This window comes from Helianthus annuus, chromosome 17 (genome assembly GCF_002127325.2).
Source record: "Helianthus annuus cultivar XRQ/B chromosome 17, HanXRQr2.0-SUNRISE, whole genome shotgun sequence".
NCBI lineage: Eukaryota > Viridiplantae > Streptophyta > Magnoliopsida > Asterales > Asteraceae > Helianthus > Helianthus annuus.
Genome location: NC_035449.2, coordinates 75,527,280 through 75,599,368, shown reverse-complemented (window position 1 = coordinate 75,599,368; position 72,089 = coordinate 75,527,280). Strand labels below are relative to the sequence as shown.

General features: G+C 39.6%; 1 protein-coding gene and 1 non-coding gene across 3 annotated transcripts; one reads left to right on the top strand and one right to left on the bottom strand.

The window, feature by feature from the left end:
- Window positions 1-22,454: 22,454 nt before the first annotated feature.
- On the bottom strand, window positions 22,455-22,561 carry LOC118489359. The gene has a single exon (XR_004887378.1). It is a non-coding gene; the product is annotated as a small nucleolar RNA R71 (small nucleolar RNA).
- Window positions 22,562-47,746: 25,185 nt separating this feature from the next.
- On the top strand, window positions 47,747-51,137 carry LOC110922794. Of its 2 annotated transcripts, none has more exons than XM_022166990.2 (5): window positions 47,747-48,043; window positions 48,186-49,586; window positions 50,011-50,143; window positions 50,222-50,306; window positions 50,421-51,137. In XM_022166990.2, the coding sequence occupies exons 2-5, from the start codon at window positions 48,274-48,276 to the stop codon at window positions 50,642-50,644; spliced, it is 1,755 nt and encodes a 584-aa protein (XP_022022682.1). In that variant the 5' UTR covers window positions 47,747-48,043; window positions 48,186-48,273; the 3' UTR covers window positions 50,645-51,137. The 2 variants fall into 2 exon arrangements, with proteins under 2 accessions (XP_022022682.1, XP_022022683.1); XM_022166991.2 differs by having other exon boundaries at window positions 47,864-48,043; window positions 48,244-49,586.
- Window positions 51,138-72,089: the final 20,952 nt, after the last annotated feature.

Genomic DNA, 72,089 nt, shown 5'->3' with positions numbered 1-72,089 from the left:
CACCCAAGGAAGGTCAGGCTTGGGTGGATATATTTTTCAAAGAATAAAAACCTGACTTGCCGGAGATCCCAAGTTGGTAATCGTGGATCATGAATCGGCATCATTCTTTATCATGTTTGTATAATGTGTTTGAAAAGTTTTTGCAGGACTTACCGGAACTCCCAGGTTTGTAAGAGAGGAGTAGGAATCGGCACCTTGAGAATTCAACCAACAGATGGTAATTGGTTGAAAAACAGGTTTGAAGTTTGGTCTGTGCATATCTGCATATGGTAATTCAAGGACATTAATTTGTACTTGAATTTTTCATACAAGTGTTTGAAAGTCAACGTGATGATCTTGCCCCATAACCTACAATTGGTAAAATCCATCAAATTTATTTTCCGGAAAAACCATTTTGATTAAAACAAACTTGAGTGTTTTGAAATCATTATGGGAAAATAGTTTGTTGTGAGGGGGGGTTTTGATTGTTTAAGCCAAACGGATGGAGAATTGAGGCACTTCGATATCAGTTGTCATGTTCTGTATAGTTTGTTTTCAATTTTCTTTAGATGTATTTGAATATTAGGGGGAGTAAGAAATTTTTAGAAAATCCAAAAACATCAGAAAATCTGAAAAAGCCAAAAACATGATAAAACTGAAAAATGAGTTTTGGTTGCATAAAAGAGGAAATGATAGTACATCAGTGGACTATCACGACACGCTAAAGAAATGTAAAGTCAAAATGTGATAAACAATCTTACTGTGGATGTGTCAGTATGTTTTCGCACATTCAGTAAACTGTAAAGAGATATAAACCTAAAATCAAACTTGCTTGTTTTCTGGGTTAACACAAACTTGGATATATAGGTAACCCCTGAAATCTTGTTTGAAAGGTCCCGTATTCTGAGATACTAGGTCTTTATGCTCAGTGATATCTGGGGTATTATCCCTGGACTTCTGCTGTGTGGAAGTACTGACCTAGTCCCTGGATAATGCTTTCTGCAAAAAGCTTGTATAAGCTCGCCCTCAGCATGCTGATGAAACAATAAAATTGATAGTCGCTGATGTTGTAATTAAAAGATCCTCTAAAGGGGACCCACCAAAAGTCGAAGCCGTCATCTCTCTGCGTATACGGAAGTATCGACCTGAGCTCTCACGGCCCTCGCACATAACCCCTGTACAGATATCATCTGTGGTATACTCACCTGTAAGACTGAATATTGGGATCTGGATACGGGAGTATATTCAAGTAGTGGGACACACGGATAAGTTTAAGTATCTAAGACACTTATTGCGTATCTTGAAACAGTTGAAATCTGTGTGAAAATTTAAGAGGACAAACATACTGACAATCTAGGTAAATTGTTTAGAACTTAAAATGAAATCAAGCTTAACGGTGTTTGATGATATGTCTCATAAACTGATATGATCCTCTTGCACGAACTCACAAAAATACTGTCTGTAAATATTTCATTTCTGTATTTTCTCATGTTTTGTACATATGGTGTCAGTTACTTTCTTTCTGAAAATCCAAAAAGATTTTCGATAACTGGTGTTGAGAAGCTGATTTTTTGAAATTCAAAGTGCTAAACATGAAGAACAGGTTTGGGAGAGAGTATGTGTTGTTAAGTTTGTTTGAAAATAGCCAGTAAAAGATCCTGAATGCAAAATCATTTCTGTAGTTTACCATTATAGTTTCTTAATAGTTAAAAAGATTTAATCTTTAAAGAAACTTATGGTTGGGTAGAGATTGTGCAGGTGAACATTTGCCAGGTAATGATCCTGAGAGAGAATGGAGTCAGGTATCGATCTTGAACCTCATGGAAGCCTGTGTACGATCTGAGAATGAAGATGTGAATTCCAGACTACGATCCCAGCAGTTTGAGAGGGGGAGTCTGAAGATGAAAGTTGAAAAAAGAGTTAGAGTCGGTACTGTTCCTGGAAAGTGCAATCAAGAAAGAGAAGCTTGTTAGTGATGAAGATAGAGTTTGCGGATTCTTGCAATGATATATTCTTCTGAGGAAGATTGAAGACTGATAAAGACTGTAGATTGGCAATTGAGAAGACTCGAAGACTCCGTCAACATCCGAGGGGGAGTCTGTTGGTGCACTTACGTCTGTCGACTACGTCTTCCATTGAGTCTTAGAGTTGGATAGATTAGACATGGCACGAAATCCTAGAAACTAGAGATTGTATAGATTCGCTTGTATGTTATTAGCTAGGTTCGCTTATGTGTCAGTCTAATAGGTCCGCTTGAATGGTCATGTTGGTTTCGCTTGAACGACATTAATGTAGGTCCGCTTTGGTCATGACCATATAAGCGGAACCTCCTCAACTATATATAGTGGCACTTTCAAGCGGACCAGAACACATAGTTACGGTGTATTCTTCCAGTGAGCCACGTAGTGCTGCCGAAGTGCTGTAAGAACGTGTACTTGTGATATTGATCAATACAACAGCAATATTAAAGTGAATGTGACTGAAATAGCACCAAATCATTAGTTTCCGCCTCTTGATTTGGATAGGGATTCTTCTGATAGACTCAAACAGGGCCGAAACACGATCCTACATTACACTTAAGGCTCACATAATGGTAATGTTATAACACCTTATACTAACCGGGCACATGTAATACTATCGTCATTACTTGTACAAACGTTCCGTACTAAAGCATACCTTCACCTTGACCCATTAACCTAAATCCCCATTCTCGGTTGGTGCACTTATGTGCAATTTTACCCATTACATGGTTACATACTGTAGCCATTACTTAGACATTAATCGTCATATCATTTCAACTTTATATTGTCCCATTCGGTCTACTAAGCTAAAATTACCGATTTCATACAACCAAAACCATATGAAACTTCAAACAACATCATGCTTAATTAACTAACTAACGCTACTTTACTTAAATAAAATAAGAAGTGATTACGGAAATCACTTACCTCGTGCATCCATGTTCGTAACCGCTTCCTTGCCTCATTTCGACCCGTTAGCCTTCCATGCTTGGTCCATGCTAGTGTGGTTCCTATCCTTTCATGTCGTCATGCCATAATAATGTTAGTATTCATGCTTATTCATATTAATACACATTTTCCAGCTCTTATCTACATTGACTTTCACTAACACGCATACGACATGAATTGTCAACCACATTGTTCAGTTAGACAACCTAACGTAATTCATAACATCATCCTTTACTAGCATGGTCATATGTTATATATTTAGTACACATTCACTTCTTGCTTGAAATTAATTGATTAATAAAAACACATGGCGAGCATCGCCCGTTTAAGCACAACGTACAAGCTTCTAATGCATAATCTTAACCATCACATACATTCAACCCGAATTCTCTTATGAATTTCCTCTAAGGCACCTTATTCAAGTTAGTTTACTACCGACCTCGTCATTCCCCAATTCATTCATAAATGTCAAGCCCTTTCATAAAATTCTCATATCCTAACATCACTTGGGCATTTCATCAAACACTTGGTGTGCGTACACCGTTTAATGCATAATGTACAACCAAATCATGCTTTCATTCCTATTTCTTATCTTCATTCATCATCACCACTAAAAATTACATAAATTTCATACAATCTTTCAATCTAACCTATAATTATGTATCACACACCAACTAGTTCATCATATTTACACAACTTCACTCTTACAAGATCATCATATATCATCATCATCACTTCTACAAGTGGGTTTTCACCCAAAATCACCAAATTACTAAGAATCTTACATAGTTCATGTTCCATATAGTGATTCTAACACATATACATGATCAATTTCATATGAATTCATAGATTGATCATAACCTACTTCATAGCAAGATTGCCAAATCATAAATTACAACTTACCAAATGATTTTATAGGGCTAAGTGATCAAGAATCCTTGTTTATGCAGTAGAATTGGGCTAAATCCCCTTTCAATTTGATGGTTTCTTGAGGTTTAGGGTTCACACCCCCTTGTTCCCTTCTCCTGTACGATCGCAACACACACCGTGTGTATGTGTGTGTGATTAAATTTTGTTTTAATTAAATTCAGTTTCCATTATGGCAACCTTAGTCCCTCAAGTTTATCACACCATCATAATCGCCACAAATTTTCATTCCTTTACTTTTTATTAGGCATTTAACTAAGTATAATAACTTAGTCATTGTAATTCATTTAATTACACATGGTGACATACTAACGAATTTAATAATTCGAGTTTTGGGGTGTTACAAATCTACCCCCCTTAAAGAAGGTTTCGTCCCCGAAACCTACTTCATCAATATCAGTTTATCCATTAGTAAGGTCATAACTTTAAGAACATCATTTCTAGGAAGTCCCTTCCCCATTCCTTTCAACAAATCAATCTATCTAGATTTGCACGTAACATTCATTAAACATCAAACATATAGTAAATCCGACCTATTCATAACGGGTCAAAGTTTTCACCATTATCATAGCCCATCATGCTTGTCTCAATTAACCCATCTATAATGGGTCAATACTTACCCCTTTTTTTATCATAGTTTTTATCCCTTGTGACCCATCACAACGAGTCACTACTTTTGCAACTTCTTCATTATGCTTTCTTCGTTACATTGACCCGTTCGTAACCGGTCAACTACACATACTTTACAATTCCATTCTTTATTAATTTCTTCTTGAATTTTCAACTCATTACATTACTGTACTTAAACTAGTGTGTGCTGACTAGTAGAGACCTAAAGAGTCTAATACCATAATTTGTATTACAACAATTTGAATTTCATATGAACTTGCTAATACATTTCACTGTTAACATTAGTTTCACTTATTGCTGGAGTTCTATTTCTACCTCCTTACTCATTCACACGGCTTACTACGTAAGCCATAATTGAAACTTAATCTTAATCAACTTCTAAAAGCCAAACCTTCCTTTTCATAACACATTCTATGCTATCAATAATTCATACGGAGGTACTTTTTCAACCATAGCGTTAAATTTTTACATTCATATATTAAATAATTTGCTAACCTTACTACCTTGGTGCAGTACTTGAACATGTAGCAACAAGTCGGTCCTCTTCGTCACCATCCATACCATGTTTCGGATTGACCTCGTTCATCCGTGTGACGAGCTTTCGCTTATGAACATTCTTTCACTGACCTTGCTAGGGTTATCATATCCTGCTTCCTTGTTTATATTTTAATACTTTCTCAATTCCTTCGTAAGGCATTTATGCATCTCACCTGTACAAAACATGTCAATACGTGACCATTTCTTAACATATCATTTCAGTTGTTTGACCCGTTCACGATGGTTCAATACATAACTGTTCTTTCGCAATTCTTTAACTTATTTATCAACTTCTGCAGTTTGACTTTTCAAAGTCAACTTGCCACTTCTTTCTCATTATAAATACACATGACGAAAAAAAACGTTGGTACTTCTTTTCAATTCAAGCATGCATTCAATTTCATCGCTTTATGCTTTAGTGCTCCTCACGTATACTTGTCCTTTCCATTAAAACTTAGGTATTCCACCCGGGTCGTAACCCGTCATTCACCTTCTAACTTTACCTATGAATATAAACTTAACAAATCAACACGTTAACTACCGAGTTCAAATGGCGATAGCCATCTGACCCGTATGACCCATTTATCTTTTCGACCATTCTTGTATGCAACACATTTGCATAATATATTCGTGTATATATATATATGAAAATTTAAACATAATTTGGATCATATCACTTAAGGAATATTTACTTGTTCGGTCCGTAATTACTTACACATTCGAATATTTTCATTCTTATCATTCTTTTGTTCTTTTGTTTTACATTTACTTTACATTTACTTAAATGACTTATTTGACGCAAACATGGTCAAGCTATCGACTTCTTCTTATGTAGACTAGTTTGTTCTTTTATACCTTTAATCTGTTTTGCGGATTCGAACACATTATTCATACCTTTCATACCTTCTATGTTTTGAATCCGTCTTGCGGATTCAAACATTGCATTCACATCTTTCATTCTTTGAATCCGTCTCGCGGATTCAAACATTTCATTCATGCCTTTCGTTCCTTAAATCCGTCTTGCGGATTCAAGCATTGCATTCATATCATTCATTCTTTTAATCCGTCTCGCGGATTCAAACATTTCATTCATGCTTTTCATTCCTTGAATCCGTCTCGCGGATTCAAGCATTGCATTCATATCTTTCATTCTTTGAATCCGTCTCGCGGATTCAAACAATTCATTCATGCCTTTCATTCCTTGAATCCATATCGCGGATTCAAGCATTGCATTCATATCTTTCATTCTTTGAATCCGTCTCACGGATTCAAACATTTCATTCATACATTGTTGATCTGTACTTTCTTACGGATTCAACATTCTTCATTCTTATCACTCATACTTTTCACTCTTACGTGGTACTCTCAATTTCCCGAGAGTCTTATTACCCATTTCACCGCACGCCCACCTGTTACCCAGTTCTACCGGACACACCTGCGATAATTACCACGGTCTCACGAACGTCATATGCTTCTTACGTACTGGCCAGGTGCGTAATCCACATACTAGTTTCGTGCCTTCGTGTAATCATCGCCTTATGTCCGAGAAATGGGTTTCAGTTTCGTGCACATCTCTAAAATTTCCCCAAGACCATATCATTGCCTTTCGTTTAATAATTACCCTCCTAGGGAGATTTCTACCTTTTTCTTTCAACATTGGTACCCATACATATTAATAGTGTGTACCTGAGGTTCATTAGCTTATTTACACCTTTGCCAGCCTTAGTATTCATCCTATCCTGCATCCACGGACCATCCTCTTCAAACACTTATGCTTACCTTGCATATACAAAACCATTAGTTTCTTTATATGAATGTATACATACATGCTTTCATTCCATTTCTACCTTTAGATCTTGATCGAGTCATGGATTGTACGGGTTCCTTGTCACAAGAGCACTTTGGTTTGAGTTCAAGTATTTACCTCCACATACTTGATTTCCCTCAAACCATGGCTCTGATACCAACTTGTAACGCCCATATTTCTTAATCCGAAAAATAATATTACCATACTATTATTTAAAAAAAATTCGGGCATGACCCGTTCGTAATAAGAACAATTCCCTGTAAGATCATCGTGTAAGAACTTAAAGATAACGCAGCGGAAAAAAAGCTTTAAAAATTTCTTTATGATCTTATAACAATACACACATTCATGAAGAAGCTTACAAAATTCACTTCCATTTACAAATTAATGCGTTACAAAATTAAGACTACGTAACCGTTCTTTCCGCACAATCCTTGCACTTGACTCGATCTACGCCCACTTGGTTATATTAGTCACAGAGAGGGAGAGAGACGTACAATTCCTGTGGAAACCAGAAACAACTAAACTGTTAGTCACTGGCAACACCCTAAAACATAACTCTATATAGTTAAAAATCAGTTCATAGTTCACTAAGAACTTGGGTTCGCTCCATCATCTCCTCATAGTTTATAGTTCCAAGTTCGACTTCAATCTTCATGAACTCTACATTCTCATTCCTGCATTGCCTTCAAATCTCAAGCACATTATTAGTATTCATCGATACACATACTAAAAACCTCATTCGCACATACTTGCACACATACATACTTACAATCATACACATCTACATACCTATATACATTCAATCATACCTACAATCATGTATTTATACCTACGTGTTCCGTACGCATTCTTGTATATCATTTACATGTAATACATGTCCAACTTCATTACATACATCTATGATACTCTTATATAAATAACATGAGGCTTAGACTTGGGTTTACAACTTATAATCGTCAAGGGAACACTCGAAATCATGTTTGGCAGGCTCACCGTAGTCCACGGATAATATACCGAAGCCTACGATGCATAAATCGCATAAATAATATTTTTCACAGAACCTTCACCCGGCCGTATCAGCCCACCACCCGACCGTGTCAGCTCTGCACTTTTCCTAGCCATTAATTCTTACCGAAACGGACATAACTCTCTCATTTTTCATCCGTTTTGCGTCACGTTTCTTCCTACATGATTGTAAATTCACATTCTATCATGTGAACTTGAAATCCAACATCCGGGTTAAGGAAATTCTTAACTAATACGTCTGTGACAACTCGAATTTCCACGATTTCTATCTTCACACTTATTACACGTTAATTGTTTAAATGGTTTGTTTGCACGACTTGTTTTTCTCAACTGTACGCATTTGTAATATGCCAAACCGTGTTGGATTGATATGATATATATGGTGTGCTTTAAGTGTGTTATATATTGTTGAACATTATGAGCGTCTAAGTAATAATGTGTTATATTAGTATTGTGTTTGGGGGAGTTAAAAAAAAAATAACAAACATGGAACCTATGACAACACCACTAGCCGAAACCCCCCACCTTATGAAAACACCCTTCTCACGAAAACACACATGTGTTTTCGTACACAGGTAGCTAGCGAAATTAAAATGGGCTTTAGGCCCAGTAGTGGATTAGTTTTTATATTACTCCCAACCTTTGCGTGAAACTTTTAACTGGCAAACCCTAGAGCACCTCTTTGACTTTGACGGCAACTACAAGCCTACGAAATCTTCTTGTGCCATCAATCCGTTAATTTACTATCTCGGTTAGTGTAAATTCTTTTCAGTTAGTGGATTAAAAACACTTGTGATTATTTGTTTGATCTTATGAAGTAACGATAGGTAATTTGGTTATGGATTTAATCTATGCGATCAGATTAAATGATTGGATTGTGAATTGAATGTTGTTTTGGGAATGCCGATTAGATGATTGGATTGTGAATCTATGCGGTTAGATTAGTTGATTTAATCTATGCGATCTGACTATGCATGTGAATCATATTGGGAGTGCAGAGTGCAGTCAAAGTTATGTTTTGCATATGATAGTATAGGAATTGTCAGCTAGTAAATTACATGTGATCAACTCATCCTATTTGGCTAATTATTCTTGTTAGCATAGAAGGTTGTCAGTAACATGTGAGGTGCATGGGTTGCCTACAACTTTAATGGGTAATTATTTTATTGATGTATTTGATGCATGGGTTGTGATTCATAAGGGGTGGTGATGTAATAGTAGCCCTTGGTCCAATGGAATGGTAGTAAATTAGTGTTGGTCAAATAGCAACATGACAACAACCTACACTTGTAGGCCATGGATGATTATTTTAATGATGAGCTACTGGATCTTCTTAATTTACCAACATGTGGTCTAGTGAAAAGTTGTAGGAATATGTAGAAATTATTAATGGATATCATGCCTTTTATCAATACATGTGACAACCTAATAACCGGCCAATCATATGCATTCTAGTGGTCAAATTACACATGTGTTGTTAGGAGGTGTATCAAGTTTCATGTGGAGAATAATCATGCACAGCAATCTTTGTCGGCCATTTCTTTTTAAAGAACACTATATATATACATGTGCAATATGTGTGATGATTAAATGGATGTCATAAATTGATGTGTGAAATGGTTACTGATGATGAGGCACCCAACGAAAACCCCACCTTAGCGAAAACACCTTGGGGATTTCGGCCCAAGTGTTTTCGCCCAAAACGTTTTCGGCCCAAGTGTTTTCGCCCAAAGCGTTTTTCGGCCAAAGTGATTTCGTCACTTAAAGGTTTTCGATGAAATGGGTTTTCGCCCGGATAGGTGATTCTCGTACGTGCTTTCGTGTATATTTTGGCACCTAAAATCTGTTAGTTTATTTACTCTGTGAGTTTAGTAACTTGGTTAAGGTTACTAACGTTGTTAATCTTAACAACTCTGTTAAACAATATAACTCTGTTAGTGTATTGTTTTTGTTAAGGGCGCTGAGTTTGTTTAGTCTGTTAACTTGTCAAGTATGTAAATAAATAGCCATGTTAGTGTGAAGGACAATTATTTGAAACATGCATTTCATGAATCTGATTGATTGCTTACAAGATATGGGATGTTAACTGCCAAACACACCTGTGATATTGATGCCATGTGAAATTTCACAAACTTGAACTGACTTAATATACATGCATAATATAGGTCGTGATTGATTAATTGTGAGCGTGTAACCCTTTTAGCATACCGAGCAAACCAAGGTGAGTTCACACAGCCAAGGCATGGGGTTCCCAGGGTGGGAATGGGATTTGATTATTTACTGGTACCTCTCTATACTGGAACGTAGTGATGTGACTTGATGAACTATGGTACATACTCCGCTGATTTAACTACGACTAGACTAGTAACACTTATCGAACTGATCTTCGCACACCTGCCAAGGGTTGGCCGCGATATTATGACTGACTTCGCACACCTGCCTTTGGAAGGCCGCGAACTGTAATTTACTAATCTTCGCACACCTGCCTGGTAGGCCGCGATACAGATAAACCTAGTCTAGAATACACGGGATGAACATCCCCCTAATATCTTCGCATACCTGCCTGGGAGGCCGCGATGGAAACTGATACGATACATGACAAAACGAACGAACATACTTCTACTCACTCTAAACTATTACTGAACTGTTAACTGTGAACTCGCTCAACTAGTTGTTGATCCTCTGTTACATGCCTTGCAGGTCGTTAGATACATGGAGCTTGCACAGGGAGGAGCAGGTCGTTGTGGAGCATGGATTATGTTTTGAAACTTATTGAACTTATGACTACACATTTGGGTTTTCGTACTTATGCTTCCGCTATACTTTAAAACTATGACTATGTTTGAACACCTATCATATTGAATGACTGGGTTACATTTATTACATTTGGTATTAATTGCATGTTCGATATGATTGGTGGCTTGATCCTGGTCAGTCACGCTCCCAAGCGGTGATACTCCGCAGGTGGATTTTGGGGGTGTGACAGATTGGTATCAGAGCCATTGGTTATAGAGAACTTGGTTTTAATATGGGAAAACGTTTTATTAAAACCAGACTATAACCAGAACAGTGCTCTCAACGATCCACAACGACGCTTCGCTCCACGTGCAAGACTCGACATCCTAGGTAATAAGGGTTATGTCTATTACCTGCTTGCTAGAACTGCATAGAACTTTGCTCGTAGTATGCTTGCATTACTTTGCTCACTACTTGTTATTGCTTGAGAACACCTACGTGCTTACACTTTTCTGTCATCGCCCTACTCGCGAACCACTCTCACTTACATTACTTTTACTATGAAGATCATGTCTAGAAGAATTAGCATGACACAAGCCCAGCTAGAGGCTTTCGTTCAAGCTCAAGTTGCTGCGGCAGTTGCAGCAGCTCAAGCAGGTCAACACGCGCAACAGTCTGTCTGCACTTTCAAGAACTTCATGGACTGTCGTCCAAATTCTTTCAGTGGCACCGAGGGGGCAGTGGGACTCCTCCATTGGTTTGAAAAGCTAGAGTCAGTATTCGAAATGTGCGAGTGACCTGAGGCTCGCAAGGTCAAGTATGCAACTGGCACCTTGGAAGGGATAGCACTGACTTGGTGGAACGCCCAAGTCCAGATCTTAGGGTTGGCAGCTGCTAACGCCACACCCTGGAATGATTTTAAGGAACTTATCAAAAGGGAGTACTGCACACGTGAAGATATTCACAAGTTGGAAGACGAACTGTATAATTTGAAAATGGTTGGGTCAGAGATCGAAGCGTATACTAAACGGTCGAACGAGCTAGCCGTGCTGTGTCCAACTATGGTAGACCCTCCGTACAAGCGCATTGAGATGTATCTCAAGGGATTGGCTCCAGAGATCCAGAGCCATGTGACATCGGCCAATCTTGACAACATTCAGGCTATTCAGCGCCTCGCTCACCGTATTACAGATCAGGCGGTGGATCAGAACAGACTGCCAAAGCGTGTCAAGGCTACTGCTACTGCTGTCACCACTTCTGCTACTCCCAGTGACAACAAGAGGAAATGGGAGGGGGATTCCAGCAAGGGATCGGTTTCTGTTCAGTCTCAGCAGCGCAAGACAAATGACTATCAGAACTCGAGTCAGCAATCATCTGGCAGTCAGGGGCAGGGTGGATATCGGGGAATTCACCCATTGTGTAATAAGTGCAACAGACACCACAGCGGAAGATGTCGCAGGGAACAATGTCAAAGATGCCTCAAGATGGGTCATGAGGCTAAGGATTGTAGAAGCTCTCGACCAGCAAATCAGAACCAGCAACTCCCACCGCCAGCTCCACAGAACCAGCAGCAGCAACCACAGCGTGGGAACCGGGGATGTTTCCAGTGTGGGGCAGAAGGTCATTACAAACGCGATTGCCCTCAGTTGAACCAGAATCAGAACCACAACAATAATCAGGGCAACGGGAACAACAACAACAACAGGGGAAACAACAACAACAACGGCAACGAGGCAAGAGGTCAAGCTTTCGTGTTAGGACGAGGAGACGCAATGAACGATATTTGAATTTATAACTTATTTTGGGTTTTCATTATTATGTTTCCGCTACACAAACAAAGTTTGGTTTGAACATCAAATGTATTGGGTTTTATGGATTATTTTTTTAACTACTATACTTTATGTTTGATATGATGGATGGTTTGATATTATTGAACGCACCTGCCGTATTTATGGACCTTACGAACAGGGTGTGCAAACCCTACCTGGACAAATTCGTCATTGTCTTCATCGACGACATTCTGATATACTCCAAGAGTCAGGAGGAGCACGAGCAGCACTTACGTCTTATCTTGGAACTTCTTCGAAAGGAGCAATTGTACGCAGAGTTTTCTAAATGCGACTTCTGGCTACGTGAAGTCCACTTCTTAGGCCTTGTGGTGAACAAGGATGGGATTCATGTCGATCCATCCAAGGTAGACTCGATCAGAAACTGGCCTGCACCGCGTACACCGACAGAAATACGCCAATTCTTGGGTTTGGCGGGTTACTACAGACGATTCATTAAAGACTTCTCCAAGATCGCTCAGCCGCTCACTATGCTGACACAGAAGGGTGTCACCTACCGTTGGGGAGATTCCCAGGAAACGGCTTTTCAGTACTTAAAGGATAGGCTTTGCAGTGCACCTATTCTCTCATTGCCAGAGGGCACAGATGACTTCGTGGTTTATTGTGACGCATCGATACAGGGTCTTGGGTGTGTATTGATGCAACGTGATAAAGTTATTGCCTACGCTTCGCGACAACTCAAGATTCATGAACGGAACTACACAACGCACGACTTAGAGCTGGGAGCTGTTGTTTTTGCGCTTAAGATATGGCGACACTACCTGTACGGTACCAGGTGCACGATTTACACCGATCACAGGAGTCTCGAGCATATTCTTAAGCAAAAGGATTTGAACATGCGTCAACGGAGATGGGTTGAACTACTGAACGACTACGAATGCGCCATCAAGTATCATCCAGGCAAGGCCAATGTTGTGGCTGACGCCCTTAGTCGGAAAGACACTCTACCTAAGCGCGTGCGAGCGCTACAGCTTACTATTCAGTCCAGTCTTCCTGCACAGATACGAGCTGCTCAGATAGAAGCATTGAAACCCGAAAACGTCATGGCTGAAGCCTTACGCGGTTCAAGGCAACAAATGGAACAAAAGGAAGACGGCGCCTACTATGTAACGGGGCGTATTTGGGTCCCACTTTTTGGCGGTTTACGCGAGCTGGTAATGGACGAAGCTCACAAGTCACGCTACTCGGTACATCCAGGGTCGGATAAAATGTACCACGACATCAAGACAACATACTGGTGGCCTAGCATGAAGGCCCACATCGCTACTTACGTCGGCAAATGTTTGACTTGTGCGAGAGTCAAGGTCGAGTACCAGAAACCGGCGGGTCTACTTCAACAACCTAGAATACCACAGTGGAAATGGGAAGAAATTTCCATGGATTTTGTTACGGGCTTACCTAGATCCCAGCGTGGGAATGACACCATATGGGTGATCGTGGATCGACTCACCAAGTCTGCACACTTCCTAGCGATAAAGGAAACGGATAAGTTCTCCACTCTCGCAGACATCTATCTTAAAAAAGTTGTTTCGAGGCACGGGGTGCCAATTTCCATCATTTCGGATCGCGATGCACGATTCACGTCAGAGCTATGGCAGGCGATGCACAAATCTTTTGGCTCACGGTTAGACATGAGCACAGCGTATCATCCTCAGACGGATGGGCAGTCTGAGCGAACGATCCAGACTCTTGAAGACATGCTTCGGGCATGTGTTATTGATTTCGGCAACGGCTGGGAAAAGCACCTCCCTTTAGTGGAGTTTTCATACAATGACAGTTATCACACCAGCATACAAGCCGCTCCATTCGAGGCATTGTACGGACGTAAATGCCGGTCACCTCTCGGTTGGGCAGAGGTGGGGGATAGTTAGATTACAGGCCCAGAAATGGTAGTTGACGCTACTGAACGAATTGCACAGATACGACAACGCATGGCGGCAGCACGCGACCGTCAGAAAGCCTACGCGGATAAGCGTAAGAAGCCACTGGAATTTTAGGTCGGGGACCGGGTAATACTTAAAGTCTCACCCTAGAAGGGTGTGGTTCGATTTGGTAAACGAGGCAAATTCAATCCACGGTATGTTAGACCGTTCGAAATCACTGAAAGAATAGGCCCAGTAGCCTACAGACTGAACCTACCAGCTGAACTCGGGGCAGTTCACGATGTATTTCACGTGTCGAATCTGAAGAAGTGACTGTCAGATGAGACCCTCACAGTTCCTTTTAAGGAACTCACTATCGACGAGCGGTTGCAGTTCGTCGAGGAGCCAGTTGAAATCATGGACCGGGATGTTAAGGTCCTCAAACACAAGAGAATCCCTCTTGTCCGAGTTCGTTGGAACTCCCGACGTGACCCAGAGTACACCTGGGAACGCGAAGATGAGATGACAGAAAAGTACCCCCAGTTATTCGAAACCAATGCAACCACTACTGAGGCTGAAGCTACTACTACTGAATTTCGGGACGAAATTCCAAATCAACGGGGGGATGGTGTGACACCCCAGGAAAACCAGTGAACGATATAACTTACCTAGCTTCCTCAGTGAGTGCGTACCAAATTTCGGGACGAAATTTCTTCTAAGTTGGGAATAATGTGACAACTCGAATTTCCACGATTTCTATCTTCACACTTATTACACGTTAATTGTTTAAATGGTTTGTTTGCACGACTTGTTTTTCTCAACTGTACGCATTTGTAATATGCCAAACCGTGTTGGATTGATATGATATATATGGTGTGCTTTAAGTGTGTTATATATTGTTGAACATTATGAGCGTCTAAGTAATAATGTGTTATATTAGTATTGTGTTTGGGGGAGTTAAAAAAAAAAATAACAAACATGGAACCTATGACAACACCACTAGCCGAAACCCCCCACCTTATGAAAACACCCTTCTCACGAAAACACACATGTGTTTTCGTACACAGGTAGCTAGCGAAATTAAAATGGGCTTTAGGCCCAGTAGTGGATTAGTTTTTATATTACTCCCAACCTTTGCGTGAAACTTTTAACTGGCAAACCCTAGAGCACCTCTTTGACTTTGACGGCAACTACAAGCCTACGAAATCTTCTTGTGCCATCAATCCGTTAATTTACTATCTCGGTTAGTGTAAATTCTTTTCAGTTAGTGGATTAAAAACACTTGTGATTATTTGTTTGATCTTATGAAGTAACGATAGGTAATTTGGTTATGGATTTAATCTATGCGATCAGATTAAATGATTGGATTGTGAATTGAATGTTGTTTTGGGAATGCCGATTAGATGATTGGATTGTGAATCTATGCGGTTAGATTAGTTGATTTAATCTATGCGATCTGACTATGCATGTGAATCATATTGGGAGTGCAGAGTGCAGTCAAAGTTATGTTTTGCATATGATAGTATAGGAATTGTCAGCTAGTAAATTACATGTGATCAACTCATCCTATTTGGCTAATTATTCTTGTTAGCATAGAAGGTTGTCAGTAACATGTGAGGTGCATGGGTTGCCTACAACTTTAATGGGTAATTATTTTATTGATGTATTTGATGCATGGGTTGTGATTCATAAGGGGTGGTGATGTAATAGTAGCCCTTGGTCCAATGGAATGGTAGTAAATTAGTGTTGGTCAAATAGCAACATGACAACAACCTACACTTGTAGGCCATGGATGATTATTTTAATGATGAGCTACTGGATCTTCTTAATTTACCAACATGTGGTCTAGTGAAAAGTTGTAGGAATATGTAGAAATTATTAATGGATATCATGCCTTTTATCAATACATGTGACAACCTAATAACCGGCCAATCATATGCATTCTAGTGGTCAAATTACACATGTGTTGTTAGGAGGTGTATCAAGTTTCATGTGGAGAATAATCATGCACAGCAATCTTTGTCGGCCATTTCTTTTTAAAGAACACTATATATATACATGTGCAATATGTGTGATGATTAAATGGATGTCATAAATTGATGTGTGAAATGGTTACTGATGATGAGGCACCCAACGAAAACCCCACCTTAGCGAAAACACCTTGGGGATTTCGGCCCAAGTGTTTTCGCCCAAAACGTTTTCGGCCCAAGTGTTTTCGCCCAAAGCGTTTTTCGGCCAAAGTGATTTCGTCACTTAAAGGTTTTCGATCAAATGGGTTTTCGCCCGGATAGGTGATTCTCGTACGTGCTTTCGTGTATATTTTGGCACCTAAAATCTGTTAGTTTATTTACTCTGTGAGTTTAGTAACTTGGTTAAGGTTACTAACGTTGTTAATCTTAACAACTCTGTTAAACAATATAACTCTGTTAGTGTATTGTTTTTGTTAAGGGCGCTGAGTTTGTTTAGTCTGTTAACTTGTCAAGTATGTAAATAAATAGCCATGTTAGTGTGAAGGACAATTATTTGAAACATGCATTTCATGAATCTGATTGATTGCTTACAAGATATGGGATGTTAACTGCCAAACACACCTGTGATATTGATGCCATGTGAAATTTCACAAACTTGAACTGACTTAATATACATGCATAATATAGGTCGTGATTGATTAATTGTGAGCGTGTAACCCTTTTAGCATACCGAGCAAACCAAGGTGAGTTCACACAGCCAAGGCATGGGGTTCCCAGGGTGGGAATGGGATTTGATTATTTACTGGTACCTCTCTATACTGGAACGTAGTGATGTGACTTGATGAACTATGGTACATACTCCGCTGATTTAACTACGACTAGACTAGTAACACTTATCGAACTGATCTTCGCACACCTGCCAAGGGTTGGCCGCGATATTATGACTGACTTCGCACACCTGCCTTTGGAAGGCCGCGAACTGTAATTTACTAATCTTCGCACACCTGCCTGGTAGGCCGCGATACAGATAAACCTAGTCTAGAATACACGGGATGAACATCCCCCTAATATCTTCGCATACCTGCCTGGGAGGCCGCGATGGAAACTGATACGATACATGACAAAACGAACGAACATACTTCTACTCACTCTAAACTATTACTGAACTGTTAACTGTGAACTCGCTCAACTAGTTGTTGATCCTCTGTTACATGCCTTGCAGGTCGTTAGATACATGGAGCTTGCACAGGGAGGAGCAGGTCGTTGTGGAGCATGGATTATGTTTTGAAACTTATTGAACTTATGACTACACATTTGGGTTTTCGTACTTATGCTTCCGCTATACTTTAAAACTATGACTATGTTTGAACACCTATCATATTGAATGACTGGGTTACATTTATTACATTTGGTATTAATTGCATGTTCGATATGATTGGTGGCTTGATCCTGGTCAGTCACGCTCCCAAGCGGTGATACTCCGCAGGTGGATTTTGGGGGTGTGACAACGTCTTCGGCTTATTATTCATCTACGAATTATTCGACCCATTCAAGACTTTATCAAGCAACTCATATGTTTACACTTAAGGCTCACATAATGGTAATGTTATAACACCTTATACTAATCGAGCACATGTAATACTATCGTCATTACTTGTACAAATGTTCCGTACTAAAGCATACCTTCACCTTGACCCATTAACCTAAGTCCCCATTCTCGGTTGGTGCACTTATGTGCAATTTTACCCATTACCCGGTTACATACCGTAGCCATTACTTAGACATTAATCGTCATATCATTTCAACTTTATATTGTCCCATTCGGTCTACTAAGCTAAAATTACCGATTTCATACAACCAAAACCATATGAAACTTCAAACAACATCATGCTTAATTAACTAAAGCTACTTTACTTAAATAAAATAAGAAGTGATTACGGAAATCACTTACCTTGTGCATCCATGTTCGTAACCGCTTCCTTGCCCCATTTCGACCCGTTAGCCTACCATGCTTGGTCCATGCTAGTGTGGTTCCTATCCTTTCATGTCGTCATGCCATAATAATGTTAGTATTCATGCTTATTCATATTAATACACATTTTCCAGCTCTTATCTACATTGACTTTCGCTAACACGCATATGACATGAATTGTCAACCACATTGTTCAGCTAGACAACCTAACGTAATTCATAACATCATCCTTTACTAGCATGGTCATATGTTATATATTTAGTACACATTCACTTCTTGCTTGAAATTAATTGATTAATAAAAACACATGGCGAGCATCGCCCGTTTAAGCACAACGTACAAGCTTCTAATGCATAATCTTAACCATCACATACATTCAACCCGAATTCTCTTATGAATTTCCTCTAAGGCACCTTATTCAAGTTAGTTTACTACCGACCTCGTCATTCCCCAATTCATTCATAAATGTCAAGCCCTTTCATAAAATTCTCATATCCTAACATCACTTGGGCATTTCATCAAACACTTGGTGTGCGTACACCGTTTAATGCATAATGTACAACCAAATCATGCTTTCATTCCTATTTCTTATCTTCATTCATCATCACCACTAAAAATTACATAAATTTCATACAATCTTTCAATCTAACCTATAATTATGTATCACACACCAACTAGTTCATCATATTTACACAACTTCACTCTTACGAGATCATCATATATCATCATCATCACTTCTACAAGTGGGTTTTCACCCAAAATCACCAAATTACTATGAATCTTACATAGTTCATGTTCCATATAGCGATTCTAACACATATACATGATCAATTTCATACGAATTCATAGATTGATCATAACCTACTTCATAGCAAGATTGTCAAATCATAAATTACAACTTACCAAATGATTTTATAGGGCTAAGTGATCAAGAATCCTTGTTCATGCAGTAGAATTGGGCTAAATCCCCTTTCAATTTGATGGTTTCTTGAGGTTTAGGGTTCACACCCCCTTGTTCCCTTCTCCTGTACGATCGCAACACACACCGTGTGTGTGTGTGTGATTAAATTTTGTTTTAATTAAATTAAGTTTCCATTATGGCAACCTTAGTCCCTCAAGTTTATCACACCATCATAATCGCCACAAATTTTCATTCCTTTACTTTTTATTAGGCATTTAACTAAGTATAATAACTTAGTCATTGTAATTCATTTAATTACACATTGTGACATACAAACGAATTTAATAATTCAAGTTTTGGGGTGTTACAATTAACACTTCAAGTACTCGTATCATCATTCAAAACATACTTAAACACCCAACAAATCCAACCATAGAATGATTGCACCCAAACCCGATTCATGACATTAGTTTCAGAACACATGGTCCAATCATAACACAAACATACCCGCATACAATTCATAACAAGTAATTTATCATCCGAATCATCATATCAGTTTGTCAATCCAAATTTCAAGTTCAACCACATGTTCTAACTTTACATTCTAATTAACAAACCCTAATCACTAACATAGCATACGACATCAAACACATAACACACTATAACGAGATGACACTAACCGATACGCAAGATAGCACAAGGGATCTTAAGGATCGGGGAGAAATGCTCAAATGCTTGAGAGCTTCACAGAGAATCAAAGTTGCCATCACAGGGAAAGAGATGCTCTAGGTTTCTATGTGTTCTTACGTAACTGATCACAATGGCTTATAATATAAAAGAAGTTGGGCTGGCGAAACAACTTTGGGCCGAAGCCCGTTCTCGATGAAACACCCTACTGGACGAAAGTCCAGTGTTTCGTCGATTGGAGGGTGTGACGAAAGTTACTTGTTTCGTCGAAGAGGGAAGATGGAGAAAGTCTAATGTTCATAACTTTTATTAGTTATTCAATTATCCAAACAGTCATACAAAACACCAAACATATATCAACATGAACAAGTTACAATGCAAACGAATTATGAAAACACTTACGAAACGAGTAACGTGTCTAGTAAGGACCTTGAAAACTAGGGTTGTCACATCATCCCCAACTTGAAAGAAATTTCGTCCCGAAATTTGACAAGTAATGCAGAAAAACTGCATTTAATGAAGAAAGAGAAGACGGGTGGACACGCGGCCGTGCCCAATGAACACGAGGTCGTGTCCGGGCTTCTGTACAGGATATAAATAGGGGTGCTTGGCTCATTTGCAAACCATCCCTTGGCAAACCACCTCTCTCACACTTCACCCACCCACCACCACCATCACAACCCACATCCACCACCATCATCCATCATAGAGTGTGTGAGTAGTCTCGGGATCCAAGATTGATCGTAAGAGTTCTTGACAATCAAAGGGCATGTTTGCCTAAGTCTCTTACATCACTTGGTGAAGACAAGTGTCTAGTGTAATACTTTTTATTTTTAATCTTTTCGCACTTTTTATTTGGTTATGTATTAATGACTTTAATAACTAGTTTCGTATGTTGAAGGTGAATCTTCCTTATCATTTGTCCATGGTGTCTTGGCATTATTTTAATGTCTATATAAAATAAAAGATTTTCACCATTCATATCTCCACGGTCTATATGGAGATATGTTGGCTACCTGGTCGGGGGTTAAGGGAATGGTTTGGTAAGAGTCTTGCCTTGTTAAGTGTATAGATCCTGCAAGGACCTGGGTCAACTTTAGTAGGACCTCCTTCAATACCCACTGGTATTGGATGGCGGGGGTCCGAACTCCTTGATCCCCTCATATGTAAACTACTATTAAAACATTAACCCGGCTATTTAGGACTGTATCCCTGCTGACTTAGACTACTTAGCCGAGGGTAACGTCACCTTCAAAAGAGGGGCCTACCACATTACGCATTAATAACTTAATTAATTATCTTTCAATAATCCAACCCTTTTGGATTGTATGCTTGCTGACTCAAACTACTGGGTTGAGGGTAACGTCACCTTCAAAAGAGGGGCCTACTACTATAACTAAAATAATCTCTTAAAAGGTGCAAAAGTGTGAAAATAATCAAAGGTCACACTAAACATGAGTCGGATCCAAGTGATTCATTTTGTCTATCTGTTTTTACTTTTATTTTTATTTTTCAGCATTTTTAGTTTTTATTTTCTAGTTTAAAACATTTTTCTAAACTTTTGATTTGATTAGACGTTGAGGATAAACCGGTACTAAAAGCTCTTGTGTCCTTGGACGACCTCGGTATCTTACCAACACTATACTACGCTCACGATGGGTGCACTTGCCCATATGTGTGTTTGGTGTTAGTAAAATATCGTGTTTTATAATTTAAAACTTGACTAACGTGTAAAAAGGGCTAAAAATATATATAAAAACCTATAACACCACACGCGCATCAAGTTTTTGGCGCCGCTGACGGGGACACAAGGATTTTAAGAAAGTTAGGAATCAACGGCCTAATCGTTTTTCTTATTTTTCTATTTTTCTTAGGATTTTTTTCTTAATTTTTCAGCTTTTGCAGAGCTCACCACCGGTCGTGCCTGGTCGGACACGGGTCGTGCCCAGCATTGTTACTAGCAGTTTTTATTTTCCGAGTTACAGAGAGTTGAGCACGGGGCCGTGTCGAACTCCCCAGTAACAGGGATCCAGAAAACAATCACTGTATCTCCGATCACGGGCCGTGTTCATCTGAGCACGGGGCCGTGGTGAAGCTTCTGACCAACGTTCTTTTTGTTTTTATTGCAGGACTTGGAACCCAGGCGCCACATCTGAACTTTCCACGTAGTGTAAGAGCTCCAGTTCTAGTAGAGACATAAAAGAACCCCTAGACGAACCCGAACACTTTCTAAGAAGAAGACTTAAAGCTAAAAACCAAGAGAAAGTTTCGGGGGACCCACTTCCAATGGCAGACCAACGTACCCTCATGGATTACCTACGACCCACCGTAGGTAATCTCGGCGCCGCTATCAATGCACCGAATGTCGAAGCCAACAACTTCGAACTTCGGCCGCATTTGATACAAATGCTTCAAAACTCCGCAACCTTCCATGGGCTTGCAGATGAGTATCCCCATCTACATATTACTATTTTTTTAGAAATATGTGATACCTTTCGGATCAATGGAGCATCAAACGACGCCATCCGCCTTCGAATGTTTCCATTTTCACTAAAAGACCCAAAAGTTTCTATATAAGTATTTCCCTCCTGCTAAACGGCTAAATTAATGACTGAAATTAATACATATTCACAAGAGGATGGGGAATCCTTATATGAAACTTGGGAAAGGTTCAAGGAGCTACTAAGAAAGTGTCCTCATCACAGTCTTGCGGTATGGCAATAAGTATCCACTTTCTATAATGGTTGTTGCCACACACAAGACAAACACTTGACTCTAGCTCCGGGGGACTTTTAGGTAATCGTCGCCCAAATGAAATATATAATCAAATTGAAGAAATTGCTCAAAACAATTTTCAATGGCACACTCCCCGAGGCAATAAATCTATTGCCCCGGGCGCCCATAAGGTTGATGAAAGCACTTCTTTACAAGCTCAAATCGAGGCCCTTTCTTCAAAAATCAAAAAGCTAGAGATGACAAAAACGGCCTCGGTTATGGCTTGTGAGGGGTGTGGTGGGCCACATGAAAATTAGAGCTGTATGAAAGAAGTAGATAATCAAACAGAATCGGTAAACTACATTGATAATAGACGTAGGCCGTCGGGTCCTCCAACGGGTACCTACAACCAAGGATGGCGTAACCACCCTAACCTTGGTTGGAGAGAACCCGGCAATAGTAGTAACCAACAAAATCTAAAACAACGAACAAACTTTCAACAACCAAGAAACGAGTCACAAAATTTCTCTCAACAACAAGGGGGACGAGAAAGGCTTGAAGATACCGTATCTCACCTCATCTCCGACACCGAAAAGAAAAACTCAGATCGATTTCAACAATTGGAATCGAAATTTAGAAATCAACAAGCTAGTATTCAAAACATTGAAAAACAATTAAATCAACTAGCTCAAAATTTCTCCGAGAGACCACAAGGCGTGTTACCAAGTAATACCGAAACCAACCCAAAGGCGTAAGTACATCTAATCACATTGAGAAACCGTACCGTGGGTCCCGAGGAGGCTCTATTACCTCCAACTGAAAGAAGCCGATCTAGCCAAACCACAACTCCACCCACGCCCCAACAAGAGAAGGCTTCTCCACCAAATCAAGAACCCACCAAGAATCCTCCGGTTCCATACCCCGGTCGGTTAATTCACCAAAAGACCGATGAGCAATTCGCAAAGTTCGAAAATTTGCTAAAACAATTGCATGTTAATGTTCCATTTATCGAAGTCCTAACTCAAATACCTAGATATTCAAAATTTATGAGGGACTTCCTCACTCATAAAAGGAAAATTGAATCATTGCAATTAGTTAATTTAAGCGAAGAATGCTCCATCTTGCTACTCAACAAACCCCCGCAAAAGAAGATTGACCCTAGAAGCTTCACAATTCCTTGTTCGATTGGGAATCCCCCATTCGCAATGCACTAGCCGACCTCGGGGCTAGCATCAACCTCATGCTCGCATCAATGTTTAACCGACTCGGCCTAGGGAAAACAAGCCCTACAAAAATGAGCATACAACTCGCCGATAGGTCCGTCAAATATCCACAAGGTGTCGCTGAAAATCTATTGGTCAAAGTCGGTGAATTTGTCTTCCCGGCCGACTTTGTCATACTAGAGATGGAGGAAGATACCGAAGAACCACTTATCTTAGGAAGGCCATTCCTAGCTACGGCCCACGCAGTGGTAGACATGAATGGTGGAACACTAACATTGAGGATCGGGGACAAGGAAATGAAGTTTGGAGTTGGAAAGAGAGTAGAAGACGACGACTCGGTCAATTACATGAAGGTCATAGACTCGAGTTTGGATGATGCTCTCCGACGGTGCAGCATGGGATGCAAAATATCCCACTTGGGTAACATATGACCAGGCTTTGGGTCTAGCCAATGACCCTTATAAACGTGGCGCACCACGGAGGCATTCCGCGGAACTATCCTTAGTTTAGTTTAGATTAATTTTTATGTTTTCTAGTTTAGTTTTAATTTTCAGGAATAAAACACACTCGGGATGGTCAAGGATACCAAGGGAAACTTGAACCAACAACCCATGCACAAAAACAAGGCCACCCGATAATTTTTCTTCATTACAGCAAGTTCAGCACGGGGCCATGCTCATCCAACACGCCCCGTGCTCAACCATCTGCAGAAAAATGCCCAGTTCAGGTACCTGGACACGGGGCGTGCTCACTGAACACGCCCCCCGTGTCCAGCCTTCTGTTACTTTGTTTTATTTTCTGTTACTAGCGATCTGAACACGAGGCCGTGCCCGAACACCACGGGGTCGTGTCCAGATGCCAGTAACATAAATTTTTTCTTTTTCACATCTTTTTACACATTCAATCAACCTAAAAACTTATTTTTGGGACACATTGAGGACAATGTGTAATTTAAGTGTGGGGGATGATAAAACCTTGAATGTTGCAGGTCCTAATTACAAGCCTTACACAAAACTCTATTGGAACCGCTGAACACCCCAAATTTTTTCAAAAAAAAATTCATTTTTTTTACTTGTCTAGGCTTAATTTGGGAATTTCAAGTTCTAAAAAGGTTATATTTTTACAAATTTACAACTGAAGGGGTAAGGTCCCAAAAACCTCATAATAAGTGCTCGGGACCATACCACAACCTTAATTTTCAGCTTGGCACCTTGCGCGGCCGCGCACTGGTCTCACAAAAGAAAAGTTTAAAAGGCCCACAACAGTCAACACTTGCGCCCAAAGGGAATCATAAAACCTTGCGCCTCTCCTACACCAAATAAGGGATAAGAATCCAGAGTTAGATACTTCCGCTTAATATCCAGACTTGGATATTATTTGCCCAGACTTAGGATTTATTCACCTGCTTCCACACGATAAGGTGTCACACCAGATTACAGCAGTAGTCTTCTAGAAATAATACAATCGTGCACCACCAAGACGGTTACAACCGTCTGGACACGTGTCACTACATCAGTCGTCCTTAAAATCACAACGAATGCATGCAAATGAAAGGTAATCTCCACTCAGCCACTTTACACGTGGGCAATCCCTAGCCTTTGATCAGGACCACGATCCGTGTGCTGTCACGTCGGATCAAGGAGTATTAACGGAAGGAAACATAACTGCTTACGGGGTTAGCATTTTCCGTTTTCTTTTCACTAACGGGTTTTCCCGCCCAAAGATTCCCGGTTATAAATAAGAGAACTATTCAGGCATGAAATTCAAGTTACACACACTTCTCAAATACATCTTCTTCTTCATTACCAATACTTATTCTCACACCGGAGTCGGGTCAAGGAGAGAACCCTCTTCTCCCCTTGGCGAGGCTAACGGTGTTCTTTTTTGCAGAATCACCGGAGAAGAAAGTCTGTTAGACTCAAATCGAACGAGTGGAAACCAACCTTTTATGCGGATTCAAACCCCCTAGATATCTCAGTTCCGACCATTTATCTAGTGTTTCTTCATTGGCGCCCACTGATTCCTCTGTTTTTTATAGTTTTCATCTCGTTTCGATTTAGTTCTTTTCATCCTCTGTTTTGCACATGGCAAAGGATTCATTATCCCACCCATCAGATCCCCGATCTGAATGGGAAAGTTCTACAACCCAAAACACTCAAAACAACGGTCATTCAGATAGGGAGAATTTCTCAGATCTAATCATGAAAAAATCTCCATCACATTGGTTCAGCAGATGTCAAGCTACTTTAAACATAATCGTTACACAAATCGCCAGATCTGAGGTCCCAAACATCAGATCTGGTGAAGAAAGCAATATTACAGTATTGGACCCACCAACACCCTATAGGGGGGACATCCAATCTAGTCGTAACATTGAAATGCAATTCAGAAATAGCAGACATCAGAAAGTTGAACCAAAACAAATAAACATGATTCAAGGAGGACCATCACGAAGGGCAAACAAACAAAGTTATGACCAACATTGGAGGGAACAGCAAGTCATATTTCCCGTCGTCCCATGAGGCCCTTAGGAAGAGCGACCAGTGATTATTACCGGCATCTTCGGTCATTACCGGACAGACTACATGTTTATAGATCCAGGCAGCTCGATGGACATCATATACGAGCAGTGTTTTAAACAACTCGACCCAGATGATAAAGCACGTCTAGAACCGGTCGATTTTCCCCTCACCGGATTCTGCAACGAAGCTGTATTCCCATTAGGGCAAATAGCTTTCCCTGTGACTTTGTCGGACGGCGAACATTCACGAACAGTTACAGTCAATTTCATGGTCATGCCGGCAACATCACGTCATGATGTTCTGCTCAGAAGAAGATCACAAAGAGAGTTCAGTATGATCACATCTATCCCACACGCGGCATGTGGGTTCCCAATGGAAACTAGAGTCGCAATTCTATACTCAAGCAAAGAAGTAATGTATGTGGACGACGAGCCACCAGCAAAGGTAGTCAAACCTTCAGCATCAAACGAACCAGAGAAATGGGTCCTGAATGAAGAATACCCAGAGTAGACCATCTCACTAGGACATGCCATTTCACCAACAACACGAGTACAACTGAAAGCACTATTGTCCAACAACAAAGATATATTCGCTTGGTGCCCAGCAGACATGACTGGGGTTCCACGCGACATAGCGCAGCTTTAGCGCAGAAAAAGCGAAAGCCATGGATGAACAAGTGGTAGAGCTACTCAATGCGGGAATCTTGCGCGAAGTAAAATACCATACATGGGTTGCCAATCCAGTAATGGTACAGAAACATAATGGCGGATGGAGAATGTGCGTCGACTTCAAAGACCTGAATAAAGCATGCCCAAAAGATTGTTACACACTTCCGAAGATAGACAAAAAAGTCGACTCTCTAGCGTCATTCAGATGGAAGTGTTTTCTCGACTGTTACAAAGGTTATCATCAGGTCCAGATGAAGGAAGAAGACGAAGACAAAACCGCGTTCCGCACAGAAAAAGGCATCTTCTGCTACACCAAAATGCCCTTTGGCCTGCGCAATGCTGGCGCAACTTATCAACGGTTAATGGACAAAGTTTTCAACAGCGACATCGGCAAGACAGTCGAAGTATACATGGATGACCTCGTCATCATGAGCCATGAGGAAGACTCAATGCTCAACAATATTCAGCGTACATTCGATTCTCTGCGCAGCGTAAACTTAAAACTCAATCCAACTAAATGCTCCTTCGGCATGCAAGAAGGAAAATTTCTGGGCTTCATAGTCACAAGAGATGGCTTTAAAGTGAACCCAGAAAAGGTACAGGCTATACAGCAAATGCCTTCACCCGCAACAGTGAAAGAAATGTAAAGACTCGTCGGACGCTTAGCAGCCTTGAACAGATTCTTAGCTAATCATGCGGCTAAATCCTATCCATTTATCAGTACGCTGCGAAACTGCGGGAAGAAAACCCCCTTTCAATGGACACCTGAAGCAGAAGCAGCATTCAAACAAATGAAAGAATGTTTAATTCAGTTACCAACGCTGACCGCGCCAAAAGAAAAAGAGCCATTAGTCTTATACCTATCAGCCGCGGAAGTAGGGGTAGGTGCAATATTAATGGTGGAACGAGAAAACGTCCAGACACCAATTTACTATATCAGCAAAATGCTCACTGGCCCAGAAACTCGTTACTCAATGATAGAAAAATTGGTTTTAGCGCTAGTGCACGCATCCCGACGCTTGCGCAGGTATTTCTCGGGCCACATCATCACGGTTCTCACAAATTATCATTTAGGCCAAATCTTGTCAAAACCCGATGTGGTGGGAAGATTGGCTAAATGGGCCATTCAGCTGGGAGGATACAATATCTTCTACAAGACAAGACCAGCAATCAAAGGGCAAGTTCTAGCAGACTTCGTCACTGAAGTACCCATCGATAAAGTACAAGAATGCGAGGCAATCCAGAACCCCACACCCGTTTTTGATGACAGAGTTTGGACCTTACACACAGATGGCGCTTCCAATGATGACGGAGCAGGAGCAGGTCTCCGATTGGTCAGTCCGGACAATCACGAGCTCACGTATGCCATACGCTTAGATTTCCAAAGTACCAACAATGAGGCGGAATACGAAGCATTTTTGGCAGGCCTTCGTTTAGCGCTCAAAATAGGAGCAAAAAACCTTGAAGCCAACGTTGATTCAAAACTAGTAGCCGAACAAGTTAACGATCACTATGATGCAAAAGGAGAAGCTATGGCATTATACCTTGAACAGGCACGGATGTTAATCAGCCAATTCCAGACATTCAGGGTTAACCATATAAACAGAAGCGAAAATAAGCACGCAGACGCGCTTAGCAAATTAGCTGCTACCAGCTTCAAGCACCTAGCAAAAGAAGTACGCATAGAGGTATTGTCTAACCCATCGATCCATCTCAAGAAAGTAAACGTTATAGAGATCGGCAGTCCATCCTGGATGTCTCCAATCATCTTATACTTACAGCACGGGAAACTCCCGGAAGAAAAAGCGGAAGCCCGAAAGCTCCAACACAAAGCGATAAATTACGAAATGGCGGATGGCGTCCTTTACCGAAAGTCGTTCATGGGACCATTATTACGCTGTGTCGATAAAACAGATTCTCAATACCTGGTCAGAGAAATCCATGAAGGTTTATGTGGAATACACGCAGGACCACGCATGGTCGTAGCGAAAATAATGAACGCCGGATACTACTTACCAGGAATGCATATGGACGCAGTTGATTTACTAAGGAGATGCGCAGCCTGTCAGTGCCATGCACCAAAGACACTCCGACCAAAAAATCCGCTAGTACCTGTCATATCCGCCTGGCCATTCCAACAATGGGGCATCGATCTTGTTGGCCCATTTCCTGATGCGCCAGGCGCAGTAAAATTCATCATTGTAGCAGTCGGTTATTTCACCAAATGGGTGGAAGCTAAAGCCTTGGCCTCAACCACGGCAATGGTAATTCGCAAATTTATATGGGAACATATCATTTGCAGGTTCGGATTACCATTGCGCATTATCTCCGACAACGGCACAAACTTCGCCTCAGAAGATCTTCAAAAGTGGTTCAAAGAAATGAAGATCGAGCATAATTTTGCCTCCGTCGCGCATCCACAAGCGAACGGTCAAGTAGAAAGTGTAAACAAACAGATCGTTGACGGCATAAAAGCACGACTAGGGACAGCACACAGAGGGTGGGTCGACGAACTCCCCAGCATCCTCTGGGCGCATCGAACAATGCCAAAAACTAGCACAGGCGAAACTCCGTTCAGTCTAGTCTATGGGTCCGAAGCCGTCATCCCAGTTGAAATTGGCCTACCATCACCATGCATGATAGCCTTGGAAAAACAGAATAATGAACAAGAAAGACGATTGGATCTAGACCTCCTCGAAGAACGGCGCGAGAATGCCGCCATCTCAGAGGCTAGGTACAAATCTAAACTCGAAAAATACTACAATGCGCGCGTCCGCATCTGTACATTCATCCCGGGTGATTTCGTCTTGCACGATAATGAAGCATCAAACGCTGAAAAGCCGGGCAAATTAGCGCCAAGATGGGAAGGGACGTATGTCATTAATGAAGTCCTAGGCAAAGGAGCGTATACTTTAAAAAGAATTGACGGGACTCTAGTCCCATGCACCTGGAACGCGCAACAGCTGCGCAGGTGTTACATGTAGGTCAAATCATTCACAAGCAATGTATTTCCTATTTACACTTGTATTACAAGCCTTGCGCTTTATCAATACAAAAATCACTTTCATACTTTTTTCTGTTTGTTACAAATTGCATGAAATTCTTCGGGTTTACGCGAAAACAAAATGGTAAACATTGTACACCTCATGAACAGTCCAAACCAGGCAAGCTATCACGCCTTTTAGACAAACATTCACATATGAGCACAATACCATTTCTCATTCACCTCACCTATCCAAAAGGAATTAAACACATGCAACATATTGTAATCCAAACATGACGAAAAATCTTACAGACTAGTAGTATATCACCATATACATATCATCAAAAAGTTCAACACAAAACACTTAGCAAGATCATGAAAATGATCTTCAAAAAATTGTTCAGATCTACAAAACGTTCAACAAAAACTAAGCACCTAACCAGCACCGGAATCTTCATCAACGGCGGACACCTGCTCACACTGGCGAAATTTCCGGCGTTGATACACCAAACGGCATTCTTTCTTCCGAAGCATCGGAAACCGAGCCGTCAAACCATCAGTATCCAGCACAACCCTAACATCATCAGCAGCACCCATATGTTGAGGAACCTTGCAGTCAGAATCAACGGTTACCGATGAATCAGGTGTGACCAGACCTTTTGCCGGAACAGCAACACAGGGTGGCAACCTAGAAAGCAACACGAGGCCTTCAGCAGCTTCATAAACCCTAAGAACATCCAGCAGAAGGCGTGTATGATAAGAGCGTTTCATCTTCTTCGTCGAAAATTAACAAGACAAAAAAAATGTTTCGAATGTACCTATATATAGAAGAACCCAACTTCGGGAAAAGAGAAGTTCAAACCATCATGATTAAATGTCAGGAAGCGTCACATCCTAACGGCGCTGCTGGAACAGGGGTCTTATCCCCATTAATAAGTCCTGACAAGCGCCACTGCGAATTCCAAGGTAAAAAGGAAAATATACCAATTTTCACTGCAAACTGATGTCATCATACGTCAGGACACGATTATAAAAGGGCAGGAGTTATAATTTCTCCTAAAAAACCTTTTTTTAAAAAAAGAGAGAGAGAGAGAGAAAGAAAAGAAAACAAAAATTAAATCTTCTCATAGAAGATTCTTTATTTTTCGCGCCCAAAAGCATTTTTCTCTTACAAGTCCAGTGCTCCACTTATTTGCATAAGTACAACACTAGACTGGGGGGACTTGAAGGGGTAAGGTCCCAAAAACCTCATAATAAGTGCTCGGGACCATACCACAACCTTAATTTTCAGCTTGGCACCTTGCGCGGCCGCGCACTGGTCTCACAAAAGAAAAGTTTAAAAGGCCCACAACAGTCAACACTTGCGCCCAAAGGGAATCATAAAACCTTGCGCCTCTCCTACACCAAACAAGGGATAAGAATCCAGAGTTAGATATTTTCGCTTAATATCCAGACTTGGATATTATTTGCCCAGACTTGGGATTTATTCACCTGCTTCCACACGATAAGGTGTCACACCAGATTACAGCAGTAGTCTTCTACAAATAATACAATCGTGCACCACCAAGACGGTTACAACCGTCTGGACACGTGTCACTACATCAGTCGTCCTTAAAATCACAACGAATGCATGCAAATGAAAGGTAATCTCCACTCAGCCACTTTACACGTGGCCAATCCCTAGCCTTTGATCAGGACCACGATCCGTGTGCTATCACGTCGGATCAAGGAGTATTAACGGAAGGAAACATAACCTCTTACGGGGTTAGCATTTTCCAGTTTCTTTTCACTAACGGGTTTTCCCGCCCAAAGATTCCCGGTTATAAATAAGAGAACTATTCAGGTATGAAATTCAAGTTACACACACTTCTCAAATACATCTTCTTCTTCATTACCAATACTTATTCTCACACCGGAGTCGGGTCAAGGAGAGAATCCTCTTCTCCCCTTGGCGAGGCTAACGGTGTTCTTTTTTGCAGAATCACCGGAGAAGAAAGTCTGTTAGACTCAAATCGGACGAGTGGAAACCAACCTTTTATGCGGATTCAAACCCCCTAGATATCTCGGTTCCGACCATTTATCTAGTGTTTCTTCAACAACCGATAGCGTCGTGACAAAAAGAACCAACATAAGAAAATTATGAAACGGCATGACAAATCTAGTTAAAATTTGATTATATATACTTGATCACATAAAAAACTCATTCCCACAAAAAGTGAGTTTTGAGCCTTTATTGAGCATACAAATATACATCTTTAAACTAAATGCTCATTTTTCGTTTCTTGTGTGAATAGCCGCTTGGTTCTTACGACTCTAGAACTTGCCATGACGATACATTCCCGGTCCTTACCAACTTAAACCCAAGTAAGTAAATGATGGAGGCATTAGGACTAACCCTTTTTATTTCAACACCACTATTTTTTTTCCACCTACCCAAAATCCCCCTAGTTAACCCTTTTGAGCCTAAACCTTTTCATTTCTTAACCCAAAACAAAACTCTTTTACCTACCAAAACCCTTTTTCATTTTAAACCCCTTATTTTAGTAACAAAGCTCGGCTTTTCTTAGGACTTCCTTAAAAAAAATGATGATGATAATGAAGCCAAAAGAAATAAACAAACAAGTTTATCAAAAAGAACTTTGTTTGAAGAAATGCTTCACTAAATAAAAAGTCATAAAAATAAAAAGTCTTACGAAAACCGACGCTTTTTACCCGTTTCGCCCTTTTCTACTAACCACTAACCCAACCACCTACCTTTAACCCAAGCCTAACCCTTCCCCCAAAAGTCCTCTTGATATTTACAAAGGTATATAGTTAAAAAAGAGGAGGATTGATTGCTTGGCAAGCTTATGGTAGGAGTAAGTTCCATGCCGCTCTCGAGTGATTCACTAAAATACATCTTCAGCCGAGTGTTGAGTGATCCCCCGTGAGGTATGTGAACTTGTATATAAATGGAATTTTAAAAAGACATGTTATGCTCTAATAAGTAATTTATCTTATGTATTGTTTTAAATAAATCATGACGAATAGGATTGTAAATAAATAAAAATAAAACTTAATAAAGAATCTTGGAAATCCCGACACTCTATGACAAGCCCCAAAACCTTCACTTCTACCCATTCCATTTGGGAGTGTAAAGCCACATTATAAAGAATTTTGCTTGAGGACAAGCAAAGATTCAAGTGTGGGGGTATTTGATGTGCGCAAAATGCAACATATAAATTACATCAAATGTGGCATAAAACTAACCCTTTTTTAGTACTAATGTTGGAAAAAGTGTGTTTTTGTCTTCCTTTTGTATTTTCAGGATTAAGCGCAAAATGCAACATATAAATTACATCAAATGTGGCATAAAACTAACTATTATTTAGTACTAATGGTGGAAAAAGTGTGTTTTTGTCTTCCTTTTGTATTTTCAGGATTAAATGAGCTCAAATGAACAAAAGAAGCAAAAAGGCAGCTAAATCTAACATAAATACAAGAAAAGGAATAAACATGGCATGCCCGATCCCCCGATAGCATCTTCCCAAGCAAAAACAAGAGAACAGAAGGCTGAACACCCCCCGTGCTCAATGAGCACGGGGGCGTGCCCAAGTGTCTACAGAAAAGACAAAGTCGTAGAAGCTTCTATCACCCACCACGGGGGCGTGTCCAGTGGACACGGGGCCGTGGTCAACTCTAAGATTCGCAGAATCTAGAAAAATCTTGATAGTACAGGTACGCTTCTGCACATGGGGTCGTGCCCAGCGGACACGGGGGCATGGTCAACTAATGCAGACAAACTGCATTTAATGAAAAAAGAGAAGACGGATGGACACGGGGCCATGTCCAATGGACACAGGGCCGTGTCCGGGCTTCTGTGCACGCTATAAATAGGGGTGCTTGGCTCATTTGCAAACCATCCCTTGGCAAACCACCTCTCTCACACTTTACCCAGCCACCACCACCATCACAACCCACATCCACCACCATCATCCATCATAGAGTGTGTGTGAGTAGTCTCGGGATCCAAGATTGATCGTAAGAGTTCTTGACAATCAAAGGCCATGTTTGCCTAAGTCTCTTACATCACTTGGTGAAGACAAGTGTCTGGTGTAATACTTTTTATTTTTAATCTTTTTGCACTTTTTATTTGGTTATGTATTAATGACTTTAATAACTAGTTTCTTATGTTGAAGGTGAATCTTCCTTATCATTTTTCCGTGGTGTCTTGGCATTATTTTACTGTCTATATAAAATAAAATATTTTCACCATTCATATCTCCACGGTCTATATGGAGATATGTTGGCTACCTGGTCGGGGGTTAAGGGAATGGTTTGGTAAGAGTCTTGCCTTGTTCAGTGTATAGATCCTGCAAGGACCTGGGTCAACTTTAGTAGGACCTCCTTCAATACCCACTGGTATTGGATGGCGGGGGTCCGAACTCCTTGATCCCCTCATATGTAAACTACTATTAAAACATTAACCCGGCTATTTAGGACTGTATCCCTGCTGACTCAGACTACTTAGCCGAGGGTAACGTCACCTTCAAAATAGGGGCCTACCACATTACGCATTAATAACTTAATTAATTATCTTTCAATAATCCAACCATTTAGGATTGTATCCTTGCTGACTCAAACTACTGGGTTAAGGGTAACGTCACCTTCAAAAGAGGGGCTTACTACTATAACTAAGATAATCTCTTAAAAGGTGCAAAATTGCGAAAATAATCAAAGGTCACACTAAACATGAGTCGGATCCAAGTGATTCATCTTGTCTATCTGTTTTTACTTTTATTTTTATTTTTCAGCATTTTTAGTTTTTATTTTCTAGTTTAAAACATTTTTCTAAACTTTTGATTTGATTAGACGTTGAGGATAAACCGGTACTAAAATCTCTTGTGTCCTTGGACGACCTCGGTATCTTACCAACACTATACTACGCTCACGATGGGTGCACTTGCCCATATGTGTGTTTGGTGTTAGTAAAATATCGTGTTTTATAAATTTAAAACTTGACTAACGTGTAAAAATGGCTAAAAATATATATAAAAACCTATAACACCACACGCGCATCATAATCCAAAATAGCAAGACGGTAACTCAGGATGACTGTGGATTTTCCGCGGGTACCACATCATCCTCAGCTTGAATGGGAATTTCGTCCCGAAATTCACTAGTTGTGTCAGACTTAGATTTGCCTGACTTGGACTTGTCGTCTGGAAATAAATGTGGGTACTTGAGCTTCATCTGGTCTTCGCGCTCTCACGTGAACTCCGGTCCACGTCTTGAGTTCCAACGAACTCTCACAATTGGAATCCGACTATGCTTACGAAACTTAACTTCCAGATCCATAATCTCAATTGGTTCTTTGACAAACTACAACTTGTCGTCAATTTTCAGCTCCTATAACGGTACTACAAGTGTTTCATCGGACAAACACTTCTTCAACTGTGAAACATGGAATACATCATGAACATTACCCAACTCAGCAGGTAACTCTAGCTTATCGGCCACCTTATCAATTCGTTCCGGAATTTTGAAAGGCCCAACATAACGAGGGTTAAGCTTACCGCGCTTCCTAAAGCGCACCACACCCTTCCAGGGTGAAACTTTCAGCATAACACGATCGCCTACAGCGAATTCCAAGGGTTTCCTACGCTTGTCAGCGTAGCTCTTCTGACGGTCGCGCGCCACCGCCATACGATTCCTAATATGGACAATCTTTTCAGAAGTTTCAAGAACAAGTTCCGGACCTGTGACCTGGCTGTCACCCACCTCAGCCCAACAAAGAGGAGAATGATATTTCCGACCGTACAATGCTTCAAACCGAGCTGCCTGGATGCTAGTGTGGTAACTGTTGTTGTAGGAGAACTCGATCAACGGCAGATGTTTCTCCCAGCCCTTACCAAAATCAATCACACATGCTCGCAGCATGTCTTCAAGTGTTTGGATGGTTCGCTCACTCTGACCATCCGTCTGTGGGTGATACGCAGTGCTCATGTCAAGACGTGAGCCAAACGATTTATGCATTGACTGCCATAATTCAGATATGAAACGCGGATCGCAGTCTGAGATAATAGAGGTTGGCGCCCCGTGCCTAGAAACCACTTCTTTCAGATACATAGCAGCGAGTTGAGAGAACTTATCCGTTTCCTTGATCGCGAGGAAGTGCGCAGATTTCGTGAGGCGATCAATGATCACCCAAATGGTATCGTTTCAGTTTTGAGTTCTCGGCAAACCAGTGACAAAATCCATTGCTATCTGCTCCCATTTCCACATGGGTATTTCTGGTTGTTGCAGCAACCCAGATGGTTTCTGATATTCCACTTTAACTTTAGCACAAGTCAGACACTTACTCACATAAGTGGCGATGCGAGCTTTCATCTTCGGCCAGCAATACAAGACTTTAAGATCATGATACATCTTATCCGAACGTGGGTGAACTGAGTATCGAGACTTGTGCGCTTCGTCCATCACAAGATCTCTAAGGTTGCCAAACAACGGAATCCATATCTGCTCCATAAAATAGTAAATGCCATCTGATCTCTTCTCAAGTCGTTTCTCCATGCCTCGTAAATACTCAGCTTCAATGTTTTCTTCCTTCAATGCTTCAGTCTGAGCCGAACGAATCTGATAAGGAAGGTTTGAATGAATGGTAAGCTGCAAGGCTCACACACGCTTCGGTTTCGATTCCTTTCGGCTAAGGGCATCAGCTACAACGTTAGCCTTACAGGGGTGATACTTGATGGCGCAATCGTAGTCGTTCAAAAGTTTAACCCAGTGACGCTGTCGCATATTCAAATCCTTCTGGTCAAAAATATGTTGAAGGCTCCTGTGGTCGGTATAAATAGTGCATTTAGTACCGTATAGGTAGTGCCTCCAGATTTTGAGTGCAAACACCACGGCTCCCAAGTCTAAGTCGTGTGTCGTATAATTCCTCTCGTGAACCTTCAATTGTCGTGAGGCGTAGGCTATCACCTTTTCGCGTTGCATCAACACGCAACCAAGACCCTAAATGGAAGCATCAGAATATACCACAAAATCTTCGGTACCTTCAGGTCGAGACAAGATCGGTGCACTGCAGAGTTTCTGTTTCAATAGTTGGAATGCATCCTCCTGCTTGCTTCCCCAAGAATACACAACACCTTTCTGTGTCAACGAGGTGAGAGGTTGAGCGATCTTTGAGAAATCCTTGATAAATCTTCGATAATACCCAGCGAGACCAAGAAATTGCCGCATCTCCGAAGGATTCTTTGGTGCCACCCAATTCCTGATAGCATCAACCTTAGCAGGATCCACGTGAATCCCCGATTCATTAACAATATGGCCAAGGAAGTATACCTCTCGAATCCAGAAGTCACACTTGGAAAACTTCACGTAGAGTTGCTCCTTCCTCAGGAGCTCCAAAATAAGACGCAAGTGCTGCTCGTGATCCTCCTTGCTCTTTGAGTAGATCAGAATGTCGTCGATAAACACGATAACGAAGTCGTCAAGATACGGCTTGCACACACGGTTCATAAGATCCATGAAGACTGCTGGTGCGTTTGTCAAACCGAACGGCATAACCAAGAACTCATAATGTCCATATCGCGTTCTAAAAGCCGTTTTAGGAACATCCTCCTCTCGGACTCTCATCTGATGATAGCCCGATCTTAAGTCGATCTTCGAGTAGAAACTTGACCCTTGCAACTGGTCAAACAAGTCGTCGATACGCGGTAACGGATAACGGTTCTTGATTGTCACCTTGTTAAGTTCCCGATAATCTATACACATACGGAAGGACCTGTCCTTCTTCTTTACAAACATAACTGGGGCTCCCCAAGGCGAAGAACTGGGTCGAATAAAACCTCTATCCAACAGTTCTTGAAGTTGGTTTGACAGCTCTTGCAACTCTCCTGGTGCAAGACGGTAAGGGGCACGGGCAATCGGAACTGCTCCTGGCATAAGGTCAATCTGAAATTCCACCTGACGATGTGGAGGTAAACCAGGTAACTCTTCAGGAAACACGTCAAGAAACTCACGAACAACTGGAAGATCCTCGATCTTCCTTTCTTTAGGTTGCGAATCGGTGACAAGAGCTAGAATAGCAGGGTAGCCATTTTGTAGACACTTCTGGGCTTTCATGACTGAGATGATGCTAACCATGGCACCACTGCGATACCCCTGTACTGACAAGGATTCTCCACTGGGGAGAGGGATATGCACGATTTTCTCCTTACAGAGAATTTCCGCCTGATGCTTAGACAACCAATCCATGCCAACGACCACATCAAAACTTCCAAGAGTAACAGGGAGTAGGTCAATGTCAAACACTTGACCCATGAGATCAAGTTTACAACCCAACAGAACATGAGAAGCTTATATTGATTTACCATCAGCTAATTCTACTACATGCTTATTTACAAGAGGTGTGGGAGTTAATCCTAACTAACGACTGAACCCCAAAGACACATAACTCCAATCGGCACCAGAGTCGAATAAAATAGAAGCAATCAGTTTGTTCACAGAAAACGTACCAGTCACAACATTGCCATCGTTACGAGCTTCCCCAGCCCCAATAGTGAACACTCTCCCATGCGCGCCATTTCCACCATTGCCCCCATTGTTGTTGTTTCCGTTGTTGTTATTGTTCCCATTGTTGTTACCACCAGCATTCTGATTTAGCTGAGGGCAGTCTCGCCTGATGTGACCCTCGGCTCCACATTGAAAACATCCCTTACGATTTCCACGGTTTTGCTGGGGTTGTTGCCTTTCCTGCTGCTGTGACTGTTGCTGTTGCGGGGTGTGCTGCTGCTACTGATTTGGAAGTGAAACCCTACAATCCCTGGCCATATGCCCCACTTTGTTGCACCTGTGACAAACTCGGGTACACGGTCCCCGATGGTGATAGTTGCACTTATTGCACTTTGGTAGTTTTCCCGCATAAGAACCCTGACCCGAACTGTTGCCCTGGCTTTGATTAATGGAGGACTGACTGAAGCTGCGATTGTTGCTATTGTCTGGCTGCTTCTGTGACGGGTTTGAGTTCGCCGCCTTATCTACATCATTCCATTTCCGCTTGCTATCAGTAGCGGGCGTAGTAGTGGTGGTTGCAGCAGCAGTAGTGGCAGAAACGCACGGTGGTAGCGAGCCACACTCCACCTCCTGATTGGTGATCTTGTGAACCAAACGGATAATCTGAGGTAAGTTGTTGAGGTTCGCTGTAGTAACCAAACCCTTCACTCGTGGAGCTAATCCCTTGATGAACAGTTCTATTCTCCGGTGCGGAGGTCGGGACAAATTCGAGCACATGATAGCCAACTCATGAGACTGTTTCACGTATACCTCAATCTCGGATCCCACCATCTTCAGATCATAACACTCATTCTCCAGTTTCTGAATCTCATCACGAGTACAATACTCCATCCTTATCAATTCCTTAAAATCGTCATAAGTAGTGGCATTTGCCACCTCGATGCCCAACATCTGAACCTGGGCATTCCACTATGTCAGGGCACCATCCTCGAGTGTGCCCGTAGCATACTTCACTCTGTCCCCAGCAGGACAGTTACACATCGCAAACACCGATTCTGCCTTCTCAAACCAACACAGGAGTCCTACAGCCCCTTCACTCCCACTGAAGGTCTGTGGCTTACAATCCATGAACGTCTTGAACGTATAAGCAGGTGGATTATTTTTATTTTGCTGCACTTGCTGACCTAATGGACGAAAGAAAATACGACACAGGGGGTAAGAGTTGTGTACGCGACACAAGAATAAAGGGTAAATGGCACATATCGTACCAGCTTGGTAGGCTGCCAAAGCCTCAGCAACATGTGTGTTAATCAAGTTGGTCAGCTCAGCCTGGGTTATCGCAATGTGACCACGTCCGTGACCTCGTCCGCTCATGATTCTATATAAGAGAAGGGGAAAGGTCAAGAGTCGAGAAAAAGTAGGAATTAAACTCACAACAACTTCTACAGATTACAAAGTACATCAGATAACAAAACAGAACCCCTTTCACACTCGTTAGATCTCACTAGGACTCGCATGCACCCCACATCATTATTATGTGTGCACCCACAATACTAATGTGATTTGCATGTTTATCTCAGCTCCTCCCAACTCATGCTATAAGGCTCCTCAAGTTCTCTCAACAAGACAAAACACCACAAGCATAAACCACGAAAATCTAACGAGACATCGCACTGTGACTCTATCAATCACATAACTCAGGTAAATACTCATGAATTCAGTCTGAAATGCTAAGTGTGTGCAATCGCATGCAACATTGTACATAAGTGTATACTAGATATGTTATGCAATATGTAAATGAGAGACGAACCTTGCAATTTGGAGCTGAGTGTCATGGTCGCTTTCTAAACTGTTCGGTTATAGTTTGGTTTTATAAAAAAAACGTTTTAAAACCTAGTTCACTATAACCAGTGGCTCTGATACCAAACTGTCACACCCCCAAAATACCACATGCGGAAAACCCGCTAGGTGTGTGACGTACCAGGATCCAGCCACCAATCACATTGAACCAATAGTAAATCACCAAGTTTATGTTTATTAAATTAAACAACCATAATTGTTAAACAAGAGTCATCAGATTCAGCGGAAACAAATGACAAAATAATGTTTAATGTATTCCCAAAACCAAATGTAATAGTGTTTAAATAGCATTCAAGTAATCCTCAGCGACATGACCATGACCACTCCAGCCATCCAGATAGCAAGTTCCCATCCAAAGTACCTAACGACCTGCGAGCATGCAACAAGTATGTCAGGCAACGCTGGTGAGTTCACAGTTTTTCAAAAACGTTAATTACCAAGTGTTTAATCCAGTTTGTTAACAAATCCGAAAGTAATGTTGATAATATCTCGATACTGAACAAGATGGCTCCTGATGTATGTTTTGCTCGTTCCCCAGTGCTCCTATCAAAGCACTGGGCATGACTAGGTCATTAGTTCACACCCGTCCTCTCCGGTACGGGGTGAGGGTGCCAAACCTAAGTAGCGCTACCAACTAATACCCCGCTACCTCTCCGGTAACAAAAAGATGGGACGTAAGAATGATAGAGTGAGATTATTATCCAACATCCCAGTTTTACCCAAAAGACTTATCCCTCCCCGGGATACCCACTGACTGTCCCAACCACCGGGACGCATGCTCAAGAGTAGTGAACTCACCTCGGTATGTTAAATTACCCGTCCAAGTTGGTCAACCCAAACCCTACCATGGTTACCAAACAATATCAGTTACATAGTCAACAGATCGCGTAATACACGTAACAGACAGGTTTGCTATTCACACAATGATCGTTGTTAACATGTAGTATATAACCCTTTCTCAAGCAAGCCACATCCCATGTGATTGTCATCAACATAATAATAATAATAATAATAATAATAATAATAATAATAATAATAATAATAATAATAATAATAATAATAAGGAAGGGTTCTGTTTACACAAGTCTAGATCCATCCTCAACTAGTGTAGTCATTATCTAACCCAAATATACAAGTATACTTTAACTACGTTCATTTCCATATATTACTGTCACAGTTCAAGTGCACGACGAAAGACCCATATGGCGAAACATAGCATGTTTCGTCGGGGTGTAGTATGGCGAAACATAGCTTGTTTCGTCGAGATGTTGTATGGCGAAACTTAGCATGTTTCGTCGAGATGTTGTGTGGCGAAACTCTTCACATTTTATCACCCCACATCTGTGGATGAAACAGTTACAGATCTAGCCGATTACAGGTTTCATGATTTCTAGAACCCTAACCATCCTCAACGATTTCATCATGAACATCAACCAATCGTCAAGTTGCTAATCACCAGTAACACGCAACAAGGGCATTAACACTTCAAGTACTCATATCATCATTCAAAACATACTTAAACACCCAATAAATCCAACCATAGAATGATTGCACCCAAACCCGATTCATGACATTAGTTTCAGAACACATGATCTAATCATAAAACAAACATACCCGCACACAATTCATAACAAGTAATTTATCATCCGAATCATCATATCAGTTTGTCAATCCAAATATCAAGTTCAACCACATGTTCCAACTTTACATTCTAATTAATAAACCCTAATCACTAACATAGCATACGACATCAAACACATAACACACTATAACGAGAGGACACTAACCGATACGCAAGATAGCACAAGGGATCTTAAGGATCAGGGAGAAATGCTCGAATGCTTGAGAGCTTCACAAGGAATCAAAGTTGCCGTCACAGGGAAAGAGATGCTCTAGGGTTCTATGTGTTCTTACGTAACTGATCACAAGGGCTTATAATATAAAAGAAGTTGGGCCGGCGAAACAACATTGGGCCGAAGCCCGTTCTCGACGAAACACCCCACTGGACGAAAGTCCAGTGTTTCGTCGATTGGAGGGTGTGAGGAAGGTTACTTGTTTCGTCGAAGAGGGAAGATGGCGAAAGTCTAATGTTCATAACTTTTATTAATTATTCAATTATCCAAACAGTCATACAAAATACCAAACATATATCAACATGAACAAGTTACAATGCAAACGAATTATGAAAACACTTGCGAAACGAGTAATGTGTCTAGTAAGTACCTTGAAAACTCGGGTTGTCACATCATCCCCAACTTGAAAGAAATTTCGTCCCGAAATTTGACAAGTAATCCAAAACAGGAAGACGGTAACTCAGGATGACTGTGGATTTTCCGCGGGTACCACAACACTGCTTTTAACGAGCTCATTGATAAAGATACGCATTGGAGACTAAAACCTGATCTCGTGAAGCATCTTGGAGGACTAGATTTACCTCACCTTGAGGCGAATTCCGACGACGAGTAGTAAAATTATTTTTAGTTTTATGTTCTTATTTTCCTAGTTTTAAAATGTCATTTTTTTCTAATTTTGTAATATTATTTAGTTTAATTTAATGTAATGTCTTTTTTTAATTAAATGTAATTTTATTTTGTTTAAAATGTGTTTTTGATTATTAATGCATAACTTTTAAAAATAAAAAAAAATAATACAAAAAAACAATGGACTACTCCCCATGAAAGAAGCACCCTTTAGGCTTCTCGGTATGGGCTGCATCCCAGGACAGTCCTGGAACAGCGTCGGGCCAAACACCCCCCCCCCTCCCACCGTCTTCGTTCTCTCCGTCTCGCTGGAGACGTTGGTGCCGAGCCACTAAATGACAATTTTTTTCCACTTTCCAACATGTTACCATTGAATAAATTAAAAAAAATTAATTTCCATAATTAATAACAAATGGTTATAATTCAAAATTACCCCAAATTTCAACCACATTTTATATAAATTCAACACTTTTACACCAAGTTTAACCCACTACAACCCCATCTCTCTCTCGACTTTTTTTAAAACCTTCTTCTTTTTTTATAAAACATTCTTCTACAATGGATCCATTCAACCCGAACAACCCGTATCCAAACCCGAATGTTTTTTCAGTGCCCGGGTACTATCCTACAATGGAACCGAACCCTTTCGCTCAATTTTCCACCAACGCTTTTGCGGGTTTCCAAAATTCTCCGAACGTTTTTTTCGAGTACGCAACAAACTCAAGCCTTACAAAACTTAATGATGCGTAACCCGTTTAACATGCAACCCGTTCAAGCTTCTCAACCACCACAACTCGTTCAAACTTCTCAGCCACTAGTTCCCGTTGAAGATGACGTTGAAGTCGTTCCCGAGACCCAGCCGCAAACCTCCAAACGAAAAAAAGGAAAGCAAGTTGCGGTTGACCAAAGCCAACCTTCGAAATCGAAGCCGAAACAGTGGACGCCACTCGAGGAGGAAGCCTTAGCGAAGGCGTATATAGGCTCATCCACACACCCCGTTAAAGGTACGTAAAGTTAACTTGAAATTTTTAATATTAATTTTTAAAATTTTTTAGTATATACTTTTTAATATTAATTTTTAAACTTTTTGTATTATATATATATTTTTGTTGAATATAGGTAACAACCAAACCGGCGAGGGGTTTTGGAAAACGGTATTGTCAAAGTTTTTTGAGATAATGGAACAAGGACCATATCGAGATCTCGACTCGGTATCTTCGAAGTGGTGAAAGATGAGTGCGGTCGTCAACCGGTTTTCGAAGGAATATAATAAAATATATACAAGTGAGGATGGTCACCATACCGCATAGCCTTATGTTTGAGTACAAAATGGAAAATGGAGAGGGAAGTTGACATGACATGGTGTGATTGACTATGATGAATAGGTGACTACTTCCCGCGAGAGGAGCACCCATTACACCCTAAACATGAACAGTTATGGGCTGTTTGTTTAGCTCTTAATGGTTCAAACCTCTTACTGGTTCAGACTGTTTGTTTCGCAAGCAGATGTCTGAATGATTCAGACATTTGTCTCTGAATAGTTAAGCGTTATACAGAGTCTGAATGATTATGACCTCTAATCTAAATTCGTCAGACATTTGCCTCTGAACTGTTAAGCATTATACTGGCTCTTAGTGGTTCAGACCTCTTACTGGTTCAACACTTATGATTCCGATTTTTTATTGATTTAGCAGTTAACCATTAAAAAGCTGTTAAACAGCCCTTACTTTCAGTTAATAAAAAGAATCCACCTAGACTTTGATAAAAAGAATAAATAAATAAAAGAGTAAATTACAAGTTTTGTCCTTTATGTTTGTGCCAAATTGCAGGCGGTGTCCTTTACCTTTAAAATTGACGAGTTTTGTCCTTAACGTTTCAAAATCCTACACATTATGTCCTTTAGCCCTAACTCAGTCAGATTTTTTTGTTAAATATGGTCATGTGCCTTGCACATGAGGGTATTCTTGTCATTTTACCTCTCCAGGGACTATTTAGTAAATAACTTATGTCAAGAGATTAAATGTGTAAAAAGACTAAATAATAAGATATAAATAAAAAAACCTAATTAAAAAATCTCTCTCCTTCTCTCTCTCCTCTCTCTCTCAAACACCTCTCCACTCTCTCTCTCTAATGGCAGATCAATTAGATACCACAAAATATTAAAGTTTGAGCCCAGAGATGATCAACAGGAAAAACATTCCTTCTAAAACCATAATTTGGCAAAAACTTAACAAAAAAAAAATTAAAAAGGTGATTGTTGAAGAAAACCTCCATTAACATCAGGCATCCAGTGGCGCAGCTTAGGCATAGCCCGAGGGGGCGCCCGACCCCCCGAACTTTTCGATGCGTAGTGTTATGAATAGTACTTTCGTATAGAAATTTTTTAGGTATATACGCCCCCCCCCCTCCCGGTTTCGGGAAATTTGGGGGGGGGGGGGCAAGCTTCGCTAATGCAGGCATCGTCATCTTTACCATTGGTGACGTCATCACTGGAAATTTTCACTCCTGACGGAAGAATGTTATCCAAATCAACCTTCGTCAACGGATCATCGGAGAAATCATCATCACCGTCCGATCCACTATCTCCACCACCGACAGATTCAGAATCATCATCATCTTCTTCAGATTCTTCAATCATCTTACCTTTACCTTTATCATCCTTCATTATCCCCTTCCCCTTCCGATCAACCTCATTTCCGCTATTAACATGTTCATCTTCTCTGAATCACTTGAATCTGTTTTATCTTCTTCCAAATAGTCTTCTTCTTCGTCTTCGATTTAGTGTTTTTCGCCATTTTCGTTCGCGATTTTTTCTTCTATGTCGGCGGATACGGCGGAGTCCGGCCGGAGTTTCTTTGTAGAATCTTCTTCGGTTGTTTGCTTGCGTTTGGATGGTAATAGCTGTGGTTCTTCGATGCTATTGAGGTCTGCCATGGCTTCCCCCAAACCCTCTTCTCTAATTTTGGGCTTTTCAGTAACAATCGAACCCCTCCTAGTTCTATTATATTCTTTATTCTTTTTACACATTTAGTCCCTTGATATAAGTTATTTACTCAATAGTCACTGAAGAAGTAAAATGACAAGAATACCCTTATGTGCTAGGCACATGACCATATTTAACAAAAAAATCTGACTGAGTTAGGGCTAAAGGACATAACGTGCAGGATTTTGAAACGTTAAGGACAAAAATCGTCAATTTTAAAGACAAAGGACACCGCCTGTAATTTGATACAAACATAAAGGACAAAACTTGTAATTTACTCTAAATAAAAATATAGAAGATCTAGAAATATTTGTTAAGCTTCATCATAATTTACACCAAATTTGAAATTTGAATTCAGGATGTAACATTGTTTGACCTCTTAAGTCACGGTTTGTATCACATGCAACTTAAATTTAGGTAGTCTAATTTTTGGAAATATTGTTCATTTGTAATTTTACAAAGCCTAGTTTTAATTTAAAATTTCTTTTACATAATACCAAAAATAAAATTATACAATTCTAAATTACCTTTATTTGCCAAATAATCATTTTTAATATGAAAAGACCAATTTTGATTCCAAATAAATTATTAAAATCTACATTTCAAAACGTTATAAAAGTAATGTGTTTTATTTATATATATATATAAATAATCAAATTGAAATCTTTTCTTACACATAAACTTAACTCGCCAAATCCAAAATATTTTCCTTCCATAACCAAACAATAAGGTTGGGTGTTATAGAGTAACGCCCCCTCACTAATGTTGTTAATGCGCTAGAACACTGCACAATAGGCGCTAAGACCACCCGTAATGGCCAACATTTTGGCCTTTTTCCCTCTCAAACACGCCTCAAAACGTCCGGTCCTCATCCCTGCCGGCGTTTTCCGGCGTTATTTAGCAAAAAAAAGCCCCCCTGGCGTGATTTGAAACACGCTCAAACTTCATTTATTTGCCCAATAAGACCTTGTCATGTGTGTATAATTAGTTTTAATAAAAAAACAAAAGAAATAATATTTGTGTGTGTATAATTAGATTTTGGTAAAGGTTTTTTTTTAAGGTTTAAGTTGTAGGTTGTTGTGGGTGACGGAGGAAGAAGAAGGTGATTTTGCACATTCAGTCCCTACACTTTGATTGTATTTAAAAAAAAGATTTAAACTTGAAAATCTTTAATATTTCAAGTTTCAAAAATGCTAAATCAGTCCCTAAAGTTTTGTTTATTAAGGGGCTGTTTGGTAGCCTCTTAATGACCATTCAGATGGTACCTCTTAATTGTTTAAAACCTTTGAATAAATAAGAGGTAACCTCAAGTCTGAATGGTTAAGAGGTAACCTCTGAATGGTAAATCATCACATGTCACATTCTTCAACCTTCTCATTGATAAAATTCTTAATGGTTCCATTAAGAGGTAGCCTCTTAATGACAATTCAGAGGCTACCAAACAGCCCCTAAATGTCTAATTTGGATCTTTTATAAAACCAAAAATTTTGCAATGTAAATTTTTTTTTTACTTTTTTCCAGTTTTTTTATTTATAGTATTGTATTTTTTTAATTTAATGAAGTATTTTAAGTTTTTAATTAAAAAATAATCGTGTAATGATTGGAATGGACGTTATTGGGCATCATTCCCACTACACCACTTTTGCAATAACGCCTAATAATGCCTCTATTGCTGACTGGACTGCCACATGGCAGAAAACGCTTCAGAGTAGGGGCATTATTCATCTAACGACTACGCATGGTCTAAGAGCCGATTGTGAGTGGCTTAACAAGCGTGAAAAGTTATGGGTGATGGCAGGGTTGAAAACCAATGAAAACCCTCTATTTAGAGGGGTGGAGAGTAGGTCCCCACCCACAACGATTAGCCTAATACATATGCAAACCTATACGCGATACGGTATCACTAAAAATATAATTAAATAATCAATCTTATAACCTTATTTCCGCTACATTATCCGTTGATGGAGGGAGAAATAAGATATTAGTCAAACACGGGTCGGAATGAAACCCAAATTTATCCGAAATTCACATGAAATTCCACTTATTAAATTCACGCGTAATTCAGTTCATCAAGTAGTAGCAGTCATGAAATCCGTGTAGAAAGTCATCGTCATCGTTATCAATACATACACATACAATTATTACTTTTAGTGAGAGAAAACACATACTTTCTAGAGAGAGAAAACACCAACACACTCACCATCGTCAATTCCGTCTCCATTACGGTCCTTTTCATTCCTTCTCACCAAATTCGCCGGTAAACTGTTCGTAAATTTCATTTTGATATTTTTTTTTGTTTTATTATGTTTTATTATGTTTGATTTTGATATTTTTCTTTCAGTTTTGTAAATTAGGGTTTGAAATTGAGTTGTTTTGTTCATATATGTTGTTTATTGTAGGCCTTTTTTGTGTATTATTACACCATTTCTGTGTGATTGAAGTGAAATTTTTACCTAGGGTTTCAATTTGGGGGAATTCTGTGAAGAAATGGGTGATAGTGAAGGAAATACTGAGATGATTCAAAGAGTGCAGTCCAATTTTGGGACTTCATCTTCAGCAGTTCCTAAACATCAATCACAAAAACCTAATTTTAATCAACTTGATATACCTCAATCTAATACGGCTCAGTTTCGGGGTCAGAATCGACAGTTTTCCCCAAATTATAGTGTTGATAGCACTGGTAAAAGGGCGGGAATTCCACCATCTCATCCGCAGTTTCCTCCGGTCTCACCTTACTCGCAGATTCCGGTGACTCAGAGTTCCGGGAATAGTCATAAGATTGGGGGTTCGCCGAGTTTTAACCATGGTCATGGGCCGTCGCATTCGCGATCGCTGTCGCAGCCTACGTTTTTCGCTCTTGATTCGCTTCCTCCTTTGAGCCCGTCGCCGTATCGTGATTCACCTTCGGCGCGTTCTCCTGATCAAGTTGCAGATGATGTGTCGATGGATGAACGTGATGGGAATTCGAATTCGAATTCACACTCTTTATTGCCGCCTTCTTCTCCTTTTAGCAGGGGGGGTTTGACCCGAACCGGTGAGAATCTTCCACCGCGTAAAGCTCATAGGCGGTCTAATAGTGATATTCCATTTGGGTTTTCAACTATCTTGCAGTCGTCACCACCATTGATTCCGTTAAGAAGCCCGAATACTTTAGACAGGGGTGCGTCGAACAGTCAAGGGTCAAAGTCGATTCAGTTGGTCAAACGGGAATCAAGTTGGGAGAAAAGTGGTAATGAAAGCAATGCTGAAGGAATGGGAGAGAGGAAATCTGAAGGGGAAGTTGTAGACGATTTGTTTTCTGCGTATATGAATTTAGACAATCTCGATACATTGAACTCATCTGGAACTGATGAGAAACAAGGAACCGATAATCGTGAGGAGTTGGATAGCAGAGCTAGTGGCACGAAGACAGGTGGTGATAGCAGTGACAACGAAGCTACAAGTAGTGTGAATGAAAGTGGGAATCATAGAAAATCGGGGGTTGGTTCGATTATGAATAAACGAGAAGGGGTTAAAAGGAGTGCAGGTGGAGACATTGCTCCAACAACAAGGCATTATAGAAGTGTTTCAATGGATAGTTTTATGGAGAGGATGAACTTTGGTGATGAATCACCGAAGCTCCCTCCTTCCCCTGGTGGTCAACTTGGTCAACTATCTCCTAATAATTCTATCGACTCGAATTCAAATACGTTCAGTTTGGAGTTCGGGAATGGTGAGTTTACTGGAGCTGAACTCAAGAAAATTATGGCTAATGAGAAACTTGCTGAGATAGCTCTAACCGATCCAAAACGAGCCAAGAGGTGTGTGATTTATGATTTGCATCTATTGCAGTTCTGTTTTAAGTTTTGGAAAATATTTATAAAGTTTTGCTGTTGATACTCTAAATTCACAAATGTATCTATTTTATTATTCGTTTAAACTATAAATCATGATGCCCATTTATCTTTTAATTTTGGCATAAAATACGAAATTAGTTTTACATCACTCATTTTTATAAAATTTATCAAGTAACTGGGTTAAATGGGTCAACTGACGAACTCCATATTGACCCAAACACGACCCTTTTAACTAAACATGTTCATAGACTCTATTAAAAACCCAACCGAACCTGCAAATTTTGTATTAGATTTGTGTTGCATTAAAAGTTTACACCCATATCCATGTTCCTTTGTTTATCACAATGTTTTTCGGGTACTTCAAAAATATTTTTGTGGTCTTTCTTAGGATCTTGGCTAATAGACAATCTGCTGCTCGATCCAAAGAACGGAAAATGCGTTACATTACAGAACTAGAACACAAGGTTCAAACTTTACAGACCGAAGCAACGACACTGTCTGCGCAACTTACCTTATTGCAGGTGACCTTTCTGTTTTAAATTTTGGAAAAAGATTCATTTTCGCGTGTCTAGTAATTCATTAATTTGATTATCATACAGAGGGACTCGGCTGGGCTCACAAGTCAAAATAACGAGCTAAAGTTTCGTCTGCAAGCTATGGAACAGCAGACACAGCTTCGAGACGGTACGGTTATTTTATTTTCTTGTAATAGTAGTCGATTGGTCCATCCATAAACCGATGTCAAGGGGTTCTTTTTTCTCTTTATTGACTTGCATAATTTGGTCAACCTCATGGCAGCTTTAAACGAGGCTTTGACTGCCGAAGTTCATCGTTTGAAAATGACTACCGCTGAACTAAGTGGGGATGCTGCTAAGTTTGCTCAACTCTCAATCAACCCGCAAATGTTCCAGCTACAGCAACAGCAGCAGCATGCTCATCAAATGCAACACCAGAATCAGAACCAGCAGCAGTCCCACCAGCAAAACGGCGGTGCCGCCACCAAATCCGATTCAAACCAGTAGGGGCCGGTGGGTCCTAGTAACCTTATGGTGCTGAGCCTGTTCATACTATCACTATGATGTCGTCTTAATATATATCACCGGTGCATTCGTTCATTACTTTTTTGTGTCTTTTGGCATGGCTTCTGCTAGCAACTTCTAATGTATTCTATCAAGATTTCTAGTCATTTATTTTACATATAGCGAGAGAAGGATTCTTATAAGAGCTTAAATATAAGTAAGAACCGTAAGAACTAATCTGGGTTGCATATTTCAAACACGGGGTGAAACTTGAAGCGTTTGGAGGGAAAGTTGGTTTGTTTGAATATAAGTTTCACTTTCGCATTTGATATGTGGCTAGCATTTGTTATTACTGGTCTTGTTTATATTTACCTTCTTATTTGGTCTCATATACACACACTGCTTGGTGTTTTAAAGCTTTTCTTTTTGTTCATGATCTTGAAATTCATGGGATTTGCACTTGTTATTGGTTATGGTTGTATTTTTTGAATTTAAACTTGGTAGTTTAACTTATATATTATGCATTTATGCCTTATGTGGATGATGATTGTTTATGGGTGGGTAAACTTTGCACCTTGGATGTAGAGGTGTAAAAAAAAAACCGGTTTTAGATCCGAAACCGGTTTTTTTAATCGAACCAAACCGGTGGTTGTAGACCGGTTAGAGATCTTAATCTTCAAAACTGGTTTTAAAACCGACACCAGTTATAAAATAACCAGTTTGAACCGGCAAAAACCCGGTTTTTTTTTTTTTTTTTTTTTTTTTTGGAATAAACAGGTTAAAAACTGACCCTAACCGGTTGGACCGGTTATTGTTTTGAGTAAAAAAAAACCGGTTTTTGATGATGATGAAAAAAACCGGTGCGGTTAAAGACCGGACCGGTTATTGAAAAAAAAAACGATTTGTACGTCTCTAATTGGATGGTTGCATTTGGTGTGAATTTTGAGTAGGGCTACTTAAAGACTGAGCTTAGCCGGCTTCAGCTTGGGCTCGGTTTTGGACTCGGGCTTGAAGTTAAACGAACCTGCCATGTATGCTGGGCTTGGAAACTCTTAAAACAAGCTGAAATTTGAGCTCGAGCTCATTTTTTTTTTTTTTTTTTTTTTTGAATGGCTAAACTTGCACACAATGGAGATTGAACCCCTAACCTCTCATATCCTAAGCTCTATTTAAACTTACCCACACCACTGGGCTATTCCCAAGTGGATCGAGCTCATCTAATAAAACTCCATCCTGCTAGTTTGTTTTTGGAATTTTGAAAATATTTTTTGTGCATGTAGATTGAAATAACAAAAATATATTCTTACGCATGGATGGATTTATAAAAGAAGGCAGGTAAGTTCTTTTTTCTTCTAAAAACTGGATTTCTTAAATGGCATACTGAGTTAATGAACAAACCAAATGATCAAGCTTACCATGGCTTGAAGTTTAAATGACCTTGTTCAGCTTGGTTCGTTTATTTACAAGCGGATTTCAAGAGCTTTATGGGTCACGGTTACAGTGACGGTACCGGTACCGGACCCATCATGGCTGGACTAGATAAACCAAACTATTGTGAGTCATGCTGTAGATGAGTTGCCACATGTTTTGGTTGAAATGTCATTTTTAGTATGGATGAACATTTGGTACCGGTACCTAACCGTATCGGGTATATTCTGTACTGGTACTCATTTTCCCTATTTTTCGGTACCGATACCTGTTTGGTTCGGTACCGAACGGGTACCGTGTTTTTAGTAATGCTTAGATGAACATGGAATGGCCCGAGTCAATTAACTACCCATATTTTTTGGCCCACTAAGTAGCCATTTTTGGGGTCCTGAACGGTTCATGTTGAACCGGTTTTTTTAAGTCATTGGGTACAGAAACGATATATAACTGGTGAGTAAGGAACCGGGTACGTGGCGTTGTGGTTTATGCCGGGTGAGGTTTTAAACCCGATTTCTTGTGCATCTCTAAGATGCCCCACATTTCAAGTAACTAGAGTAAATTAAATTAAATTAATTATATATATTATATTATATTATATTATATTATATATTATATTATATTATATTATATTATATTATATTATATTATATTATATTATATTATATTATATTATATTATATTATATTATATTATATTATATTATATTATATTATATTATATTATATTATATTATATTATATTATATTATATTATATTATATTATATTATATTATATTATATTATATTATATTATATTATATTATATTATATTATATTATATTATATTATATTATATTATATTATATTATATTATATTATATTGTTAGTGAAGGATGATGAATAGTAATTTTAATTTTATAATAATATAGGTAAATTGGATTTAAATAATCTCAGCTTTCTAAATTTGGCCGATAATAATCACAAGTCAATTATTGGTCGATAATAATCCGAACAGGTCCACTTTTGGCCGATAATAGTCCGCCGTTAAAAAGAGTTTAATGGAGTTAAGCTTTTTTCCGAATTACAAACTGATGTTTTATGGATTTTGATCGGAACGAGGATACGAGTCGATTTATGTAAAACTTACATCGAAACGATGCTTCAAACGGCTTGAGTTTTGTTAATTAGAAGTTCAAACACCCGAATTGAAGCAACGTTTTCGTCGTTTGGGACAGTATTTCGAGGTAAATTTAACATCAATTAACTCGTATCCTCGTTCTAATCAAAATCTCTAAAACATCAGTTTGTAATTCGGGAAAAAAAAACTTAACTCCGTTAAGCTATATTTAACGCAGACTATTATCGGCAAAAAGTAGACCAGTTCGGATTATTATCGGTCAATAACTGAGTTGGGATTATTATCGGCCTAATTGAGAAAACTGAGATTATTTAAATCCAATTTGCCAATAATATATAGCTTTTTATTATTTTTTATTTTTAATAACATATTTTTAATCATTTTTACTTTTTTAAAACCATATATTTCCTATACCATTTTTTTAATAATTCTCTTTTTTTAGAACATATACTATCGATTAATTTGATACTTCTTTAATATTATACGTTTATAACTTTTTCTTAAAACTTAAGTACGTAGTTATGATTGATTTTTTCCCGGACATTCCGTTATAAATTTTGTTAAAAACGAAATTGTACTTATAATAAAGTATTTATTTTGTATCATAAAACAGTACGATGATAAACTAAACCGCTCTAATGGTTTAGCTTTCTAAACAACATTCTTTATTTTCAAATCATGTTTGTTTTACATTATCATTTGTTCGGTTTCGCCGCAACACGCGACGACGAAAAAACTAGTTGAGAAAAAACACCAACAGTCCAAAATCGCATACCCAAAACTAGCATTTCTTGAGAGCGACCAACAGACATGATTGCAGCCCAAAGTCGTAGCCCATCCTTTTCTCTTCTTTTTCCTTTATAAATTGTTTTAATGCTAAAGTAACTTAAATGTGTTCATCTGCTTAACATGTGACTCACTAACATCTTGAAACTTGAATCTATTAAAAGAGCTTAAACTAAAAGCAAAGAGTAAGAACAGTAAAGATGATTTTTTTTAATTATTTTCTTGGTAGGACGTGTTCGGATTTTGATTGAACAATTTAGTAACATAATTTTAATTAGAGTTAATTATACAGATGGACCATGTGGTTTATAACTAGTTTCATCTTTGGTTACTAACTTTTTCTTAACAAGTTCAGGTTTTATGGTTTCAATTTCATAACACATTTGATAACTAACACCAAACTTAGTTAATTTTTATGTTAAATTCATTAAAATGACTAAAATACCCTTACACTTTAAAAAAAATTTCATTTATTTCATTACTCTATTTTTAATTTTAAGGAACATTTGTGTCATCACTCTATCTTTAGTTTTTATATAAAGAAATAATATAATGTCATTACTCTATATTTAGTTTTAATATAAAGAAATAATATAAATCAAATAATATGATTGGGACTGAATACTATTTCGGTACGTCTGTTTACGTTGTGCATTCTGAGACAGTTGGTTGCAATGCCCTTTTTTCAATTACTTAACAAGACATCCTAAATCGAAATACTGTTCTAGTGATATGGTTGAGTAAGCTTGGACAGGTCAAAAGACTCTAAACATGCCACCTTAAGATGCAGAGCCTAGGATTTATTCAACACAGAGGAGTCGAACCATGTAATATTTTTTAGAGTTAAATGTCATTTTAGTCCCTGTGGTTTGGGCTATTTTGCCAGTGTAGTCCAAAGGTTTCATTTTTCGTCTGTGTGTTCAAAAAGGTTTCACTGTTGCCATTTTAGTCCACTGGGTTAACTTCATCCATTATTTCTGTTAACAAGAAGGGCAATTCGGTCATTTTATATGTAATTCAGTTAACTAGAAGGGCAATTTGGCCATATAAAATGACCGAATTGCCCTTCTTGTTAACATAAATAATGGATGAAACTAACTCAGTGGACTAAAATGGCAATTGTGAAACCTTTTTGGACCCACATGCTAAAAATGAAAATTTTAAACTAAACTGTCAAAATCGTCCAAACCACAGGGACTAAAATGATATTTAACTCTTTTTTTATATTATATGTTCGACACTTGAGTGATCGAATGAATATATTTCCAAGAAAAAAAGATCATGGGGTGGACCTAATTTATATTTTGCAACTGAATAACATTATTCTCAAGTTTTTGTGTTGTAAATTCTGAACTCAACATTGTCGCAGAAACATAGGAAAATCAACAGAAACAACAAAAAATCCAAGAAAAAAGAAATAAACCTTAGTATAAAAACTAAAAATCTGACTTATATTATCTGATTGTGGGAGTTTATAATCTGATTTATATTAATAGAACAGTAAACAAGTTTTAAAAGTGTTCTAATTAGGTCACTCGTATCATTTTTGTCCCAATTAAATAAATTAAATTTCAAATCGAACCATGTCCTTTTTTCCATGTGTCAAGAAAAAAATAGAGTATAAGACGCTGGGGTTGGATTATTTTAATATATGAAATTATATTTATAAAAATTAAAAACAATTTAATTACATTAAAAATTAAAAAAAACAAGTTAAAATCCACATCATCACTCGACGTTAGTATTAAATAAAAGGGAAAAAATAAACAAAAATCCAGATAACCACGGTTACCTATGAAATGGATGAAAAACCCCTTAATTTTAATGAAAAATGAATGTTTAGTGGCCTGATTGGAACACTTTTGAAACTTGAGTGACCTAATTGGAATACTTTTAAAACTTGGTTAGTATTCTACAAAGTTACACCTTTATTTATATAAAAACTAAAAATAGAGTAATGACATAAATGGTCCTTGAAATTAAAAAAAGAGTAATGACATAAATGGTTCTTTTAAAATGTCATTTTAATGAAATTTAACATAAAAATTAACTAAGTTTGGTGGTAGTACCCAAAGGTGTTACGAAATTGAAACCATGAAAACCTGAACCTGTTAAAAAAAGTTAGTACGCAAAGACGAAACTAGCTATAAACCACAGGGTCCATCTATGCAATTAACTCTTTTAATTATAAAAATTCATATCAACTTATCTTTCAATTTCAAAGATTTGGAGGAAGTGAACTCTGTAATCATAATCTTGTAAAGACTAAGGTGTTGTTTGTTTTTGCAGACATAAATTGTCTGAAAGCTGATTTCATCTGTTTTCATGTCTGCAACTGAAGATGTGGTCTGAAACTCTTCAAGCTGAAAATATAAGATTGTTTGTTTTTATAAATTGATACCGTCTGTACAAACTACATGAACTTTGTTTTATTTTTCAAATCAAAACATCCTAAACCAATTACCTCCAAAATGTTTTAAGTTCAGAACATCCTAAACCAGTTACCTCCTCTCTGCCTTCTCTCTTGATCCGGTTTCGGCCGGCACTCCGGCCCCTTTTTCCGGCAAACACACCCACCCGTAAAACGCCTTCCTTCTCTCCAGTTTTCAAACCACCAGACTGCTTCCCCCAAACCAGCGTCACACTCCTTCTACTAATCCTCCCAACCGACACTTGACTGTGCGACGAATCAGACGAAGCATCCGACGAGTACGACGCATTCATCGGCAAATTTGACCTTAACAACTTCCTCTGGTTTTCCTACCGGTTTTAGGTTTTACAACCAGTTTACGCAATTCCGCCACCGATCTCGTCTTATTACCTGCAGGACATAACACTAGTTTACGGCAGTGGTGGTTGTCCAGTTTTGGTTCAAATTTGAGTTCAGAACGTTATATGAGGGAATAGGGTTTTTTGTGAAGATGTTTGAAGAAAGGGTGCCATAGCTTTTTTTAAGCTGAAAAAAGCCATTTTCAAATCTGTTTAAAAGAAAAAAAAAACAAACCGTCTTCAAGGGTAACGTCTGCGCCTGCAGACATCAGCTCCCTTGAAGATGTTTGAAGAAAAAACAAACACCCCCTAATACTCAATTTGAATAGGCAATGTGAGATTATTGTATGAATTACCACTGGCACTTTTTTACAGTTCTCACTAATTAATTCATGCTTGTGTCGATCTCACAGGTGTATACCCCCTAGTTGGGTTCCGGGAAAATGAGTTCGTGGCGGGGCAAGCGGTACTGAAAGCAGAGTCGAAGAAGGTGGAAAAGCACGTGAAAGCTTGTGAGGATAATCAGCATGCCTTTGTCCCCCTAGCGTTTGACACGTTTGGCTCTTTGGCGCCAGAGGCAGTTCGTTTCTTGTCCAGAGTTCAGCGTGTGGTCCACAACAACTTTTCGACCCTTCAGGGGCGAGGCTTTGTTTTTAGTAGATTAGGGTTTTTTATTCAGAAAAGGATGGCGGCGCAGTTTGTTGCTCGTCTACCTGCTATCCTTATGTAATTTGCCCTGATGATTGGAATGAAAATCTAAGTTATTTGAAATAAAAATTAATTCATGTATTTTTTATTAAGTAGACTGGAAGCATTCACGCCCAAGGGATAACTTATTTAATGTAGTTGAAGTCTTCACTAATTCATCTAAGTTTAAAACGTTCACACTTGTGCACTTGCTAATGAACTGGATGATAATACAAATAGGTCGTATTTGTCACACCCCAACCGATGGCGGAATAATCAGGGCATGGCACTGAGCGAAACAGATTGTCCAGAAGTCTCCATAACAATTATCATTACCAATTAATTTAAAGTAACATGTCCCATACCATGTCTTAAAAGGTAAACAAATTATTACAGACAAAATCCAGGCAAATAATTCTATTCCGACAACTCAGATTTTACAAAATTGCCCAATTGTTTATCTGCTTCTAGAGACTCCTGTTTTCAGATCTACAGACAACTATTTATTGGGCTCTAGAAGCTTATTCTAGCCTCGCTTTCCTAGCAGATAAGCATCCTAATTACCTGTCACATACGTTAAAATAAAAGTCAATACACATTGTGTAAAGGCGAGTATACAAGTTTAATAATAGCATATAGAGTTCGAAATAGTTTACGCATAACCAGCACGTACATAGAGGAAAACGAAGCATGTTAATTATCGACACGGATCTATCGATACCAATGACTAAGGGTTGACTGCCCAAGGCAGTTCGCAATACATGATCACCACTGTAATCCATGCAAGTAATTGTCCTTAACAACCCCCACATGAGCAGGTGCTGAGTCCAAACTATAGTACTATCATCGTTAAGGCAGGTAGACAGCATTCCATGTGTAAACATAACAAACAAGCATTCATTAAGTCACGTAATACATGCGGTAACGGTTAGCGTTTAAAATATTGCGTAGTGTGTTCGATGTGATTTCGTATAAGTAACATATGTAACACCCAAAAGTGCTTAAAGCAAAAAGGGATCGAATATACTCACAGCGGTTGATGGATTGAAGGGAGCGCTTGAGAGTAATGTTAGCCTGAATAGTTCGTTAGAATAACGATAAGTGATTCACAAAACGAGAGTAAGTGTTGATGGGTCGAATGGCTGTTCGGTCGGTTGGTAATCCGATCGGACGACCAATTCGTGCGGATGACAATCCGTTCGGATGGTCATCCGGTGGGGCGGTAGTCCGGTCGGATGACTATTCGAGTGGATTGTTTCTTCCTATGAGAAGGACGTGTTTGTGTATGATGGTTTGACTTTTGAAGTTTTTGTTGTAGCATTTGAAATTATTGAAGTACCTTTACCTTCCAGGTCGATCGGTCGGACGGTCGTTCGATCGGACGGCACTCCGGTAGGTTGACACTTCAGTGAGAACAAGTTCACCGCAGGATGTCACTCGATCGGACATCAGTTCGATCGGGTGGCATTCTTAGTGCATTGAACATGTTGAAAATTGTTAAGTGTTAAAGCCCAAGTACCTCATGATCCGAAGAGTAATCCGGTCGGATGGTAGTCCGATCAGACAGCAGTTCGTTCAATACTCAAACTTCAAAAAGTGATTAAGTGTGGGACTATTACACCCTTATATTTATACTAGAATTTAATAACCAGATTATACCAAAAGACGTTAGAATAACATAAGTTTCAAAAACTATTACACCCTTAGCCTACTAAGACAAAGGTAGAACGTAGTATAGTTGTTTAAGAAATTGTTTACAACAAAAGAAAAACTGATTAACAAGTTCAAACATAGCGGAAGCTTCGAAGTGGAGTGTTCGGTTCATCATCTTAACGCTTGATCGCCATCCATGACCACCTAATTACCTATGAATCAACAATTGAATCGTTAGTTCTTGATGTTTATGAATGATAAAATTTCAAGATTTAACACCACATTGAAATAACAAAATTATAAAAATTTTCCAGGCTCCACCGTAATTTACGGTACCACCGTAAATTACGGTGAGTGCTGGAAATTCTTGGTTACACCGTAACACAGTAGAAAACCACCGTAAATCAAAACCCTCTACCGTAAATTACGGTGGCACCGTAATTTACGGTAGCACCTGGGAATTTATGTTTTTGTTTGGTTCAAGCATTTCAACCAAAATTTCAACTCCCGGATTTCAGTATTCTGCATTATCGATTGAAATAAAAGTCTAATATTTCTAGCACGTCATAATATAACCAATTACATATAACAATCTATCATGTTTCGGAATGTAGATCATATTTTACGTGATTATTTGACCCGTTTGGCTTGTCTATGGAAATCCCTTCCTTTATGACAACTACCAACGAGTTTAGTCTATTATTCACCCAAGTATTCAATACAACAACGCCTTCGCTTCAATCCAAATTAACTAGAAACTTTGATAAACAACTACAATGATCTAAATTCACATAATGTAACGAGACATGTTACATACCTTAGTGCACGCCCTTCAAACGAGAATCACCACCGGCTTGTCCGCTCGACGTCCAGGTATCTTTTCCTATAGAGTTCATTTTCAAAACATGTTTAGAACCCTCTTTAGGCATCATTTCGCATAATATACCGAAACATCTTAATTCAGGCATTAAAGCTTCAAATTTCTATTTATTGGCCTTCTTTAAGGCATTTCTACAAACACCTTGAGGGCAGAATTTTCATATCATTATATTCAAGTTCTTAGTTCACTTTTTGGCTAACTTATTATCAACGAAACTCTCATAGAGCATGTATATGTCATACTCATACTGGAATTTACCTTCTATGATCAATTTTACACTAGGATTACCATCTAAACCCTAGTGTTCATCATCATCATATAAAACCCATAACCACTTTCAAGGTGTTCACCAAATTTTCCTGAATTTGGTCATGGTTTAACATGGAATCAGTTAGGTTTCACCCCTAAACACTTTATCAATTCTAGTTCAACCCAATAACAAACATGCAACATAACTTTTCAGATTTTCTAAAATCATGAGAATTTTCAAATGAAGGATTAACACAAGTTTTTACATACCTTGGAATCCTCTCGCGATGAGGATCACTAATCTATGTTTAGATTTCGTTTTTGAAGAGATTTGAGCCTTCAATTTGATTGTTTTGTGAGTTTTAGGGTTTTGGAATGGGGGTGTCGCCCCTGCTGCTTGTCTGGTCGACCAACACTCCAAATTTTGGAGTGTTTGGTTACTAATTGTAACCTAGTTTTGTTTTTTGACAATTCAGGCCCCTCTACTTTACTCTACACACTATTTAGTAGGTTTTAACCCTTCATGTGCTATTTCTAGACTATTAACTAACTAGGTTAGAAGTTTCTAGTTAGTAAATTTCCGTTTATTTATAATTTATAATCTTAACATAAAGTTTTATATTTTCGGGGTGTTACAAGTCCACCCCCCTTAAAAAGGGTTTCGTCCCCGAAACCGAATTACATACCAAATAATGTAGGGTGGAGTCGCCGCATTTCTTCCTCGGACTCCCATGTAGTGTCTGACCCTTTTCGGTGCTCCCATTTGACTTTGACTTGGCTTATTATCTTGTTCCTCAAACTCTTCTCCTTACGATCTAAAATCGAAATTGGTTTTACCGCATAGTTGAGGCTGTTATCCACCTCGATGTCATCGTAGTGGATATGAGCAGTTTCGTCGGCCAAACATTTTCGAAGATGTGATACGTGGAATGTGCTATGAATTCCACTCAATTCTTCGGGTAATTCAAGTCGATAAGCCACTTTACCAACCCGTTTAGTGATTCTAAATGGCCCAATAAATCTCGGGCTTAACTTTCCCCTTTTTCTGAATCTAATAATACCCTTCCATGGGGAAACCTTTAACATAACCATATCGCCAACCTGAAATTCAATCGGCCTATTTCTTTTATCTGCGTATGCCTTTTGCCGGTCTTGAGCCGCTTTCAAGTGTGTCCGAACTATGTCGATTTTCGCATTTGTAGCTCGGATTATATCAGTTGGTGCTAGCCCTCGCGGACCCACTTCTCCCCAACATACTGGAGTCCGACACTTTCTACCATATAATAGCTCATACGGGGCCATTTTAATGCTCGCGTGATAGCTATTGTTATATGCAAATTCGACCAAGGGTAAATGAACATCCCAACTACCCCCAAAGTCGATAATGCAAGCCCGTAGCATATCACCCAATGTCTGTATTGTTCTTTCGCTCTGCCCATCCGTTTGTGGATGGTAAGCAGTGCTAAGGAACAATTTAGTTCCCATCTGTTCTTGGAATTCACGCCAGAATTTTGAAGTAAACCGGGTATCTCTGTCTGACACAATGGATATCGGTACCCCATGTCTTGCTATGATTTCGTTGGTGTAAACCTCCGACATTTTCTCCGAAGTATAAGTCTCACGAATGGGAATAAAGTGAGCGCTTTTGGTTAACCTATCCACTACTACCCAAATAGCATCAAAACCACGACTTGTTTTAGGCAGTTTGGTCAATAGGTCCATCGTAATTTGCTCCCATTTCCAAACCGGAATTTCTAACGGTTGAAGTTTACCATAAGGTTTTTGATGTTCCGCCTTGACTTGCAAGCACGTCAAACACTTTTCCACGTATTTCACTGTGTCCCGCTTCATTCCGGGCCACCAATAGTTTTGCTTCAAGTCATGATACATCTTGGTCGCTCCCGGGTGAATGGAATAACGGGATTTATGAGCTTCATCAAGTAGAAGCTTTTTAACCCCACATGTGTTAGGGACCCAGATTCTATTAAAGCGAGTCTTCAGGCCGTGACTGCCTACCTCTAGGTCCTTAACTTGGCCGATAATTCTTTCCTTTTTCCAGTTTTCTGCCTTTACAGCTTCATCTTGTGCTTCTCGAATTCGTTCTAGCAAGCTTGAAGTCACAACCAGTTGCATTGATCGTACCCGTATTGGGGTATAATCCGATTTGCGGCTCAGCGCATCGGCCACTACATTAGCCTTTCCTGGGTGATAACGTATTTCACAATCGTAATCCTTCACCGTTTCCAGCCACCGCCTTTGTCGCATATTTAACTCCTTCTGATCGAAGAAGTATTTCAAACTCTTGTGGTCGGTGAATATGGTGCACTTTACTCCGTACAAGTAGTGCCTCCATATTTTTAATGCAAACACTACCGCCGCCAACTCGAGATCGTGCGTAGGATATTTCCGTTCGTGTATCTTTAATTGCCTCGAGGCATAGGCTATCACCTTGCCCCGTTGCATCAATACACATCCGAGTCCCGATAGTGAAGCATCCGAATAAACCTCCATGTCTTCAACTCCGTCCGGTAGTGTTAGTACCGGAGCTTGAGTTAATTTTTCTTTTAGCGTTTGAAACGCTTTCTCTTGTTCAACGCCCCAGATGAATCTTTCTGTCTTTCGGGTCAGCTTGGTTAGTGGTGACGCAATCTTGGAGAAATCTTGAATAAATCTCCTATAATATCCCGCAAGTCCCAAAAAGCTTCTAATTTCAGAAGGGTTCTTTGGGGAATTCCACTTTGCCACCGCCTCAATCTTTGACGGATCCACCAGTACTCCGTCGGCACTTATAATGTGGCCAAGAAATTGTACCTCTCGTAACCAAAAGGCACATTTAGAGAATTTTGCGTATAGCTTCTCTCGTCTAAGGGCTTCTAACACTTCTTGTAGGTGATGTGCGTGTTCAGCTTCACTTTTTGAATATACCAATATATCATCGATAAACACGATGACCGACTTATCCAGCATTGGTTTGCAAACCCGGTTCATGAGGTCCATGAAAGCCGCGGGTGCGTTTGTTAACCCGAATGACATCACAAGGAATTCGTAATGTCCGTATCTCGTGCGGAAAGCCGTCTTCGGCACATCTTCTTCTTTGACCCTTAATTGGTGATACCCCGATCTAAGGTCAATTTTGGAAAACCAGTTCGCACCTTGTAGCTGGTCGAATAAATCGTCTATCCTCGGGAGCGGGTATCGATTCTTTACCGTGAGTTTGTTCAACTCCCGGTAATCGATACACATGCGCATACTCCCGTCTTTCTTTCTCACGAATAATACAGGTGCGCCCCAAGGAGACACACTCGGCCTTATGAATCCCTTGTCAAGCAGGTCTTGGATTTGGGACATCAATTCTTGCAATTCTGACGGCGCAAGTCGGTACGGGGCTTTTGCTACGGGTTTCGCGCCCGGAATCAATTCGATCCCGAACTCTACTTCCCGTTCGGGCGGTATCCCCGGCAAATCTTCCGGAAAAACATCTTCATAATCTCGTACTACCGGTACATCTTCAACCTTTCGTGATTCTTTTTCGGGTTCATTTGCGTATATCATAAATGCTTTGCATCCTTGCTTCATTAGCTTGTGTGCTTTCAACATTGAGCATACAATGGGATTGCCTCCTTTCTCGCCATAGATGGTGACGTGTTTCCCGCTCGGAGATGTCAGTTTTATCTCTTTACGGAAACACACAACCTTTGCATGGTGTCGAGATAGCCAATCCATCCCAACGACGACTTGAAATTCTCCCATCGACATCGGGATTAGATTTATCAAATATTCTTCATCGTCAATGCTCAGTTTGCAATTTTCACATACATCGCAAACAATAAAACTTTTATTATTACCTATCTCTACTTCTAAGGGCACAGGTAATTTAGTTAGAATAAATGAAGGATGTCGAATAAATCCATATGAAACAAAGGATTTATTCGCACCCGTATAAAACAACACACGTGCAGGAATCGAGTTTACAGTAAATATACCTGAGACCACGTCAGGTTCAATCTTTGCTTCTGCGGCGGTTAGTTGAAAAGATCTTGCCTTTGCTTTAGGGGCTTCACCCTTCTGTTCCTGCCCACCCTTCTTTTCAACCAATTCCGGGCATTCAGATTTCTTATGACCCGTTCGATAACAATTGTAACAAACCGTTACCTTCTCCGGGCATGATAAGGCTATATGTCCCGTTTTCTTGCATATAGGACAAGGCTTATCCTTGTAATGACATTCGCCTCTATGGCCCTTCCCGCAAATTTTGCAACTCGGTGACCCGCCTTTCGTGTCAGATTTCCTTGAGCTCTCACTTGTTCGTGCCTTTTTAGTAGGGCTGGGATTTACATCAGGTGCTCTCCGTTCACCCCTTTCGATACTCTTTTTCAGCTCTATTTCCCTCTCCCGAGCAGCATTTATAATCTCGGTAAGGGTCTCGTATTTGGAAGGGGTGATAAACTCCCTATACTCGGCACTCAACATGTTATGATAGTAGTATATTCTTTGTTCTTCGTTGGTCACAAGATCATCACAAAACTTCATTTTATCCATAAACGTTGCCGTGATCTTGTCTATGGTCTCATTTTTGTGCCTGAGCTGCATGAATTCTTGCTTGATTTTATTCATAACCGCTTTGGGGCTATGATGCTTCAGAAATGGCGTCTTGAATTCATCCCAAGTCATGACCTTAACAGCTTCAATACCGATCTCTCTCTTCTTGTTATCCCACCAATCTTTTGCTTGATTTCTTAGTTGACCCGTACCATAGGCTACATAGTCGTTTACATCACAATGGGTTCTCTCGAATACCCCTTCGATATCACTTAGCCATCTTTGGCACACTATTGGGTCAACCTCCCCATTGTATATCGGTGGTTTACAAGCCATGAATTCCTTGTATGAACAAGGTTTCCGTCCTCCATGTTTTTCCTTTTCAAGTTTTGAGTCGTCTTCTAATTTCTTGATTCTATCTTCTACCATTGATAGAACTGTATTTTGAATTCTATCAATGAAGCCTGTCAGACTGTTTTCGATTGCCTTTCCAACCTCTTCGGCAATCGCCTCCCTGACTTGTTCGGTGACTCTTGGCACCGCATCATCATTACCTTTATCAGCCATCTTCGTTTCTGAAATGTTTACACAAGTTGTTAAAACATTCCATTTATAACACATGCTGTTCTTGTTTGATTTTATCAAGTTCATAACTTGATTTAGTCGTTCTTGCTGTTGACTCAATCAAGTTCACAACTTGATTTGTTCGTTCTTGCTGTTGATTCAATCAAGTTCACAACTTGATTTGATCGTTCTTGCTGTTGATTCAATCAAGTTCACAACTTGATTTGATCGTTCTTGCTGTTGATTCAATCAAGTTCACAACTTGATTTGATCGTTCTTGCTGTTGATTAAGCTTACTTGCTCTTTTCATGCATATTTGTTCATTTCTCATTCTTTACGTAATATAAGATTTATTAACTGAAATTAGTTCTTACCGGATGGTCGATCAAGCTTGAACCGAACACTTATTGACAACCTGAGGCTCTGATTACCAACTTATTACACCCTTATATTTATACTAGAATTTAATAACCAGTTTATACCAAAAGACGTTAGAATAACATAAGTTTCAAAAACTATTACACCCTTAGCCTACTAAGACAAAGGTAGAACGTAGTATAGTTGTTTAAGAAATTGTTTACAACAAAAGAAAAACTGATTAACAAGTTCAAACATAGCAGAAGCTTCGAAGTGGAGTGTTCGGTTCATCATCTTAACGCTTGATCGCCATCCATGACCACCTAATTACCTATGAATCAACAATTGAATCGTTAGTTCTTGATGTTTATGAATGATAAAATTTCAAGATTTAACACCACATTGAAATAACAAAATTATAAAAATTTTCCAGGCTCCACCGTAATTTACGGTACCACCGTAAATTACGGTGAGTGCTGGAAATTCTTGGTTACACCGTAACACAGTAGAAAACCACCGTAAATCAAAACCCTCTACCGTAAATTACGGTGGCACCGTAATTTACGGTAGCACCTGGGAATTTATGTTTTTGTTTGGTTCAAGCATTTCAACCAAAATTTCAACTCCCGGATTTCAGTATTCTGCATTATCGATTGAAATAAAAGTCTAATATTTCTAGCACGTCATAATATAACCAATTACATATAACAATCTATCATGTTTCGGAATGTAGATCATATTTTACGTGATTATTTGACCCGTTTGGCTTGTCTATGGAAATCCCTTCCTTTATGACAACTACCAACGAGTTTAGTCTATTATTCACCCAAGTATTCAATACAACAACGCCTTCGCTTCAATCCAAATTAACTAGAAACTTTGATAAACAACTACAATGATCTAAATTCACATAATGTAACGAGACATGTTACATACCTTAGTGCACGCCCTTCAAACGAGAATCACCACCGGCTTGTCCGCTCGACGTCCCGGTATCTTTTCCTATAGAGTTCATTTTCAAAACATGTTTAGAACCCTCTTTAGGCATCATTTCGCATAATATACCGAAACATCTTAATTCAGGCATTAAAGCTTCAAATTTCTATTTATTGGCCTTCTTTAAGGCATTTCTACAAACACCTTGAGGGCAGAATTTTCATATCATTATATTCAAGTTCTTAGTTCACTTTTTGGCTAACTTATTATCAACGAAACTCTCATAGAGCATGTATATGTCATACTCATACTGGAATTTACCTTCTATGATCAATTTTACACTAGGATAACCATCTAAACCCTAGTATTCATCATCATCATATAAAACCCATAACCACTTTCAAGGTGTTCACCAAATTTTCCTGAATTTGGTCATGGTTTAACATGGAATCAGTTAGGTTTCACCCCTAAACACTTTATCAATTCTAGTTCAACCCAATAACAAACATGCAACATAACTTTTCAGATTTTCTAAAATCATGAGAATTTTCAAATGAAGGATTAACACAAGTTTTTACATACCTTGGAATCCTCTCGCGATGAGGATCACTAATCTATGTTTAGATTTCGTTTTTGTAGAGATTTGAGCCTTCAATTTGATTGTTTTGTGAGTTTTAGGGTTTTGGAATGGGGGTGTCGCCCCTGCTGCTTGTCTGGTCGACCAACACTCCAAATTTTGGAGTGTTTGGTTACTAATTGTAACCTAGTTTTGTTTTTTGACAATTCAGGCCCCTCTACTTTACTCTACACACTATTTAGTAGGTTTTAACCCTTCATGTGCTATTTCTAGACTATTAACTAACTAGGTTAGAAGTTTCTAGTTAGTAAATTTCCGTTTATTTATAATTTATAATCTTAACATAAAGTTTTATATTTTCGGGGTGTTACAGGGACCCATAGTGCAAGCCGATCGGGTGGCCGGTCGTTCGGGTGGCTGTCCGTTCGGACAGCAGTCCGATCGAACGACACCCTGTCTTGATCGTTCCGTTCGTCTTATACTTGGTTGTTTTTGATGGTTTGTCGTTTTATCGGGTTATTTTGATAACGAGTTAGACATCGGGAACTTGTCAATACTTGGTTCTCCTGATCGGACAGGAATCACCCAAACCCGACTAGTGAACTGTTCAAGACGGAGTTCTAGTTTAACCCGAAATCAATGAACCTCGTGGATAGGGTCGGATCTTGAGCTAACGTAACCACTGAGTGAGTGGTATGTCGACACAAGGCCCGATTCTATCGGTTTTGAGTGCATTGAGTGTAAAAGAGTTGAAAGAAAGTAGGAAAACCATCTTTCAATCCTTTTCTTAGTGAAAATGTTTAGATCTATGGTAGATCTTTGTTTATTTATGTGGAAATCGGTTAGATTCAAGTTGTTCTTGAAGGATTGAGGCCAAAACATGAAGTTCTTGAAGAACACCATGATGACGTCATCATAGAACACTCGAATCTTGATGATTTCACGGTTAAAAGTTAAAATCCAAAAGATAGAAAGGTGTAGAAGTGCGTGTAGATCAAGAAAGTACAAGATTTAGGACGAGATCTTACCTGGTTTGAGAGAATCGAAGAAAAAGTGAAGTGCACGAGCTGGTCGGTCAGAGGGTTTCCAAAAGTGGAAATGATGACAATGACAGGGGTATTTATAGGATTCCAAAAGAGGAAAGTGTGGGTCGGTCGGATGACACCACATCCGGATGTCGAGTCGGTCGGATGATACACCGACCGGATGGCAGCCCGGTCGGATGGCAATCCGGGCGGCTGGCATCTGGTTTGGGTGCGCGGCGCGACGATTTTTTTTTGATATTTCGATTTCGATTGCGAGCGATGCGAATGCGATAGAGTTTTCTTTTCAAATTACTTTTAATCCCAACTACTATATCAACATACCAGTATCCCTATTTCGTATTGGGTTTGCGTTTGCGATCTGATTGCGATTGAGTTCGATTGCGTTTCGATTGATTACCACACATAACATAAATAAACATGCACAAGTAACACATAAGGCACACACACACGTATATTAACCACCAAAATGCGAAATTCGAGTTGCGAGCGCGATGTTGATTAGATTAGTTTGATTAGCGTTTAATTGACTTTATCGCATTGTTACTTTCTATTATTCACAGCCGTAAAGAGATTCGTAGCGATAAATATTCGATTACAGCGATCTTAACTGATTACTCCACATAATACAACTAACGTAAAGCATACAATAGACTATCTACAGTCAAAGAAGTCAAAACAGGGATTGACCAAGGAGAGATAGATTGCAATTAGCAATCTTTTCTCCCTTTGACTTCAATCTTGACTTTGACTTTGACTTTCGAAACACGGGGTGTTACAGTATTGCATATTACAATTTCTTGGTTAAAAATAGCATCTTAGAACAAGTGTTTTCATTTTGTAACAGGTTAGTAATAGGTCATGTTGCAGCGTAACAAGTTGTTAATATTTCAAATCACCTAACGGGTTAGATTGCATCTGGTAGCATCAAATTAGAGGTTTGTACACGTCGCATTGCGTGGGCCTACAAATTAAGTGGTCTGATCTACGGCCGATTTTGGAATGCCTGCCTCCCTTACCGGCATCTACCTCAAAGACTCCAATTTGTAAGTCTTCATACTCTTTTATTTCTTTCTTTTCTCAACAGTTTTTGTTTTTGTGTGTTTACACCGGTTATTTTTGTTTTTCTATCTCTGTTCATTTTTGTCTCTGGTCTTTAATGGTCGCCTTTGATAGGAGGTTGTTGTCGTGGATTTTGATCCGTAGTGTATGATGGGAATTTGTTTACTTTTCTCTTTAATTTTTAATTGTGTCGTTTCATCAGAGATTGCTGTCGTTGTTTTTATCCTCCTTGAATTTGTGTCAATTGATCATCATTAGGTGGATGTTATGTCCATTTTGATATTTTAAACTCTTTATTTGCTTTTTTGATTTTTGTCTACAAGACGTTTTGGTAACCACAATTGCTATGTTTGATGATGAAAATTGAAGCAAATGTTGTGTTGCTATTCCATCTGTTCTCTATCTTAAATTGCGTAAATATAAGTATAGTGTCGCAACCCCCGACCCCTGCCTCGAAAGGCGGGCAGCCACAGCCTCCTCAGAGATGGTTGTATCGGTGTTTATCATTATTTGGCAGCGGAATTTACATCAGGACCGGAGTTAGGAAATATTTTATCAGAGTAAAAAACCACATTTTATAATAATAAATATATTGGGTTAAAACCCAAGTTTCCATTACAACATGTTTTTAAGGATAAACCCTAATTTATTGAAATAAAACATCTTCTTTATTTAGGTAACTTTTATAGCCACTTTTCCAGACCTTTAGTGCTGTCCAGCTGGCTTCTATTTGGCTTTCATATTTTGTTACCTGAAACGCGTTTAAAAACATTTTATCAGCAAGAAATACTGGCGAGTAAATCCCAGTTTAATCAAAACAGGTTTTATCATTTTACATCATTGAGGGCAATCCAGCAATTACATTTGTTTACATCTACTTTAATCACCACCCACGGTACTACCATTCCTGACTTGTGGTAATGTTACTACTCAGAGTGTAGTAACAAATTTTGTATACAAAACCCCAACATACCGACGATAATTGTAGAATACAAATACTCAATCACTGTTAAATATAAATTAAAACAATTGAGGTTTTGTAAAAACACTTTGTGAAAAGAGGAATCACTCACATTGCTATTTTAGGTTTTTCCCTGTGACTTTCTGGTTATAATCTATCAAATTTAAACAATGCACACGCGTTAGTATAATAACCCAAAATTTACATTAGTTATACGAAACTCCAACGACTGAGTCAGGCAGAGCCTCGACATGCGTTACGGAGCACTAGATCAATCGGGTAGCGTATCTAATACGTAACCAGGGGTTAAAAGTCTTACAACGAGGCAGAGCTTCGCTAATTAGGGGGTATTATACCCGATATTAATTCTATAATTCAGAAATTGAGAAAGAAGCACGAGATTTGAACGACGAAAATGAAATGCCGATCGCCTCTATACATAGGGCTGTTTCGGCAGTCCCTCGCGCCCCGCGAAAGAGACCACAAGGGTCTTCGCGACCCGTGAGCTGGGGATGTAGGGCCTAGGCTTGCTGATTTGCCGCTATAGCCTCGACGGATGGCAGGACACGTGGCAGCTCAGGGCTGCGCCTGGTGTCATGGAGGTCGCTGCCCGCGAAAGATCAAACACAGTCTGTCGCGCCCCGCGACAGACGTATTTTATTGTTTTTATTTGATTTTTAATTATATAGAGGTATTTTGGGCCTATTTTTCGTATATAGGGTGTATTTTAGGACGTATAGGGGTGTTTTAAATATTTTAGGAGAGTTGTTATATATAGCATGGAATCTGCACTAAAAGTGAGAATGACTTTACACAATTTGACCATTTTTTTCACAGTTTGTAAGGCCAGTTAGTTATTCACAGCAAGTATACTAGCATCATCTCTATCTAATAATAAGCAAATGGAATGGCTTTACATCATTTGACCACGAGAAACAATCCACGCGTCATTTTTCATCCTTAGTCACTGTTCAAAGCTCCTATACATAAGCCAAGCCAAGTGTTACCATCCATTGTGTTAATAAACCACATTTCTCAAATCCATCATCCATTGAATAAACATTCATTTCTCAAATCCATCTCAAATATGGTTTGATTAGATATTCCGGCCTCCAACTATTGCTGGCAATTATCTCGGACCTTCTGATTGAATCAGAATTCCGATAGTCGCTTCCGGCGAAATTGGTGATTCCTCCAAATTGAGCGTCGTCCACAGCAATCCACCGCTTCCATTCTCCGGAAACAGTGGTAAGTGATGGTTTGAAACCGAAATAGCGGAAATGAGAGATCTGAGGACAGCCCCGTCGGTGATTTCGAGCTAAGGCAACCGAGTCTCAAATGGTGCTGGTAGCCGATCTATTTGCATGTGCGTAATTCCGGAAAATCGCAGTAGGATTCAAGCATTTCAGTTCCGATTCCCGGTTGTTCATTCCTTTTCTAACCACTAACGCTTAAATCCCGATGAGCTAGAGACTGTTGAAGACTGTTTAGGCGTGTTCATGCGGACGATGTTTATGATTTATAGTAGAGTTTAGATGGTTTAGGCGTGTTGAAGACTGTCGGACGATGGTGGTGATAGTTTGTGTTTAGAGAGAGAAAATCGTGTAAAGAGAGATGGTTGAAGCTTTGATGGTTTAGGGAGGTGGTAGATATGCACTCAAGTACTCAATGGGTAAAATTAGACTGCGGGGTATAGGGCGGGGGTTTGGGCGTGGGTGGGCTGAAAACGCCCAAGCCACCACCCCGGGTGGGCATGGGTTTGGGCGTGGCCCCTTTTTCGTGGGTTTGAAGCCGGGCGTGGGGCGGGCTAGCAAGGTGACATGGCAGGCTCTCAATGGCT

What these genes read in the sequence shown, in the direction of transcription:
- LOC110922794 (XM_022166990.2), top strand. Translation starts at nt 48,274, where the DNA reads ATGGGTGATAGTGAAGGAAATACTGAGATGATTCAAAGAGTGCAGTCC. An exon ending in GATCCAAAACGAGCCAAGAG is followed by an intron (nt 49,587 to 50,010) that starts GTGTGTGATTTA and finishes GGTCTTTCTTAG; the next exon opens with GATCTTGGCTAATAGACAAT. An exon ending in CGCAACTTACCTTATTGCAG is followed by an intron (nt 50,144 to 50,221) that starts GTGACCTTTCTG and finishes ATTATCATACAG; the next exon opens with AGGGACTCGGCTGGGCTCAC.